At 38.3% G+C, this 71,805-nt stretch overlaps 4 protein-coding genes and 1 long non-coding RNA gene across 11 annotated transcripts; 2 read left to right on the top strand and 3 right to left on the bottom strand.

Moving 5' to 3' along the window:
- Window positions 1–4,356: 4,356 nt before the first annotated feature.
- LOC110778706 (BRASSINOSTEROID INSENSITIVE 1-associated receptor kinase 1) lies at window positions 4,357–14,266 on the bottom strand. The gene is made up of 11 exons (XM_021983260.2): window positions 13,874–14,266; window positions 12,075–12,204; window positions 11,900–11,971; window positions 10,228–10,371; window positions 9,006–9,077; window positions 8,852–8,926; window positions 8,688–8,749; window positions 5,826–5,954; window positions 5,405–5,746; window positions 4,886–5,280; window positions 4,357–4,798 (listed from the first exon to the last, which is right to left on the bottom strand). Exons 1-11 carry the CDS (start codon window positions 13,959–13,961, stop codon window positions 4,481–4,483), a joined length of 1,827 nt encoding a protein of 608 aa, XP_021838952.1. The 5' UTR covers window positions 13,962–14,266; the 3' UTR covers window positions 4,357–4,480.
- Window positions 14,267–25,282: 11,016 nt separating this feature from the next.
- LOC130464046 (uncharacterized) lies at window positions 25,283–36,899 on the top strand. Its single transcript, XM_056833413.1, has 3 exons — window positions 25,283–25,527; window positions 35,750–36,620; window positions 36,710–36,899. The coding sequence occupies exons 2-3, from the start codon at window positions 35,759–35,761 to the stop codon at window positions 36,724–36,726; spliced, it is 879 nt and encodes a 292-aa protein (XP_056689391.1). The 5' UTR covers window positions 25,283–25,527; window positions 35,750–35,758; the 3' UTR covers window positions 36,727–36,899.
- A 6,528-nt stretch (window positions 36,900–43,427) lies between these two features.
- LOC130462441 (uncharacterized) lies at window positions 43,428–47,313 on the bottom strand. Of its 4 annotated transcripts, none has more exons than XR_008922660.1 (6): window positions 47,052–47,313; window positions 45,747–45,779; window positions 45,568–45,659; window positions 44,319–44,468; window positions 44,099–44,204; window positions 43,428–43,812 (listed from the first exon to the last, which is right to left on the bottom strand). It is a non-coding gene; the product is annotated as an uncharacterized lncRNA (long non-coding RNA). The 4 variants fall into 4 exon arrangements; XR_008922659.1 differs by having other exon boundaries at window positions 44,367–44,468; window positions 47,052–47,311; XR_008922657.1 differs by having other exon boundaries at window positions 44,099–44,201; window positions 44,367–44,468; window positions 47,052–47,309.
- A 7,143-nt stretch (window positions 47,314–54,456) lies between these two features.
- On the top strand, window positions 54,457–61,105 carry LOC110776942 (uncharacterized). 4 transcript variants are annotated; one of them, XR_008922875.1, is made up of 4 exons: window positions 54,457–56,716; window positions 56,800–59,659; window positions 60,129–60,194; window positions 60,273–61,105. XR_008922875.1 is itself a non-coding variant. In XM_021981510.2 (2 exons), the coding sequence occupies exons 1-2, from the start codon at window positions 56,437–56,439 to the stop codon at window positions 56,907–56,909; spliced, it is 390 nt and encodes a 129-aa protein (XP_021837202.1). In that variant the 5' UTR covers window positions 54,465–56,436; the 3' UTR covers window positions 56,910–57,176. The 4 variants fall into 4 exon arrangements, 1 of the variants encoding a protein (XP_021837202.1); XR_008922874.1 differs by having other exon boundaries at window positions 54,458–56,716; window positions 56,800–59,474; window positions 59,538–59,659; window positions 60,129–61,105; XR_008922873.1 differs by having other exon boundaries at window positions 54,459–56,716; window positions 56,800–58,434; window positions 59,346–59,659; window positions 60,129–61,105.
- Window positions 60,842–67,833, bottom strand: LOC110776941 (protein IQ-DOMAIN 32). Its single transcript, XM_021981511.2, has 6 exons — window positions 67,412–67,833; window positions 64,718–65,473; window positions 64,462–64,617; window positions 63,623–63,694; window positions 61,811–63,524; window positions 60,842–61,121 (listed from the first exon to the last, which is right to left on the bottom strand). The coding sequence occupies exons 1-6, from the start codon at window positions 67,496–67,498 to the stop codon at window positions 61,102–61,104; spliced, it is 2,805 nt and encodes a 934-aa protein (XP_021837203.2). The 5' UTR covers window positions 67,499–67,833; the 3' UTR covers window positions 60,842–61,101.
- Window positions 67,834–71,805: the final 3,972 nt, after the last annotated feature.

Below are 71,805 nucleotides of genomic sequence, written 5' to 3'. Positions count from 1 at the left end.
GGATGTGCTCCATGTTGCTCTTTTTTGGTTCCTGTTAAGAAGCGTCACCGTCATCTTCATTCTGGTTCGGCTTCGTCTTCACCTTCTGTGGGTTCGGGTTTTGGTAATGAGGCCTCCCAAAATGGGCCTCCAGCTATGGGTAATGTGGCCTCCCTTAATGGGTCACCAGTTGATAAGTGAAAATTTGCTCTTGGAATTGTAGGGGTTTGGGATCGGCGGACTCCCCTAAAATTCCTTATCTGGTTTCTTTAGTCTGCTCTTTTGATGTAGATATAGTGTTTGTTATGGAAACTATGTTACCTATAGATAGTGTGCGTAATAAGTTGTCATCCCTCCTTTTCCCAGGGTTTTGTGGGGTGGATGTTGTGGGCCTCAGTGGTGGTCTTGCTCTTTTGTGGTCATCTCATGTTCAGTTAGATCCGTTGTCTGTGTCTAGTCACTTTTTGTTTTGTAAATATCTGAATGTAAGTAATGAAATAAGCTACATCCTGTTTGTGTATGGTGCGCCTCACTTTTGTGACCGCTTTGCTATTTGGAATGAAATATCTGGAATTCTTACCAGATATCTGAATACCCATCTTATTGGGGATTTTAATCAAGTAGAGTTTCTAGATGATAAACTGGGTGGGTCAACTCATATCCAAGGGAGGCATGAGTTCATTAACTGGCGTCTGGGGCTTGGGTTGCTTGACATTCCATTTTCAGGTTCTCCGTATACCTGGACGAATGGCCATCATGATAATTCAGTTATTTATGAGCGACTTGATAAAGCTTACGCTTCTGATATTTGGTTAAATCATTACCCTGATTTTGTCCTAAAACACCAACCAATTATTTTGTCTGACCATGCAGCCATTATACTTTGATCAGACTCTGGTGGACTTTGCAGGCGGCCTTACCGCATTGAAAATTGGTGCTTACAAGCAAAGCCTGTGGTGGATTTCATTAACTCTCATTGGGGGAATCTTTTTCTTGGTTCTCCGATGTTTGTCCTGCCTTCTAAGCTTTCTGTGATTCGTCGGCTTCTGTTATCCTGGTGTGTTCATAATCGCCGACTTTGGGGCATTAATTGGAGAGACCTCTCTTCTGAGGTTGCTTCTTTTGCCTCTGCTATTTCTCCAGGGCCTTCGGCTTCTCTTTTTATTACCTCAAGGGATGAGTGTGTTGCTCGTGCCCATGCAACCTTTATCTATTGGCGTCAGCGCTCTAAAGTTAAATGGGATACTTTCAGCGATTGTCATTCCAAGTTACTTTTCGCTTCGGTTCAGGCTAGGAAGCGTAGAAATAAGATTTCTAGTTTGCAGAATTCTGAGGGCATTCATGTGGTCTCGCCTCATGGAATTCGCTCTCTAATTTCTGTTTACTACATGGATTTGTACCATGCTCAACCGGCCTTTGATGTCTGACAACGCCTCCTTTGATTGGGATGCCTTGAATCTTCCGACGCTTTCTTCAGCTGACAGGGAATATTTGATAGTTCCTTTTTCGAGTTCTGATATTCGTAGGGCTATGTTTAATATTTGTGATTCTAAATCTCCAGGTCGTGATGGGTTTTCAGCAGCTTTGTTTAAACATCATTGGAATATTGTTGGTAATGATATAGTGTCAGCTGTGCTTCATTTCTTTGCCCATGGGTTTATGCTCAAAGATTGGAATCGGACTTTCCTTATCCTGTTGCCAAAGGTTGAGCATCCAGAATTGGTTTCTCAGTTCCGTCCTATTGGTCTCTGCAATGTCATTTATAAATGTATTGCTAAGTGCATTACTCACCGCTTGCGTCGGATTCTGCCTTCGTTGATTAGTGATTCTCAGAGTGTTTTTGTTCCAGGCCGTCTCATGTCGGATGAATGTCTTATAGCTCATGAGCTTATGAGCTTCATCAATGCAGCCTCTGCTCGGAAAAGGTTTTTCGCTGCTATAAAACTTGATATGAATAAGGCTTATGATAGAGTCATATGGGATTTCCTTTTTTCTGCCCTCCAGGCTTTTGGTTTCCTTCCCTACTGGGTTAATATTATTCGTCAATGTGTTTAACTGTGTCTTATCAAGTTTTGGTGAATGGGGAGCCAACCCCATCCTTCCAGCCTCGGTGTGATCTTCGTCAAGGGGATCCTTTATCCCCATATCTCTTTGTCATCTGCATGGAAATTCTTTCGGCAATGCTTTGACAGGCCGAGGAAGGTCATCTTATTAAGGGTATTTCTATTTCCCGTGGTGCTCCGGCTATTTCTCATTTAATTTTCGCGGATGATTCTCTTTTGTTTCTTCAAATATCGCCGGATGCTTGCGACCAGGTTTTACGTAAACTTTCACAGTTCAGTGGTATCTCAGGCCAGGTCATTAACTACCAAAAGTCTTTTGTTAAGTTCAGCCCTAACACCCCTCAGGATTATCGTGATTATCTTGCGCCTTGGCCAGCGGCCTTCGTTGGGATCATATCTTGGGGTGCCGGTTGATTTAGGCCGCTCAAAATGTGCTTCCTTTTATGGCCTAGTTGATGTTATTGCTCGTCGTTTGGCAAATTTTTCCTCTTGTTGTCTCTCGTCTGCTGCTAAATTGGTAGTCATCAACTCTGTTCTCGTAGCCTCGATCACTCATGTTCTAGCTGTGTTTAAGATTCCTCAAACCATTTGTGATAGGATTGATAATCTCTGTCTTCGGTTTTGGTGGTGTTCCTCTGGGTTGTCTCGTGGTATGTCTTTGGTTCCGGCTTCGGTTCTTCATCTTCCTACGGGTTTGGGAGCTTTGGGTACTCGCCAAATAGGGACTTTTAATCAGGCCATCTTAGCTAAAGCAGCATGGCGGATTGTTCACCATCCCCAACTTCTGGTTGCTCGGTTGTTTAAGGCCAGGTACCCCTTGTTGTCTATTCAAAATGCTAAGCCTAGGGTCAATCGTCCTTCGTGGGGTTTTAGGAGTATCTCTCAGGGTTTTCATGCCCTTAATGATGGGATTGCCTGGAAGCCTGGTGCTGGTTCTTATATTCGTATTCTCGATGATGTATGGGTTTCGGATAAGAGGATTTCTTTTAATCCGTTATTGGTTGGGTTGGATTTCCCAACTCATGTTTCCTCTCTTTTGAATCTGCGTTCTTACGCGTGGGATACTGGGGTGGTCCGCCATTTATTTGCGGCCGACACTGCTAATGGAATCTTGGCTCTGGAGCGTCCTTCCTCGAAGGAAGATGATTTTCCTTACTGGAGGTTTTCGCCGGATGGTGTTTTCTCGGTTAAGTCTGCCTATGTTATGCTTCTTCTGAAAGATCACAATGTTGCATCTTCGTTGTCTGTTCCTTCGGATGCTTGGTGGAAACACTTTTGGGGCCTGTCTATTCTTCCTAAGTTCAAGATTTTCCTCTGGAAAATGTTGCAGAATGGTCTTCCGTTGGGCTCTAATCTCAAGCTGCGGGGTATGGGGGTAGATCCTACTTGTTCTCTGTGTCATATGAACTTGGAAACTCCTTCTCATTTATTTAGGGATTGTTCGTTGATCTTTTTTGTCTGGGGGAGTTCTTGTTTGGCTTCGTTTTGCCCTTCGAGGGCTGTTGGGTCCTTTGTTAGTTGGTGTGCTTGCTTTGTCAGGAATTTGTCCTCTTCCTCCGCTGCTACTCGTCTTTTAGACCACTTCGTCTCTCTCTTGTGGTCTATTTGGATTGTTTAGAATGATATGGGGTTCCGGAACTCTCCTTGGAATCCTGGTGCCGTTTCTTTTATTTCCCAGGATTGGCTTGACCGTTGTTCGGTTGTTCGTCATCTCCACGGTTCGGGTCTGCCTCATTCCTTGGTGTTTTCTTCGTCTGTTGCTACTTGTGAAGGTTCCTTGACTGTTATGCCTCCTCCTTCTGTTATTGATGTCTGCCTTATCTTTGATGGTGCTTGGCTACATTCGTCCAACGAAGCTGGGACTGGGTGGATTCTTCGGGATCCTGTGTCTCTTGCTACTATGGGAGGTGGAGCTCAGGCTTGTGTTCTTGGGTCAGCTATTCAGGCTGAGTTGACTGCCTGTTTGTTTGCTGTTCAAATGGCCACTCGCCGGGGTTATTCTAGGATTTTGTTGTACTCTGACTCTACGATTTTGGTTCATCTTCTTTCTTCTTCTTGCTTACCTCCGGTTCCGATCATGTGGTTGGTCAGGACGCTTCGTCAACTCCTTTCTGGTTTAGCTTGGTTCTCTCTCTTGAAGGTTCATCGCTCTATGATCCAACCAGCGCATGATTTGCCTGGTTTCGCCTGTAGACGCGTTCTCCTTCATCATCGGTTTCGCTTCTTCTTTGGTTGTCCTTTTGTCAAAAAAAAAAAGAAAAAAAAAAAGAAAAAAAAGAATATACATATACATATACATATACATATATTAACATAGGAGCATGAATATACATATATTAACATAGGAGCATTCAAAAAAAACTGGAAGACTAGTTATGATATTGTTAGTTAATTAAATTACGCAATTAGTGTGAGTATTAGAACATTTTGAAATGTATTTATCTAGCATTGGACAATTCATAAGCGGAGAGGTTGGAAGTAGAGTCAAGACCCCAATCAATGTTAGATTGGTGTATGTATTTAACTTTTTTACATAACAACTCCCCCTCTTCCCATCTCACCCATCTCTCCGCCAAGCCATCATCACCTTCAAGCATTCTAACCACCTCGGACATCTTTGGGCGTTCAATTGGAGAAGTTTGCCTACAAAGCAAAGCAATCTTCACCAACTGCTCAGCTTCATCTTCTACATAATTACCCTTCAAATGACTGTCAACTAATAACTCCAGTTTCTTATCCTTCAAAGCTCCATTAACCTAAAAATAATGCAACATTAAATGTTTGTTTAACCAGTTTGATACAACATGGTTACTTGATGTGAATTAAAGGAGTTTGATACATACCCATTCCAACCAAGTGATATCTTGTTTATTAGGTGGTGGGAGAAGATGAGATGCCCTGTGTCCTGTGAGGATTTCCAGAAGCATGGCTCCATACCCAAAAACATCAGATTTGTCTGAAGATTTTCCGGTGGAGAAATATTCAGGAGCGATATGCCCAACTGTACCACATACTTTTGTAATGACATGAGTATGTTTGTAGTCAATAAGTTTTGCCAATCCAAAGTCCCCAACAACTGCTTCATACTTTTCGTCCAAGAATATGTTATCAGTCTTTACATCACGATGGATGATTTTAGGGTCACAATGCTCATGTAAATAAACAAGACCTCTTGCAACCCCCACTGCAATTCTCTTCCTGATCTCCCAAGTCAGTGGTGGTTGTGTTGCAGACCGCTCTGCAATAAAGAGAACAGATGTTATCAATATTCCAACAGAATTCCGGCATCTTAAAATATCAAGTACTATATTTAACTTATATATGTAAGTGTTATTTCTGAGGATGCATGGATGTTGTTATACCTCTCAAACAAGATGCTACGCTTCCATTAGTCATCAGAGGATAAACAAGCAATCTTTCTTCTGGAGTCGTGCAATAGCCATACAACCGAATCAAATTATGATGAATAGCCATGCTAATTATTTCAACCTCAGTTTCAAACTGGACTTCTCCTCCTTGAGCACATTCTTTTTTAAGTCTTTTAATTGCCACTAGAGTACCATCAGCCAAGCGTCCTTTGTAAACGTTTGCAAATCCACCTTTACCAATGAAGTTACCCCTGCTAAAATTATCCGCTGCAATTTCTAATTCTTGGAAAGAAAACTTTTTTGCTTGTCCGTGGTGAAGTTCTGGAAACTTTTCATCTGTGATCAAGAAAATTACAAATAAGGTTTACTAGTACTAATATGCGCTCAAAAGGCTGTAACTGATATTTACACTAACCTGGAACATCTATGAAATGATCTCGACGTTTCCTACGTGTCCACAAAACAAGGGTAACTACAAAAGCAATGAGCACAACAACACCACCAGCAACTCCTCCAGCAATCGCTCCGGTAGAGTTGCTTCTTCCTGAAAATATTAGTAAGAACACTTTTCAAGCACTAGTCTCAGCAAAATTTGTCAAACGTTTTTACAGGACGATGGGGGTAAGGTTACAAAGATATTAAAGTTAAATCTCAAAAAAAATCATTTATGTTCTTTTTTTTTCCCTTGATAATCTAATACATTAATGTCACCAGAAAGAACTAAAGAAATTCATATTAGACATGTGAAGAACCAATATTACTTCTAAAGCGCCCCAGAGAAATTTTATTAAGCTCTAGCTATTTTTTTATAAAGCTACCAGAAAGCTCATCATTACAAAATGAACAAATGATACAGAAACAGAAATCTCCACACCAGTAATCATTTTGATACACCAAACGCAATATGGATGAATTAAAGAAACTGCAGGTTTAAGCAAAATAGTCTCCTCTAACTAGCATTCTTTAGATACTAAATATGGTATATATTTGAGCAAAGAGAGGATGTTGGTAGAATTAGTATATAATGTATTACTGTCGGGGGTTTTTTCGTAACTCTTCTTTTTTTTAGTATTTTCCCCTACGGGGCTTTGTATGTTTTTGGATTTCGAAGGAGTCTCCACCAAACAATTTTAAGGGTCCCGTTTGGAAAGACAAAAGTTGATTTTTTAGTGGATAAGACATTGAATCTTAGAAACGGATGGGTGAGATCCGGGCAAGGGAACGAAATGCTTATTCCGCGAGCTTTAAAAATTGTATTCGAGTACATGGCAAAGAGCATTTTCAAATAACCCTAGTCATGACACTATGTGGGTTTGAACTTTGAACTTAGCACATAGAATTTCTACTTGTATTGTGACCACTTCATTTTAAAGTTAATTTGAGGGAACCTAAGGCCGGTTTGTCCAAGAAACTATCTTTGTTAAGCGTGATGTAACTTTGTATTTTGTTGGATTTAGCATGTGAGGTGATGAAAACAATAAACAAGTAAAGCAACATCACAAATCACAATAAATAAAGGAATTATTGAAAGTGCGTACAAACACATCATCTCAAAGTGAGATGAGTAAAGAATGCGGAATTGAAATAGCAATAATAAAGGTGCGAAATTGAAGTGCAATATTGAAAGGGTGCGATATTGAAATTGAACTATTGTATTTGAGATCCGAACGCCAAACGACTAGTTAATAATAAGTGTGTCCGACACAGATTCAAGTCTAAAAATCTCAACTTTATGACAAGTTGCTCATCCAAAAGTGTCTTAGATTTTGGTTATAGAAGTTGAAGTTGAACTTGAAATATTGAATCTTGTATATTGAACTTGAATATTGAACTTAGGAGTCTTGAATCTCAAAGATTAGACCTTTTAATGTTAAAAAGGTTTCACCTTTGATGTGCCCCATAACTTGAAAATGATTCTAGTTTAAGGAAGTGATTACAAACAACCTTAAACATCATAGAATCTTGAAAATGAAACTTGTACTTGAACATTGAAATGAGGAGTCTAGAATCTCAAAGATTAGACCTTTTAATGCTAAAAAGGCCTCACCTTTAATTTGCTCCATAACTTGAAAATGATTCTAGTTTAAGGAAGTGATTACAAACAACCTTAAACATCATGGAATCTATAACTTTGTACTTGAATCATAGAAAGTGTTGATTTTTGTAAAAATATGTGATTGTTGTAAGTGACACTTTTGAGAGCAAAAGTGTCACTTTACTAATCATTTTGGAAGAAAAATTGAATATTGCATGGCATAATGGAAATGGTTTGGACAATCATTTAGAGAGGGTTTCAAGTATAATCCTCCCCAAAGATAACACCTTTGTATGATTTTCCTAGTTACCAAAAGGCATGAACCCTAAATGGTAACATCATTGGATTTTTGTATTAGAAATGTAGGAGAATAGAATACATGGTGGATTTGAGTAGGGATTCGGAACTACCTAGTTAGGGTTAGGTTGGAATTCATTTTAGAGCCCCCAATTGCTTGAACTCTTGAAATTGTATAGGAATTTGAGGATTGAAAGTTGATTTTTGTGTTTTGATTTTGAAATTGAATTTCGAAATTACGACCTTTTGATTCTGATTTGGTGCCCTAAAATGCTTGGAAATCAGGGTTTAAATAGAAAATTAGATGGCTAAACGCCCAATGCCAGCTGCGCCCAGCGCAGAGGCCTGCGTCTGGCGCCGCTGACGTGGCACAGGAAACGCCAACGCAAGGACGATGACACCGTCCTTGCATTTGTCTTTTGTGAACGTACCTTTGTACGAAATGTACGAACTTTGGCACGTAGCATTTTCTTAATGATTAAGGCTTTGATTTTGCGACTAAAAACTAGCCGTTTTCGGGTTTTCAAAATTCGATTTTACGGGACGAGACCCGGCTTGCTCGGTTTTGTGGGTCGGCGCCCGAATTTGGATTGCTTAGTGTTATTTTGACTGGAAAAGGCCTTGTAAAACCAATGGAGAGGTCCATCGGGCGAGATTGTATTTGGATTTTGAAATTGATTTTTGGAAATTGAATTTTGTACCGAGTTCCGTAATGGGAACGGTCTCAAGAATTGGACTTTGGATCTTGGACTTTGGAATGTGTTTTAGCAATTGGAACTTCCGCACGGAGTTGTACCAACCACCTAACAAGGATAATAGTATCGTCATCATCCCATAGGGGAGACACGATTTAGGTGTCTACAATTACGTAGTAAATTTTGTAGACAGCATAGAGCATATACAACCACCATAATATCATAGAGTAATACTATAACAAAAGCAAACCTGTTTGAGCTGTCGGAGGTTGACTTATTGCAGGTATCCTCAAATTGAGATTGCCAACAAAACTGAAAATAAGAAACATGCCAAGCAGCACAGATGGTAGTAAATTACCTCAATGTCAAGGAAAATTTTGACACATGGGAAAGATAGAGAAGAAAGCTTCTGACCTTGGTGAATTGGTGAACTTTGAAAAAGATCCGTTGATAGGAACATCTCCAGTTAGCTGGTTGAATGACAAATCACTGTAAGAAAGTTATACACCTCTAATAATTAATCCTACAAATAGTTAGTATACAAGTGAATGGAGAACTAAGTACTCACAGGGTATCCAGGCTTGATATGGTTGTCAGTGACCTAGGTATTTCACCTGACAAACTGTTGTTATTCAACTTCCTATCATGTAAAACATTCGTTATGTCATGAGGTAGTCAGCATAAACAAAAGGCAATACTTAAAATAATATTTCAGTATAAAAAAAGACATTTTATTAAAGAAAGATATCCAGAAAATGCAGAGGACAAGAAAATTCTTAATTCAAGCACAATTTTCATACTAGAAGAAACCGTGTTTAAGACTACGCTATCAAAGCATATATATCTAGAAGAATTTCAAATCAATATAGTGATTGGCCTGCGTTAAAAGGAAATTGTGAGTAAGAAATAAGAACCCAATACCTTGAGGGTTGGTTCTTTTTCTCTTTTACAAGAAGAAACAACCACACATTTCTCTAGGCCATGCTCTTGATATCTACCAATTTCAAGGCTTACAGGCACTTTGAATAAGTTACTAGAGTAAACATTTGTACATAGTGGAAATGTTGTTTCAATCAACCAACTTTATCCTGTAGTAGGCAGCTTGTGTAATGCTAAATAGAGTCAACTATTTCATGATACAAGACTACAATTGACATGAAGCTCAATAATCTCAATCCTTCAAAAGAAATTCAGGTGTGGAAAAGTACAAAAAATAAAAAGTTAAAGAAAGTTCCTAGAACTTGCTATTACAGTTCTATATGGCAACTGAACCCAGTCATTGTCAGTCCACCTTTCCCCCACCCCCGGAATCCGAATCTTACCCTAATTCTCTCTTCCTCTACATCTCCTCCTTCCTTTCCTAATCCCTCGCCTGAAGTTCTTTCTGAAAATTAAAAACTGGAACAAATATTTCTACCATATCATGACTTCAGAACAGATGCATTCTTTTTCTTTGAAATAAATGTATTATCAATACATGTTACATCCCATCTTCTGAAGTTAGGACCAAAATAAAAATAGTCCTAGCAAGAAACATCATTGATCAGAGCAATGATCAGTATCATCTTAAAGCAACTTAACAGAAGTCATGATCGTTGAATAGTAAATGAAGTAATATAGCACTAATTATTTACCATCACAATGATGCTTAATGTCATTGCGGCAGTGATCAGAGTCATAAATCAGATAAAAAAAGTACTATGTGAAAAGCTTTCAGTGTATCAATTCACCAAAACGAGGAGACATTAATCGATATGTTAATAACAAAAGCATGAGAGATGTATTCATACAAGTTTTGAAGTCTAGGTAGATTTCCCAGTGTATCTGGAATAGGACCAGTAAGGCTGTTCAAACTGAGATCCAAACGCTGTAAGTTGGCCAAATTGCCCAGTTCACGTGGTATTGTACCACTTATATTATTGTTGTAAAGCGCCCTGTCAAAGAAAGGAAACGAGAGTCATGCACAAACGTAGCTTAATCAGAAAACCTGCACAATAGTTGGGAATTAATGAGCATGTTGGAACTAACAGTTGGATGTAAAAGATATGCCTTAACTTATGATAATCTATTGATCTATGTGGCTAACTAATAGTGAACCTTAAAACATTTACGGCCTGTTTGGTAACCGGACATAAATGGATTGGCGTCAATGGGAATGAATTTGTAAGGAAAATCAATCGGGCGATGATAAAGGTCGCAAGTTGGGACAAATAACATGTGTCGCAATCCTACGTCTCACTCTTTTAATGGTACATTGGTACGACAAGGATGCCACATAGACCGCGACTCATCAAATTATTTTTACTATCAACGCCATATTTTTTCACTTCGCAAATCGATAATTAAATATTCATTCCCATAGTAATGATATTTTACTCAATATTATCTATTTTTTCTTCATATATTTTCATTATCATCCATTATCATTTGAGGAGTGGTATTGAATGGGAATGCAAATTTATGAAGAAAAACACCTAGTTTGAGATCAGGTTTCATTACCATGGACATTGTGATGTTATTTTTCTTGCCACATAACACTTAGATTTATTTTCATTCCCACCATTTATTACCGGCTACCAAACTGACCGTTAGAACTACACGTGAAGTTGCATTCTTCACTTCTATGTCGCTAAGAACTGTAGTATTTGGAAAAGACTTTGATGCTTATAGATAGAATCAAACAAATGAACTATAAGCACTTGACTGCTACAGCCCTATAATTGCAAAGTGAATCACAGAGAGTTTGAAAGGTCCAAATATATGCAGCCTTGCTGCTAAGAAATCAACTAGTCAAGACTAAAGATAGGCTGTTTCTCAGTATGTATTATTGCTATGTCTCGGAAACTAATAGCTAGCATACAACATCCCGCCAAGCAGCTATATCAAGGATCACATTGTGTTCTTATCATTGTTATTGTTGCTAGACTGGCTATCTTGAAGCACAATATGTTCTAACAGTTTAATACAGTCTTGAGTTTGTGACTCCAGATAACACAGACCCTCATTACTCAAGACTCAAAAGGCTCCATCCTGCTCTTGTCTACAGAGAACTGGACAATAGCCAAAATCCAAAACATATTGACTATTCAACTTAAATCCCTTCAATTAATAATCACATACTCCGTATATGGAAATAAAATGAGTAGAAATTGAAAGAAAATAAAAGGGCAAGTTTTCCAGACATGTGTGGTAAATGATTAAAATTATTCAGATGGTTTTTTGTTTCAACAATTGGTAAATCATTCTAGTTAGCATTACATAAATGATCTGAAAAGACAATGTGACACCTGTATTTCCTAAGTCCAAAAGACAGTCGCCACACACTAGCTTGTAGTAGACAATCAATGGCAAGCAAAAAAGGTGTCCTTGTGCACAACCATTTACAACTATTCCTTGTATAAAAGCCAATTAGTAGAACAAGAGAAATAGAGGAAACAGCATCTAGTTACTGAAATGACTTACAATTGTCTGAGATTTGAAAGACGGCCAAGTTGTGGAACAAGCTGACCAGTTAAGTTAAAGCTTCCAAGATCACTAAACATAGAGGTTTGAAAAACATGATGAGTAATTAATGCCAATATTCAGCAAAAGTTTGCAACATACGAGTAGTGTATTTAGTCAAGGTAGTACAACTTACAGTTCAGTGACACTTTCACCGCTGCAACGAACATAATGCCATGTGCAGGGAGTAACAAGGGTAGTATCCCAATTATTCAACATTCCATCAGGATCAACCAAATTGGATTTGAATGCAGATAGAGAGTCAACTGTATCACATGCATGAAAACTCATTAGAGGCTGCTACAATTAAGCATTGCCAGAATACCATGAACAGCTTCCGAAAATCTAGCAAAATGTAAAAAGTTAACTCATTTGTTCTTGCATTTCGATTTGTACAGAGCCCTTTCGTGGTCATTGGTGATTAAAAAAACACAAACATATTCAGATAATAAGAGGGCTTTAATTGCAGCTTTCTTATAGACAGTACCGACAACAGGATCGACCAATTTTACTTAGTTATGGCTACACTATTTCCCATTCCTATTTTATAAATTGTCTAAACATAAGGTAAGGACGCCGTCAATCTCCTTGATAAGCGGAAAAACTATACAAGTGGCATTATCATACAATGAAATCATACATGGTACAGTACAATTTAACATTTATACTTCTTCCGTTCTCTTTTAGTTACAACGTTTATATTTTCGATGGTTTTTTTAGTTGCAACTTTTCTATCTTTGACAACTTTACCACTTCACTTTACCAAACTACCCTCATCCACATTCAATCATCCACATTTTCCCTTAATTATATCTAAAAATGGAGGCATGGATATAATTTACTACATAACCACTTGCATTGCAAAAATTAGGGTGAACCGTAAATGTTGCAACCGAACAGATCAAGTACTAAATATAATCTAAAATCATATACCGTATTATTGAATTTTTTATTTTAAAAAATACTTAATACACTGCATGTTTTGTACTACCTTCTTGTCTAAAAGGTTTTTTCACTCAATTTACACGGACTCCAATATAATATTTGACTATCAAAATATTCAATTTCATATGAGATAAATTATTAAAAGTTGATACTTTTATCTACAATCAATGATTTTATACTTTTCACACAAATTCCATAATGGAAAGAACTTTAAAAAACGGATGTAGACATGTACTCACTCCGTACCTAATGTTATTCCCGTTTCTATTTTTGGCGTTACTAAATGTTGTTCCATTTTGAATCTTACTATATTTGGCCATGTGTTTTTACCAAAATACCTTAATATTCTTTCTAATACCAAAAAAAACCTTAAAATTCTACCTTTATTCTACTCTTCCCCCAATCCCCCATACACTCACCCTCCCTTATTACTTCCTCCATTCCGCAAATAGATGCATCGTTTCTCTTTTGGACACTATTCATTAACACAATTATTTTTTCACATTATGTAAAAACAAACATACTCAAGTGAGATCTTGTTAAATTCGTATCAATGTGAGATTTCAAATATCAATTTTTTATAATTTTTACTTGCACGCAATTAAAGATATTAATGTTTAAAGATGCATGTTGGAATACGTGGAAAAAAAAAATGATGCATCTATTGCGAAACGGAGATAGTATTCATTTACCATTCCCCATACATCACTTTGATAAAATATCTCACATTTATCTTATTTCTTTAATATTTTCTCTCCCCTTTCCGATCATTATTGTTACACCGAATCATTAATCATATATGCATATAGAGTAATATCCCATTTTTCTTAATTCCCTCCCACATGGCCACATTCTTGAGGGGAACGACATTTAGGAACGAATGGAGTAGTACTTATTAATAATAGTATTGTAGGCTTGTAACTTAATCAAACAAACAAAGTCAAAATGAAAAGTAAGGCAGGATTAAGAAGGAGAGAGGAAGAGATTAACCTTCAACATTAGCAGAAGCACAGTGAAAAGAATTGAAGATCAAAATGAGACAGAGAGAAAAGCAAAGGGCGGAAACTCGTTGCTCCATTGCTGATTGCTGATTGCTGATTTCTGATTGCTGATTTCTGATTTCTGATTTCTGATTTCTGATTTCTAATTGCTACTCCAATCATCAAAAAATGAGTTTGCAGTTTTGCTAGACAACAACTCTGAATTGAATGGGTGACTGGCAACCCAGCAAGGTTGTCCTAGTTGCATTTCTTAGAATATTAAAAATCACTTTTCAAACCTTGCAGTCTTCCCTCTTCACACGGTTTTTTATTTTTTACGGAGTATTATTTTATTATTTTATACAGTATTTTCTGGAGTATTATTGGTTCTTGTTGGAAGATAAAATAAGGTTTGAATAAATCTTTAGGTTTATTTTGTCTTTCAAATTGATGAAAGGCGAATAAGGTCAAACTGAAACTACGGAGTACTAGTCGATCACAATAATTTTAAAAATCTTTTTCAGATAAATATATAGAAGGTTTTTTATTCGAATTTCTCGATCACTAAAAACGTCCGCGTATTTATGGTGAAAAGACGATTTTATCCTTTAAAAGAAAATTACCCCCTCCCGCACTTCACCCCTCCCCCTTCACCCTCCCCCATCACATTTTTTAAACATTTTTTTGAATCAAAATTAAACTCCATTTCTTCTCGAATATTAGTCTCATTTGGAATCTTGACACTATTTACAATTGAAAAGAATCTTCTAATTTATTTCCAATATGTAATTCAAAACATATTCATGTGAGATTTTAATTTGTTCATCTTATTGTGTATTATAACGATATCAAATTTTTATATTTTTTTGACATACGTATTTGAAGATATTTATGTTTAAATATTGAGTTGAAACGAGTTGAAAAGTCAAAATATGACTAATATTTAAGAACGGGGGAGTAATAAACAAATAAATTATTTAAACTACAATTTTTAAACAAAAAGTTCTAACAATTTTATTTTATTTCAATTATATTAATTATTTTAATTATGAAATTCAGTAATTGTTAAAAAAAAAAACAAAAACAAATTTGACAACACTTTTTTAAATATCCAAAATGAAAAACTAAATAATAAACTAAAATTTTATTTTTATTACATTCGTTTTTACCTGGCGGGAAAAAAAATTTCAAATTCAAATTATTGAACACAAGGGCCGCTCGGAATTGGGGACTGAAACCATGTGTGGGCCGCCTAGAATTAGTAATAGTGCAATCCAACCATTTCCTAGTAAGTCTATGAGACCAGATGTTAGAATTCAACATACCTTACCTTGTACTTTTCTTATTTTCCTTGTATTTATCTTATCTAAACTTTCTAGGACTTTCTTTGAAGTTTCTATGCTTTAGATAGGATTATTATGTTACTATCATTCCAGTGTTCACTGGAAGTTTTTAGCTAATTCAAAATAAACCTCTATGAGGGGTATGAATCAATACCTCTCATCAGAAGTTGCCTTTGCTTAATCACTAGCGTTGTTGTATGCCTTTATAGATATTGTGTTGTCGCTCATTTTTAAGCTTTCTTGCCTCAACAAAGTCCCCCGAACAGATACACTCGCGTCGTCGGCCCCACTTGTGACTATTGTACACACAAAAGTGCCTGATCGGCGCCCGCGTCCCTTTCTTGTTGCCAATAGACAAGAACGTTCATTCTTAGAAAGCTTTCTTGCTCGTGCTTGACAAGCCCCCTTTGAAGTCGTTCCGCACAAGGCTTGCGCCCCTAACGCCAAATAGGTAGGAGCGCGCCGCACGTTCCGGTGCCCAAAACATTCGGACCGTGACAGTTGGTATCAGAGCCAAGGCTCAAACCGAGACCCAAGAGACCCGAGGGAGCACCTCAAGATGGAAGTAATACTAGAAAGACTAGCCTGGCTAAAGGGCATGTCAGAATCATGGACCCAGACCGAAGAGATCGTCATGAAGCAAGATAAGCGGATAGACGGTCTTCAGGCCGACGTCGAAACTGAAAATTGAAAGAGACTCATTGCGCGAGCATCTCAACTATGTACAAGGGATGGTTGATGACTCGCAGGACAAGTGCGCTACTCTGATGCGTGCTAACAGAGACACTGGTGGTGGCGGTACAAGTCGAATCAAGCCACCCAAGCCTCGTACCTTCTGTGGTGCGAGGGACTCCAAAGAGGTTGACAACTTCATCTTCGACATGGAGCAATACTTCAGTATTTGCCAACTGAAGGACAATCTGATGGTGGACACTACAACAATGTATTTGGCGGATGATACTAAACTCTGGTGGCATTGTAAGTACGCCGACATCCAAGCCAAGAAGGTGGTGATAGATACATGGGAAGAGTTCAAGGCAGAGCTCATATCCCAATTTTACCCTAAAAACACAGAATTCATGCTCGGACGAAGCTAACAACCTTGCAACATAAGGGCTCCATTCGAGAGTACGTGAAGGAGTACTACGGGTGCATGCTCGACATTAAAAACATGACCGAAAAAGATTGGTTGTTCAACTTCATCAAGAGATTGAAGGAGTGGGCTCGGCATGATATCTGACGCTCAAAAGTAGACACATTATCAGGAGCCATTGCGGCAGCAGAAAGGTTGATGGATTACTCGTCTGATATATCACCCGTTCAGAAGAAGGGGAACAACAACTCTACGGCGACCACTCCTAAGAATTCAGGGAATGGCTCCCAAGCTAGTTCCAACAGTGTGGGGAACAAGTACCGAAGTGGGGGAGAAGACTCAAGGAGGAACGGTGGTTCATCCTCTTCCAATAAAGGGGGAGCTCATTCCGGATCTTCGTCGTGGAACAAAACTCTCACTTGCATATTGTGTCGTGGACCACACAAATGGTTTGAATGCAAGCATAAAGGAGAAATTTATAGTTTGCAGAAGAAGTTGTCCGCCATGACCACTTCGGAGCCGACTTCAGAGGATGATAGAGAAGAGTCGGAGTACGGTGAAGAGGAACCCTCAAAACTAGGCGCCGTCCACATGATGTATGCCATGGGAAAAGAACCCCAAGGAGAAAAACCCCACAGTACTGTATGTAGAAGTCCAGGTTAATGGAAAGGGAGCCCAAGCTATGGTAGATACATGTGCCACTCACAACTTCTTTACTGAAAGCGAAGCAAAAAGGCTCGGGTTAAAGTTGATGCGTGAAGGGGAAAAAATGAAAACTGTCAACTCGGCAGCGACTCCCATTCACGGCATAGTGATCAAGTCTTTCATGAATACCTCGACAAGTTTGCAGTGGTATATTTGGGCGACATTGTGATCTATAGCAAGACACTTGAAGAACACATTGAGCATCTAAAAAGGTGTTCGAGAAGCTGAGAGAACACCACTTGTTTGTGAAGCGAGAGAAGTGCGCCTTTGCGCAGGCAGAAATTGGCCTCCTTGGTCACCTTGTAGGAGCTGGCCGTATCAGGATGGATCCGAAGAAAATTCAAGCTATACGTGATTGGCAAGCCCCGAAGAACGCCTCTGAACTACAGTCGTTCTTGGGACTAGCAAATTACTATTGAAGATTCATAAAGGGGTACTCGGAGATAGCTAGCTCCCTCACGAACTCGTTGAGAAAAGATAACTCCTAACAATGGGCAGAGACCCATCAAGCAGCATTTCGCAAGTTGAAAGACGCAGTGATGAAGGAACCAGTACTAGCTCTCCCCGACATCAACAAACCCTTCGTGGTAGAAACAGATGCATCAGATTTTGCTATAGGGGGAGTTCTCTTGCAAGAAGGGCATCCGATTGCTTTCGAGAGTCGAAAGTTGAATGGGGCCAAGAGGAAATATGTTGCACAAGAGAAGGAACTTCTAGCCATTGTTCATTGTTTTAGAGGATGGAGACATTACTTGTTGAGCTCGAAGTTCATCGTCCGCACGGACAACACAGCAGCCAGCCACTTTCTCACCCAGCCCCAAGTTGACAGGTAGGCAGGCTCGATGGCTGGAGTTACTTGCAGAGTTCGATGTAGAGTTCACATATCGAATTGGAGTGAGCAACAAGATTGCAGATGCCCTAAGTCGGCGTGCCAACTTAGCTCCTTTGCGCAGACTTGCTTCGTTGTCTGCAAGCAACGTAGCCACATCTGTCAAAGATCAAGTCAAGCAGCATCTAGCGGGGGATCCTATGACGGATACCATAAAGAAGATCATAGAACAGGGGAAGACCAGACGCTTTTGGATAAAAGATGATCTCATCTACACCAAAGGCTACAAACTATTCATCCCGAAATCTGGAGGCCTTCGCCGAATGCTCTTGAAAGAATGTCACGATACCTTGTGGGCAGGTCACCCCTGATGGCAGAGAACTCTGAGCTTGCTCTCTTTGGGATATTACTGGTCGAGAATGATAGAAGATGTGATGGGCTATACGAAGACTTGTCTCGTGTGACAACAAGACAAGATTGATAAACATAAACCCGGAGGCCTACTAGAGCCACTCCCCGTTCCCACTCGGCCATGGGAGAGTGTCTCAATGGACTTCATTAGTGAATTACCAAAAGTGGACCAATTTTGCGCTGCAATGGTAGTAGTTGATCGATTTTCCAAGTATGCCACCTTTGTGCCGATACATAAGACATGTGGTGCTGAAGCAACTATTGCTCTATTCTTCAAGCACATAGTGAAGTAATGGGGATTGCCGAAGAACATTGTCAGCGACAGAGATCCTAGATTCAGAAGCATCTTTTGGTCAGAGTTGTTCCAAATGATGGGGTAGGTGCTAAATATGTTGTCAAGTCACCATCCCCAATCGGATAGGCAAACAGAGAGATTCAACGGACTCCTGGAAGAATATCTGCGCCAATTTGTGAGTGACAACCAGAAAGATTGGGTCAGGTTCCTTGATGAGGCACAACTCTGCTTCAATGCTCCGAAAATTTCTGCATCCAACACAAGCCCCTTTGAGCTGGTGACAGGCCAACAACCCCTTCTACTACACACGGTAGCGGGAACTGAAGATGGAAGAAGCCATCAAGCTTGAGAATTCACAAAAGAATGGGAACATAATACTGAGATTGCTCGTGCATACCTAGAACGATCATCGAAGCGCATGAAGAAATGGGCCGATCAAAATAGAAGGCCAGTCGAGTTCGATGTGGGAGATATGGTGATGGTGAAGGTGTTACCGGAACAACTAAGGTTCCTTAGAGGCAGAGATCGCAGACTCGTCAGAAAATATGAAGGCCCCATCTGCATCACTAAACGGATTGGAAAGAGTGCTTACAAGGTTAAACCTCCTACATGGATGAAGATACATCCGGTGTTCCATGTTAGCATGCTCAAACCCTACCATCCAGATGAAGAAGATTCTAACCGCAATATCAGCACCCGCGCCAACATCAGATTCCGACATCGCGCAACCACCTCAACTGAAGACAGAAGCAGCTTCACTAGTTTATTGCTTTCTTTAGTTTCTTTTGTAATTTTGTAAGTCGTCGAGGACGTCGACATCTTTAGTGGGGGAGGATGTTAGAATCCAACCTTCCTTACCTTGTACTTTTCTTATTTTCCTTGTATTTATCTTATCTAAACTTTCTAGGACTCTTCTTTGAAGTTTCTAGGCTTTAGATAAGATTATTATGTTACTATCATTCCAGTGTCCACTGGCAGTTTTTAGCTAATTCAAAATAAACCTCTATGAGGGATATGAATCAATACCTCTCACCAGAAGTTGCCTTTTTCTTAATCACTAGCGTTGTTGTATGCCTTTATAGATATTGTGTTGTCGCTCATTTTTAAATTTTCTTGCCTTACTAAAGTCCCCCAAACAGATACACTCGCGTCGTGGGCCCCACTTGTGACTGTTGTGCGCACACAAGTGCCCGATCAGCGCCCGCGTCCCTTTCTTGTTGCCAATAGACAAGAACGCTCATTCTCAGAAACCTTGCTTGCTCGTGCTTCACGGGCCCCCTTTGAAGTTGTTCCGCACAAGGTTTGCGCCCCTACCGCCCAATAGGTATGAGCGTCACACACGTTGTGGTGCCCAAAATATTCGGACCGTTACACCAGACCTGTTTAGAGTTATCGCAGGATAAGAACATATGATCTATTGATTCATTATGATAGTTACATCTTGGATTTGGGCATAGATTTGTTGGGAGAATTTTCCTGGAGAAAAGAATTTCTCTGGTCGGAATAATTTTATGGAAGATTTTCCATAAAAAAATCTTAAGCTTGGGTGGGAGATCCAAGTTCTCTATCTACTTATACTTCCACTTTGAGGCATTTGGGGGAAGGTCATGAGCTAGCTAGGTAGCAGATTTTACTGAGAAATCACCAGAATTTATACAACCCCAAATAGTGTTGTATGCAGTATCATTAAGAGGAATGGGTATGCCTTAAATTTTTATGACCAAAAATTGTGGGACCATTTGAGATAATTCTCCAAAACCTATCGCTTTGAGTCAGTGATTAATTCTAAGACAATATCCTAGGTATTAACTGTGTTATGATCCTTGCTTGTAAGCTCAATCATAGTGTGTTAGCCCACCCAATTATCTAGCCAGAAATTAACTAAAGCACCATTTCCTATTTTCCATCTTATTCCTTTCCATAGGATTTCCTCCTGGCTTAAGATTTGGCGCCTGTAGACACCTAAATCGTGTCCCCATGGGGATGATGACGATACCATTATCCTTGTTAGGTGGTTGGAACAACTCCGTGCGGAAGTACCAATTGCTAGAATACATTCCAAAATCCAAAAGCCAAAGTCCAAACCCCGAGGCCGTTCCCATTCCGGAACTCGGTACAAGATTCAATTTCCGGAAATCAATTTCAAAATCCAAGTACAATATCACCCAATGGACCATTCCATTGGTTTTACAAGGCCTTTTCCAGTCAAAATGGCACTAAGCAATCCAAATTCGGGGGCCGACCCACAAAACCGAGCAAGTCGGGCCTCGTCCCGTAAAACCGAATTCAAAAACCGAAAACGACTAGTTTTTAGTCGCAAGCTTCCTTAAGCTCCAAGCAAGACTACGTGCCAAACAACGTACAATTCGTACAAAGGTACGCCGTAGGACGATTTTATTTCTTCCTACGGGGATGTTTTTTTTAGAAACTTTCGTATTTTTGTACTTTGTAGGAGTCGCCACCAAACATTGTTTAGGGTGTCGTTTGGAAAGACCAAAAAGATGACTCTATTAGGATAAGGCTTTGAATCTTCGAAACGGATGGGTGAGATCCGGGCAAGGGAACGAGATGCTTATTCCGCGAGCTTTAGAAATAATTCAAGTGCGTGACACAACATTTTCGAAAAATACCCTAGTTTAGACTATGTAGGTTTGAGTTTAGAGAAAATATAATTTCCACTTTGTATTGTGGCCACTTTCCTTTAAAGTTAAATTAAGGGAACCTAAGATCGGTTTGTCCAAGAAATTATCTTTGTTAAGCGTGGTGTAGCCTTGCATTTTGTTGAATTTAGCATGTGCGGTGATGAAAGCGATAAGCAAGTAAAGCAACATCACAATTGAAAATAAGTGCGGAATTATTAAAGTACAAGGCCCCCTAGAAATGGACTAGGGAGTAGGTCCACATTGCCTAGAAGGACTAGGCAAGTAAAGTTGCGGAATTGAAAGTGCGGAATTGAAATGCGGAATTGAAATTGCGTAATTGAAAGGTGCGGAATTCAAATTGCGGAATTGAAAGGTGCGGAATTGAAGGGTGCATAATTGAAATTGCGGAATAGAAATTGCAATATTGAAATAGAATTTAAGCACATGAGGTCCGAACGCCAAACGACTACTTAAAAATAAGTGCGTCCGACACGGAGTCAAAGCTAAAAAAATCTCAACTTAGGATGGATTGTTCACCCAAAGTATCCTAGATTTTGCATATAGAACTTGAACTTGAAAAGTTTGAAACTTGAAATGTTGAACTTTGAAATATTGAACTTGAACTTGAAATATTGAACTTGAAACTTGAAATATTGAACTTAAGAGACTTGAATCTCAAAGATCGGGCCTTTTAATGTTAAAAAGGTTAGATCTTTGATGAGCTCTTACTTTGAAATGATCCTAGTTTTAGGGAAGTGATTATGAACAACCCTAAACATCATTGGATCTTGAAACTTGAACTTGAAATTTGAAAAGTGGAGTCTTGAATCTTATAGACTAAACCTTTAAACATTAGAAAGGTATCATCTTTGATTACTCCATATTTTGAAGGTGATTCTAGTTCAAGGAAGTGATTACAAACAATCGTGAACATAATTGAATCTCAAAAGTTTGTATTTTGTATCACATAAAGTTTGGATTTTGAAAGAAATGTATGATTGTTGTAAGTGAAATTTTTATTGTTAAAAATGCCAACTTACTAATCATTTTTGAAATAGGAAAATCAAAGAAACATGATTGAATATGGTGGGATTCGGAATTACCTATTTAGGCTTAGGCAAGAATTCCATTTAGAGCTCCCAATTGCTTAGAACTTGAAATGTTGTACTCCCTCCGTCCCGGAATACTCGACCCGGTTTGACCGGCACAGAGTTTAAGGAACTTGAATTGACTTATTTAATTTAATAGGTAGTAGTTGATAGTGGGGTATTATTTTAATGTAGTTAGTGGGAGGTGGGTTAAGAGGTGGGGTTGGGGGAGAGTATGGGTTGAATTTTTAATTATTTTTTGTATGGAGTAGGGGGTAGGTGGGTTAATAGGGGTGGAGTGAGAAATAATATAATATTGTTAGAATATTTCCATTTTTAGAAACAGGTCAAGTATTAAGGGACGACCCGATAAGGAAAACAGGTCAAGTATTCCGAGACAGAGGGAGTATGAGATTTTGGAGGATTTTTGGATTTTGATTTGAGGGGCAATTTTTGTATTACGACGTTATGTTTCGATTTTTGCCTCCCTTAATGCTTAGAATTAAGGGTATTTATAGGAGGATTTGCTGCTAAACGCCAGCCATTGCCAGCGCAGCACGCAGCTGGCAGCGCTGGTGACGTTGGCGCGGATGCCGCAAAAACAAGGACGCGGGCTCCGTCCTTGCTTTGTCTTGTATTGGTGTACCTTCGTACGATTTGTACGAAGTTTGGTATGTAGTTTTTCTTGGGGATTAAGACTTGATTTGCGTCTAAAAACAAGCTGTTTCGGGTTTTTGAATTTCGGTTTTACGGGACGAGGCCCGGCTTGCTCGGTTTTGTGGGTCGGCGCCCGAATTTGGATTGCTTAATGTCATTTTTACTGGAAAAGACCTTGTAAAACCAATGGAATGGTCCATTGGGTGAGTTTTTACTTTGATTTTGTAATTGATTTTTGAACATTGCATTTTGTACCGAGTTCCGGAATGGGAACGGCCTCGGGGATTGGATTTTGGATCTTGGATTTTGGAAACGTTCTTAGCAATTTCCGCACGGAGTTTCTCCAACCGCCTAATAAGGATAATGGTATCGTCATCAACCCAGTGGGAAGACATGATTTAGGTGTCTACAGAATCCCCCACTTTGACTAAGCGTTCGGTTAGGAAAGCGCTAGTCAAAGTATTCGACTTGGGACGGAGAACGATCAAGATGTTCTGCAATCAAGACCATTCTTTGTACGCCGGTACCTGCACAAAACTGGTGTTAGAAAAAAAAGGATAGAGTCTACCTCCATGCGGTTGTGACGACTCCGATTTGTACTTGTACTGCTCTTCCGCCTTTGGTCTGGGACGGAGCTTGGCATCGAAAATTTTTGAATTTTTGATTTTTTGAATCGCAAATTTTGAATACCCGGAATTAATCCGTTGGGGATGCGTTTCACTGGGGATAAGAGCTTTTTATTGGCTCTTAGGATTTTGAAATTTCGGCTGACTTTCCTGGAGCTTGGGTCCGTTGGGAGTCGAACGCCTGAGTCGTTGTATTTTTTGGGCTTCGTATTCTTGAAATGCTCATCTGTTTGTGCTTGGAGATACGGGTGTATACCCGTATTTTCGGAGGATAGCACGATTCGACGTTTGATGCCTAGTGAAAGAAACCGTAGCAGCAAAGGACGTGCAATCAGCACGGGAGACCGCGCGATGAAGATTCCTGCGCATGAAGCAGGCAGCGTAGGGCGCTGAGCTCGGCGTTCGACGCGGGGCTGTGCTATAAAAAGCACCCCTTGCTGTGCCATTTTGAAGAACACTCTCTTGCATTCTCTTGCTTCATTTTCTCTTAAAGGTCGAATAATCTCTCCCCTTGGTCTTGTTCTTGCCTTGTCCATGTAAGTATTTCATGTTTTTTCTTATGAAATAATCTATAGGATTGCATGTAGCTTTGATTTTTCTTGTATTTGGAATGATACTTGTATGATACTAGGCTTCTTGAATCTTGTAGAAAATTGTTTGATAGCCACTTGAACTTGAACTGTTGGAACTTGTAGATTTGAATTTTGAAAATTTTCTGAACTTTATACCTGATATTTGTAGATAGTGGTCTCACTGGTGACCTTGCGGGGTCTCGGGAGAGAATAAGCTAGGATGCCCAGATGTTGTTTTCAGAACTTTTGAGTGCTGGCTTCGGCATGGGTAGCCTAGGCGTTGGTGCAGAACTTGTATACCTGCTTTGGCGTGGATAGCCTAGGCGTTGGTGTAGAACTTTGTATACCCGCTTCGGCACTAGGCGTTGGTGTAGAATTTGTATGTTGAACTAGAGGTCCCTGGCTGAATTTGTACTGCCACTGGGGATTTTGGAATTTTTGACTTTGTACAGGCTAGTATAGAATAGCCTCTGAATCTTTGACTTTTGTGCGGGCTAGTATAGGATAGCCCCACTAGTACATAATTGAGTTTATGTAACACGTGTTGGTAACACTTTTTGAAATGAAAAATTATTACTCCCTCCGTCCCGGAATACTTGACCTGTTTTCCTTATCGGGCCGTCCCTTAATACTTGACCTGTTTCTAAAAATGGAAATATTCTAACAATATTATATTATTTCTCACTCCACCCCTATTAGCCCACCTACCCCCTACTCCATACAAAAAATAATTAAAAATTCAACCCCTACTCTCCCCCAACCCCACCCCTTTACACATTTCCCACTAACTACATTAAAATAATACCCCACTATCAACTACTACCTATTAAATTAAATAAGTCAATTCAAGTCCCTTAAACTCTGTGCCGGTCAAACCGGGTCGAGTATTCCGGGACGGAGGGAGTAGATTTATAAGTAAAATCTTATAACAGTTTTTTAGAATGTAACACTTCATGTAACACTTTTAACATAAGTAACATTACAAAGTAACACTTTCAAAATAAGTAACATTACAAGGTAACACTTTTTAAATAGGTAACATTTTATGGTAACACTAATATGTGTTACCTTATTTTTTACGAAGAAATTAAAAATTAAATACTTAATTATAATTATATTGGCTAGCTTGCAAATAAGTGTTAATCCCAAAAACCTCGATTAGGTCGAATCTAGAAAGCCTGGAATAGTAGAATTGTCCCTCTGAAAAAGCATTGTCGCCCAAGGCATCTCAGAACTCATCTTCTGATCGAAACCGCCAGAGACAAATTGAAAACAAAAAACAATTCTAATCTCTGTAACAATTCATCCTTAGGTCTCGTAGTATTGGGTTTCATCAGAAAAAACTAACTAGTCATCGTCTTTGGTATTGGGTTTTATCCATTAGTGCGCACTTCCATTTTCAGGTAATTTTTTATTTGTTATGTGTGTTATTAATTTTTTTGGTTGTTTAATTATTAATTTTCTAGATTTCTATGATTCGGTGTTTGATGTCTATGAATTTCAAGATTTTATTGTTTAATTGTTTTTGATTGGATTCTGTATGTTTATTGATTTTGTGTCTGATGCCGTATTATTGGCTTTAATTTATAAATTCAGTATTTCGAGTATGTTGATTTTGTGTTCGTTGTTACTATTAGCTTTGAATTTATTGATTTGGTAATTTGTATTTGTGAGTTATGAATCTGAACTTTTATGTGTCATTGGTTTCACCTTGAATTGGGTATTCGAGAAGGAGTATAATTTGTGGGTTCTTGTTAAAAACTTCGTTTGCTGGTATAATTCAGGAAGGAGAAGTATAATTTGTGGTTTCACTTGCCTGGTTGCTGACTGTCAGTTTGGTTTTGGGTTGCAGTCATTGCTTGTGGTGATAAAAATTTTGGTACCTTGTGTTTGGGAAGGAGTTTAGAGCCTTAGTTTGGGTGCTTACTCTTCTTAATTAAATGATCATTGAATACTCTCGCAGAGTTAAAGCCTTGTACCAAGGGTCAAAGGGTTAATTGTTGAGAGCTTAGCTGCTTTTGAGCGTTCAAACAGGGTAAATGGGGAGCTCTTGTTGTGGTTTACTTTTCTAACTTATTTAGTACTCAAAGAGACCTTATAAACTAGTATAGTGGCAGATTGTGAGAAGACTTTTAATATTTTTAACTAAAAGAAAGGGATAGGGAACGATCATTAGAAATGAATTACTTTGAGTCCTTTCTTAAGGCCTACAACATGGATGCCACTGAGTCATATCTATCGGTTTTGTCATTCACTCTGAATTTTATGTGTCGTGCTTTCATTTTGAATTGACTATAATATATGGGTTCTTGTTAAAAACTTTGTTTGCGGTTTCTTGTTAAAAACTTCGAGTCCGAGTAACACAACTTGTGATTTTGGCTCTTGAGTGCACCTTATTGTCCTATCTTTTATATATTTACAACCTTCGAAAACATTTTTATTTGTAATGGAGGGAGTAAGCAAAAAGCCAACATCATGACAATTAGTCTATAACTCACATAATTAGCCCCCTTTCGTATTATTCTGTTGGCAAGGAAACAAATTTCACTTTAATTAAGTTGATCAAAACAGAAACTCTGTGCACATTCGTGTGGTGAAAGTTTGAAACTAAAGCTCATTACTCTGTTGAAAACAGTTTATGTTGCAAAGTTTAGTTGAAAGTTGCCTGTTCATGTGGTTTTTTCTTGTTGCTTGGGTCTTGAATAGATTTTCTGGAGCAAGTTTGCAAATTTTACAAGAATATTGTGCTTTTTTGCTTCACTAAAATGTATTCTTTACTATTTAGTTGCCAATAGCTCTCTTACTGGCCTGCAAATTATAATATAGTTCGGAAGCATACATTATAGTCGGTGGAGTGAAGCTTTCTGTCATTTACCGTTCCACCCCTTGTCTTTTCCTCTCTAAGGTTTCTTTTAACTCTTGTCTCTCTCGTTTGGTGTCATAAAACGTCTTATACATCCCATGTTGTAACTTATTGGCTATTTTATCAGCATGTTACGCTATTCATTAGTCATTAGCTGGAAAATAGTTGATGTTTGTCTATGCTACTGAATTTTGTTTAGTTGGTCCTATATAGCTTGGGTCGTGGGCAATTTGAGAATAATATTCTCTTTAAAGAAGACTGTTCATGATTAATGAGGTGCTTTGATCAAGAGTTTTAGGACTGCCCTTTTTTTCCCTAATGTGGTGAGTTAGCAGTTTATTGCATCATGCTCCAGTCAAGGAACAAATTTGGAGTTGCATGTTACATATTCAGAACCTGTGTTGTGATTGATTGTTTACAAGTTGTTACTATATCTTGTTTCAGATATTCAAAAGTTGCCTTATTTTGCCATCCAGCCCCCCCCCCCCCCCCCCCGCCCCCCGCCAAATTTTCCCTAGGGCGTATGAGAATCCGGTTGTCAAATTACAATAAAATTATTGCAACATAACACTTGACATAGATTGTTTTAAATCTGTTGTGCATTCTGAAGTGTTGGTAGAAAGAACGGAATCTGAGATCATTATTATTGCAGTTGCTAACTCTTATGTTTAGTTGACGTCATGCCTGAATAACTCAAGTGTGGAAACTTATCGAGTGACAACTTGTTGAAGGAAATAATGCCCTTGGTCCAAGTATGCATTTAATGACAAGTCTAATAAATGCGGTTCAGTATTAATTAACAAGTTAATAATTCAGTGAGATCAAGTGAGCTGAATGCCTAGCTAGAGGCCGCTTCAGTTCAAGTGGAATTAATGATATTAATCCACAGCTTACTCTTGACTGAACCCGTAGGGTCACACAAATAGTACGTAAACGGATCAAGTATTTAATGGCATTAAATACTCCATCTATGGATATTCGGAATCGACGGATCTTGGTTTCAGTGGGAGCTAAGATCGTCAAAGGCGAACAATGAATACTCCGGAAACGATGATATTGCCGAAAACTTGTCATTTTGGAAATGGGATCTTTCTCCAAAAAGACACCATCTCGAGCAACAAACACCTTGTTCTCAGATGTATTGTAGAAGTAATACCCCTTTGTTTCCTTTGGATAGCCCACAAGGATACATTTGTCAGATTTCGGATGAAGTTTGTCTGAAATTAATCGTTTGACGTATACTTCACATCCCCAAATCTTAAAAAAAGACACATTTGGAGGCTTTCCAAACCATAACTCATATGGAGTCTTTTCGACAGCTTTAGACGGAGCTCTATTTATAGTGAGTGCAGCTGTATTTAGTGCATGTCCCCAAAATTCTATCGGAAGTTCGGCCTGACCCATCATTGACCTGACCATGTCTAGCAAGGTTCTGTTCCTCCGTTCCGACACACCGTTCCATTGTGGTGTTCCAGGAGGAGTCAATTCTGATAGAATTCCACATTCTTTCAGATGGTCATCAAATTCATAGCTCAGATATTCACCGCCTCTATCAGACCGCAGTGCCTTAATCTTCTTGCCTAATTGATTCTCTACTTCACTCTGAAATTCCTTGAATTTATCAAAGGATTCAGACTTATGCTTCATTAGGTAGACATAACCATATCTACTGAAGTCATCAGTGAAAGTGATAAAGTAGCTGAAACCACCTCTAGCATTTGTACTCATTGGTCCACATACATCTGTATGGATTAAACCCAATAGTTCAGTTGCTCTTTCTCCAACTTTAGAGAAAGGTTGCTTTGTCATTTTGCCAAGTAAACATGATTCGCATTTACCATAATCCTCTAAGTCAAATGGTTCTAGAATTCCTTCCTTTTGAAGTCTTTCTAAGCGTTTCAAGTTTATATAGCCTAATCGACAATGCCACAGATAGGTGAGATCTGAATCATCCTTTTTGGCCTTTTTGGTATTTATGTTATAAACTTGTTTGTCGTGATCTAATAAATAAAGTCCATTGACTAATCTAGCAGATCCATAAAACATCTCTTTAAAATAAAACGAACAACTATTGTCTTTTATTAAAAAGGAAAATCCCTTAGCATCTAAACAAGAAACTGAAATGATGTTTTTAGTAAGACTTGGAACATGGAAACACTCTTCCAGTTCCAAAACTAGCCCGGAGGGCAACGACAAATAATAAGTTCCTACAGCTAATGCAGCAATCCGTGCTCCATTCCCCACTCGTAGGTCGACTTCACCCTTGCTTAACTTTCTACTTCTTCTTAGTCCCTGTGGATTGGAACATATGTGTGAGCCACAACCTGTATCTAATACCCAAGAAGTTGAATTAGCAAGTATACAGTCTATAACGAAAATACCTGAAGATGGAACGACTGTTCCGTTCTTCTGATCTTCCTTTAGCTTTGAACATTCTCTTTTGTAATGGCCTATTCGATTACAGTAAAGACAACTTGATGTGGACTTGTCCTGCTTTGATTTAGCATTGCCCTTGGACTTTCCACTTTTCTTGAACGGTCTCCCTCTAGCCTTGAGTAAATCTTTGGCGTCACGGTCCAGTATTATCTCAGCCTTTCTGACAAGGTGAACAAATTCTGCAACTGTTTCTTCTCTTGGTTCACTAAGGTATAGTTGCTTGAAGCGACCAAACCCACTGTGTAGTGAATTGAGCAAGATAGAGACTGCCATCCTTTCGCTTATTGGTGTTCCTAGTAGACTTAGGCGATCAAAGTATGAACGCATAAGATCCACATGGAACCTCAGTGGTGAAGGAAATAATGCCCTTGGTCCAAGTATGCATTCTATGTTAAGTCTAATAAGTGCGGTTCAGTATTAATTAACAAGTTAATAATTCAGTGAGATCAAGTGAGCTGAATGCCTAGCTAGAGGCCGCTTCAGTTCAAGTGGAATTAATGATATTAATCCACAGCTTACTCTTGACTGAACCCGTAGGGTCACACAAATAGTACGTAAACGGATCAAGTATTTAATGGCATTAAATACTCCATCTATAGATATTCGGAATCGACGGATCTTGGTTTCAGTGGGAGCTGAGATCGTCACAGGCAAGAAATGAATGCTCCGGAAACGATGATATTGCCGGAAACAGAAATATGGATCGTATCGGAAATACAAATATTATCCAAGTCGTAGATGTTGCCGGAAACGGAAACATGGTACGTATCGGAAAATATTATCGGAAATGGAAATATTGCCGGAATCGGAAATATTGCCGGAAACGGAAATATTGTCAGAATCGGAAATATTATCGGATTCGGAAAATAATTCCGGAAACGGAAATATTAAATATTTGTTCGAAACGCAAATTAATTCCGGAATCGGAAATATTAAATATTGTTCGTATCGGAAATGAATTCCGGAATCGGGAAATTAATCGGAAGCGTATCGTACGAATTAGCATAGGACGAGGCCTGCCAGACGAAGGCCCAGCACGAAGCCGGGCCATCGCCCAGCAAGCCAGCGCGCCACAACGCACCAGCCAAGGCTGCGTCAGGCCCACCGCAAGGCAGGCCCAGCGCGCGCCAACGCTGCGGCAGCGTGTGGGCCTCGTGGCAATGGGCTGCGAGCTCGCGGGCTGCGCGCGCGCGCATGGCGCCCCTCGTGGGCTGCTGTGCGTGCGTGTGTGTGTTTGTGTGCTAGACGAATCCTAAAGCTATCAGGTTTCGACATATGATTAAATTCCTAAACCTAAAAGGATGAATTAATTAAATAAGAATTCTATTAGGATTCTAGTTTAATTAATTCGTATCCTAATAGGATTACAATTCCCTTTCCATACCTCTATAAATAAAGGCCTAGGGTCATTATTTTATAAAGAGTATTCAAGTATTCAAAGTGATTTTTGAGAGCAAAAATTCAGTCATACAATTGCCTACATTAGCCAAAAATTCTAAGTACCTTAAGGGCGATCCTAGTTGGTCAAGCTTAAGGCGGATCCGGACGTGCTGTGGACTATCTACGGAGGGACGACACTTGGAGTCCTAAAGACTTGTTCTTGTTCGGTTCGGGCGCAGCTAGGGAGGGCACGCAACAAAGTGTATGCATCTAAACTATGCTAAATGATTATGTGTAAATAATATGCTTTCCTGGCTTTATGGTTTTTCCGCATGATTTATGAATTGTCATATGTATCATAACCTAATAGTGGTATCACGAGCCTCTTATTATTTTCATAATCTAAATTGCATGAACATGGTTAAATATTACAAATTTGCAAGAATTAAAAGGGGTGATTAATTTTCGTAATTGTTAATTAATTGCAAATTGCGTTTATTTAATTATACGTACGCAGTTTTTCGGCAGTTTCTTCGTTACTCATCCAAATCGATTGATTTTTGTGTCAATTCCGCATGTAAAAGGCATTCTAAAATTTTGACAAAAAGAGTATTTTTCGGCCGAACCCAGAATTCTCAAATTCGAAGCCTAACTATGACTTTTCGGAGGTTTTAGTTTTTCGAATGCAAAGTTTCGTAAATTTAAGATGTTAAATTAAATATTTGCGATTCTTGTTGATAAATCTTGAATTTTTGATTGACCTACTATATATGTTTAACAAGTTTGAATGCCTAGCCTTGTTAATTATGCAATCTAATTTGTAATTATGATTAATTTGTTGAAAATTGGAATAATTTAGAATTAATTTGATTTTCATAATTAGTTATAATTTAATCGGTTTTTTCATGAAATGCCCCTGAGGTTTGCAAGAATGCACCAAATACCCTCGCGTCTTTTGAATCACATAATATACCCCTATTTTTGCCTAAGTTTGCACCAAATACCCCTAAGCCGACCTTCTGTTAGTCCTCCGTTAAGTCATGTTTAAAATTCACAGAATGCACCTATCTATGAACTTATTGCACAATATACACCTATTTGTAAACTAAGTTGCACCAAATACCGAAACGACTTTTATATTACAGAAATGGAATCAAGTTTATTAGTTATGAACACAACTAAGTGTTGAATGTTGTTGATGTTGCTGACATTTTTAATGTCTTTTACAATAATTGTACTCCGTATTATTTTTCCATCCAAGACAACTAAATATATTGGTCCCCTTCAATTTTTGTATATGTCACTAAATGCTCTACATTGGTGGAAACTGTGAACTGTAGAACAAAATATTACGGAGTAGTAGTTGCTTTGATATCTAAGCTAGGTACGCACACATGAAAGAGCTTCTATTTTTTAGAAGTTTGTACCAATGTTTTATTTTGGGAGGTAAACAAAACTCTATTGGACAACTTGATCGATCAAAACAGTCCCTGTAGTTTTTCTCTCTTCAATGGCCAGTACCACCTACAACGTTTTTCATAATGCGATTTTTCACTGTTGTTTTAAATTTTAATTCAAAATTTCAAATAATCTTCTACAAAAAAATACAATTTACTTTCCTTCCCTACCTATCTCAATAGTCAATACTAATCTGTAAAAACTGATCAAAAATGACAAAATCTTTGAGGAAAAAAAAACCAGAAACACAATTCATATGGGAAAGAAGAAGAAAACAAACAACCACAATTAAAAGAGGAAGATGGGAAAGAAATTTACAAAGAATGTGATTGTGGAGGACAACAGGTAGAAAAAAAGAAATTGAAGAAGGGGAAGTGAGTAAATCAAATGAACCAGAAAAAGAGAATGAGAAAGTGGAAGAACAACTCTAGCACCCACTCTATCAAATTGTTGAATCACAACAGCACCCTCCCTTCCAAAACGCTCCACCATTCATTCTCCAATCTCCCTTCCCTTCTCCTCCCTATCCGTCACTGCCACCGCCGTGGGCCCTGCCCCCGCTAATCGTACATCTGAACGCTCACCCTTCAATAGTTTTAGATTACAACGCTCCCCCTTCAATAGCTTAGATTCTCGCTAATCGTACACTGGAAACTTTAGATTCGTACTCAAGTTCGTCGTGTATGAGGTCGATTGGATATAGAGGGGAGCCAAAGAGGGAGTTCACAACAACAGAAGCCGCCGAAGATCTGAGACCGGAGCCAAGTGGGAGCCCTTTATGGAGAGTTAGAGAAAGGTCGATGGAGGAAATGTTGAGGAAGTCGACACTGGGACGGGTGTTGACGACGGCAGCGGGGGCGAAGGTGGTGACGGAGGTGAGGAGTGGTGTTGGTTAGGAGTGGTGGTTGTGAGGAGACGGAGGTTCAGTGGTGAGGGTAAGGTGGGTTGAGTGGGAGGAGAGAGAAAATTTGCAAATTAATGGGATTTAAGTGAAAGAATGTCATTAAGGGTAAAATGGTAAACTACAGCTAACGGAGGACTAACGTCCGTTACCTCCAAGTGTATTTGATGAACACTACGAAAAAATAGGGGTATATTATGTGATTCAAAAGACGCGAGGGTATTTGGTGCATTTTTGTAAACCTCAGGGGCATTTCATGAAAAAACCGTAATTTAATTAGATACCTATGATTAAAAACCACCATAAAAATTGTAAATTTATGTTAAATTTTAAATTTTTATGACCTAGACTTGAATCCATGTTAATCGGAAATCAATTAAATAATAAATTTTCGATTTTTCGCCCTAAAATTATGAAATTAATATTATTTATTAATTTGTCATTAATTTTGAATATAAATTTTTAATTTTTATGCGACTCGCTCATATAACTTGCACGCACAAAGCAATGGACGCTACGTGTTACCCTTAAGGGGTGTTGTATAGTGCGGGCATGTGACGACGAGCAAGGGAGCTCGTCGCCCATGCGGTACGAATTCAATGAGCAAGGCCATGGTGCACGAGCGCAAGGCAGCAGCCCTGCCTTGTGTCGTGGGCTGTGTGCGATGGGCGAATGGGCGAGGGCGAGAGCAAGGCACGAGCAGTCGCGTGTGGGCAGCAAGCGAGCTGCGCCACAGCGCGCACTGCCTCGCGCAAGCATGCGGAGCCTCGCGCGAAGCGAGCGCTAGTGTGCGTGCGACGAGCGCTGCGCCCAGCGATGGCGTGCAGCGTGCTTGTTGCGACGTGCGACGAGCGCTGCGCCCAGCGATGGCCTGCAGCATGCTTGTTGCGACGTGCGACGAGCGCTGCGCCCAGCGATGGCGAGCAGCTTGCTTGTTGCGACGTGCGACGAGCGCTGCGCCCAGCAATGGGCTGCGGCAGCATGCTTGTTGCGTCGAGCGCTGGCGCGCGCAGCGAGCACCAGCTGGCGTAATGCCTTGCGATAGTGAGCAGCAGCGATGCGACGCAGCGCATGGGCTGCGCGCACATGGCCAGCGATGGCTGTGTGCGTGTGGCCCATGGACGTGCGTTGCGTGGGATTGTTGCGTAGCGATTAGATCGTTTTGAAATTTTAATTTGAAATTTTCAGTTTACCTAATTTTAATTAATTTTAAAATTAATAATTTAAATTTTTTTCTTGGATTTTAATTTTGAATATTGTAATTATAATAAATTTTATTTATTCTAATTATTTTACTAAAATTAAAAATCATGAATTAATTTAAATACGACTGAAATTAAATTAAACTTTTTGGATTCAATTATAAATTTATATGAGCTTTAAATTTTAATTAAATTTGTATGTTTCCGGTTAGACTAGAAATACATTTTTATGTTTAAAATTAGTAAAGCATATGAATTTATTGGTTTAAGTGGGAGCCCTTTTTAGTCATAAACTCTTGATTAGGTCTACAAATCCTTAAGGTTAAAACAACTTGATTAGAATTAATAAGGACTGAATAATTTGTAGATTATTGGTGCCCTTGATTAATTGCCGCAAATGTTTATGTGATGCATAATGTGTTTTACTAACCAGCTATGTAGGCCATTCATGATAATGAATGGGTGAATGGTAGATATTGTATATGTACTGTTTTGCAGGTTATGAAGTGACTAGTATGGCCCAAATAGGATAAAAAATATGGTCTGCGTACCATTAATTTGAATGTAATTGGTCTAAAGTACCAAAGTTGTTTTTCAATTCAAATATGGTCTGCGTACCATCAAATAGTTGTAATTAGTTTTTAATTATAGCTTATCCTATTTGAAGAAAATGGTGCCTCCCACGGAGATTTTCAAGACGGACTTTGAAGTTAAAGCTTCAAGATGAAGTCGGGCCATACTAGATCACATTTATCTTATGCATGTTTTAAGTTATTTATTGCTTTTAAATATGTCTTAAAATGCATGAGATCAAAAGCTTGATTATGTTGCATGATTAAGGATTTTAGTTCACTTAAAATCTAACCAACATAGTAAGAGCCTTAAGTTCCAAACTTAAAAATTGAGTTAAAAGGTGCCATGCCAAAATATACACTTGCTTGGATATCCTTTACATCAATCTAGTAATAGTTTTCGCTCAGCGAGGTGTTACTTATTGGTCCTAAAGGGGCAAGGTACACAAATAATTGTGAGTACATGTTAGTTTTGGTGAAACTCAACGATATAAGTAAGGAGTCCTTTTATGTCGTGGCAAAATCGATAGGTTTACCTAATAAGTTCTTAGACGTACCTATCAACCAAGAATAGTTTCTAGACTATTAGGAAAAGGCTTTTGCTTACCTAAGATGTTTTAGGATTAAGTCGACAAACTGTGCTTAGTTCTTCAATGATTTTAGGATCTTGGAATCATTTTATTCACACCTGCCGGAACACATAACTTGAATAAAATGCTTAATGAACATTGAATTATGCATGTATGCTAGAATTTAAGTTTATTAAGAGAAACTGTGAATGGTTATTTATTTGTTTATTCTTTTCAATTGTAGTTTTTAACTATGGCAAACAACAATCAAAACATCATCATGGGTTCTGAGCTTATGGTCAAGCTGAACCTGGCAAATTTTCTTGAATGGGAAGCTAAGCTAGTTGAAATAGTCAAACTCAATGGACTTGAGTATGTACTATCACATCCCATGCCAAGCTACTATGCCAGAGACATGACCCCTGAGAGATTTTACGCCTGGGATGTGGATCTCAAAAAGGTTATGAGTCTCATGCTGAACAATATCCCTGATGATTGGGCTAGAAGGTTTGTAGCCTATGAACCTTTTACGCTCATCAAGAATCTGAGGGATATCTGTCGTGGAAGCACGGAGGACAGGGACCTGAACGTCCATGAGTTGATTGAATCAATGTCTGGTCTAAAGGTTAGTTCTCCCAACAGGTGTTATAGGATGGAAGTCCAAGAAACACATGTTCAGCTCCTTCGCACTAAACAGAGGGTAGGCGTCCCACTAAGGTTCCATGTGGATCTTATGCGTTCATACTTTGATCGCCTAAGTCTACTAGGAACACCAATAAGCGAAAGGATGGCAGTCTCTATCTTGCTCAATTCACTACACAGTGGGTTTGGTCGCTTCAAGCAACTATACCTAAGTGAACCAAGAGAAGAAACAGTTGCAGAATTTGTTCACCTTGTCAGAAAGGCTGAAATAATACTGGACTATGAAGCCAAAGATTTACTCAAGTCTAGAAAGAGACCGTTCAAGAAAAGTGGAAAGTCCAAGGGCGATGCTAAATCAAAGCAGGACAAGTCCACATCAAGCTGTCTTTATTGTGATGGAATAGGCTATTACAAAAGAGAATGTCCAAAGCTAAAGGAAGATCAGAAGAACGGAACAGTCGTTCCATCTTCAGGTATTTTCGTTATAGACTGTATACTTGCTAATTCAACTTCTTGGGTATTAGATACAGGTTGTGGCTCACACTTATGTTCCAATCCACAGGGACTAAGAAGAAGTAGAAAGTTAAGCAAGGGTGAAGTCGACCTACGAGTGGGAAATGGAGCACGGATTGCTGCATTAGCTGTAGGAACTTATTATTTGTCGTTGCCCTCCGGGCTAGTTTTGGAACTGGAAGAGTGTTTCCATGTTCCAAGTCTTACTAAAAACATCATTTCAGTTTCTTGCTTAGATGCTAAGGGATTTTCCTTTTTAATAAAAGACAATAGTTGTTCGTTTTATTTTAAAGAGATGTTTTATGGATCTGCTAGATTAGTCAATGGACTTTATTTATTAGATCACGACAAACAAGTATATAACATAAATACCAAAAGGGCCAAAAAGGATGATTCAGATCTCACCTATCTGTGGCATTGTCGATTAGGCCATATAAACTTGAAACGCTTAGAAAGACTTCAAAAGGAAGGAATTCTAGAACCATTTGACTTAGAGGATTATGGTAAATGCGAATCATGTTTACTTGGCAAAATGACAAAGCAACCTTTCTCTGAAGTTGGAGAAAGAGCAAATGAACTATTAGGTTTAATCCATACAGATGTATGTGGACCAATGAGTACAAATGCTAGAGGTGGTTTCAGCTACTTTATCACTTTCACTGATGACTTCAGTAGATATGGTTATGTCTACCTAATGAAGCATAAGTCTGAATCCTTTGACAAATTCAAGGAATTTCAGAGTGAAGTAGAGAATCAATTAGGAAAGAAGATTAAGGCACTGCGGTCTGACAGAGGCGGTGAATATCTGAGCTATGAATTTGATGACCATCTGAAAGAATGTGGAATTCTATCAGAATTGACTCCTCCTGGAACACCACAATGGAACGGTGTGTCTGAACGGAGGAACAGAACCTTGCTAGACATGGTCAGGTCAATGATGGGTCAGGCCAAACTTCCATTAGAATTTTGGGGACATGCACTAAATACAGCTGCACTCACTATAAATAGAGCTCCGTCTAAAGCTGTCGAAAAGACTCCATATGAATTATGGTTTGGAAAGCCTCCAAATGTGTCTTTTCTTAAGATTTGGGGATGTGAAGTATACGTCAAACGATTAATTTCAGACAAACTTCATCCAAAATCTGACAAATGTATCCTTGTGGGCTATCCAAAGGAAACAAAGGGGTATTACTTCTACAATACATCTGAGAACAAGGTGTTTGTTGCTCGAGATGGTGTCTTTTTGGAGAAAGATCACATTTCCAAAATGACAAGTGGGAGAAAAGTAGACCTCGAAGAAATTCGAGTCGAACAACAAACTCTAGAGAATGCTCAAGGTGACATTCAGGATGAAACTCAGAGATCTTTAGAAGAATCTGGTGAGAATCATGGTCAATCTAGAAATGTTACCCCGCGTAGATCGCAAAGATATAGATCTCAACCGGAAAGGTACTTAGGTATTTTGACGAACGAGAGCTATGACATTCTATTACTTGAAATTGATGAACCTGCGACTTACAAACAAGCTATGACGAGCCCTAGCTCCAAGCAATGGCAAGAAGCCATGCAATCTGAATTAGACTCCATGTCTGAAAACCAAGTATGGGATTTGGTCGATTTGCCAGATGGCTACCAAGCCATTGGAAGCAAATGGGTTTTCAAACTGAAAAAGGACAAGGATGGGAAACTTGAAGTTTTCAAAGCTAGATTGGTTGCAAAAGGTTACAGGCAAGTCCACGGTGTGGATTACGATGAAACCTTTTCACCAGTTGCAATGCTAAAGTCTATTCGGATAATGTTAGCAATCGCTGCATATTACGATTACGAAATATGGCAGATGGATGTCAAAACTGCTTTCTTAAACGGCGTTTTAACAGAAACTGTGTTTATGACACAGCCTGAAGGTTTTGAGGATCCAAAGAATGCTAAAAAGGTATGCAAGCTAAAGAAGTCAATCTACGGATTGAAGCAGGCATCCAGGAGCTGGAATATACATTTTGATGAAGCAGTGAGTGACTTTGGTTTCATCAAGAATGCAGACGAATCTTGTGTATACAAGAAGGTCAGTGGGAGAAAAATTGCTTTCCTAGTATTATATGTCGACGACATATTACTTATCGGAAATGACATTCCTATGTTGAACTCTGTCAAGATTTGGCTTGGGAAATGTTTTTCGATGAAAGATCTAGGAGAAGCACAGTACATATTGGGCATCAAGATTTACAGAGATAGATCTAAAAGGATGATTGGACTTAGTCAAAGCACTTATATCAATAAGGTGCTTGATAGGTTCAAGATGGCAGACTCCAAGCGAGGCTACCTACCCATGTCTCATGGAATAACTCTAAGCAAGACTCAGTGCCCAAAAACACTTGATGAGCGTAGACGAATGAATAGGATTCCATATGCATCATTGATTGGTTCAATAATGTATGCTATGATATGTACACGCCCGGATGTTGCGTACGCACTCAGTGCTACGAGCAGATACCAGTCAGACCCAGGAGAGGCGCATTGGACTGCTGCCAAGAATATTCTGAAGTACCTGAAAAGGCACAAAGATGACTTCCTGGTCTATGGTGGAGATGATGAATTAATTGTTAAAGGCTATACGGACGCAAGTTTCCAAACCGACAAAGATGATTTCAGATCACAGTCTGGATTTGTCTTCTGCCTCAACAGAGGAGCAGTAAGCTGGAAAAGTGCTAAGCAAAGCACCATTGCGGATTCTACAACTGAAGCGGAGTACATTGCTGCACATGAAGCAGCAAAGAAAGCTATATGGCTAAGGAAGTTCATAGGTGAACTTGGTGTAGTCCCCTCCATTAAAGGACCAATAGCCCTGTATTGTGATAATAACGGAGCTATTGCACAGGCAAAGGAGCCTAGACACCACCAGAGAGTCAAGCATGTACTTCGTAGATTTCACCTTCTACGAGAGTTCGTTGAAAGAAAAGAAGTCGAGATAAACAAGATTGGAACTGATGACAACATATCAGATCCATTGACTAAACCTCTGCCGCAGGCGAAGCACAACTTGCACACTGCAGCTATGGGAATCAAGCATATTGGAGAATGGCTTTGATATCCCTGTTTAATGTTTTAAAGTTTTAGAGTTTAAATCTTTGTAAAACATTATTGGTTAATCATTTACAACAAATGAAAAGAATTCATTTTTCCATTTAATTTGTGGTTTATTAAATGATGATCCCTTCAATTTGACGATATATTCAAGATAGACTGTCAGGACCAGTCCTGTGACTAAGAAATGTCTATCAAGTGAACTTGAATGTCAAAGGTTGAAAATGGTCCCTAGTTGGAGTTTTCTATAAAATTGGACGCATAGAAAACGTTAGACGATTAGAATGCAAGATGACTAGTAGTTCTGTTTCTTGAACTATGTGGACATGGCAATGTCATAATCATTTGCATAGATACTTACTTTGGGAAGACTAGTATCGGACAAGACCTATGAAACTTTACTGTAAGAGATGAAAATCTGTCATAAGTAAATTTCATTAAAATTATTAGACACTAAATCCTCAATACCTGAGTGATTTGAGATTACTTGTTTGAGAACTGGTTGCTTTGACGTTGACCAACCGTCGCACCGTAAAAGGAGGCTATAAAGGCAACGCTCAGGTAATCACCTATCAAACGAAGTCTAATCTCAAGATCGCAAGATTGGGATTGTCCTCCCATAAATCGGGATGAGATGCTTAAAAGTTGTACAAGGCCACTCGGAGAGCTAGAAACTGTGAAATGCATGGCCGTGCTCGGATGAATCATAGGCTATGATTATCTGTTTATTTGATCAGTTGAACTCTGAAACCGAGGAACACCTCTGGACATAATAAGGATGACAACTCTTACCTTATGTTCAAGAGCAAGCATCGAGCGACAAAGGAATTAGGAAATGCACACTTGTCCCTAAGGACAAGTGGGAGACTGAAGGAAATAATGCCCTTGGTCCAAGTATGCATTCTATGTTAAGTCTAATAAGTGCGGTTCAGTATTAATTAACAAGTTAATAATTCAGTGAGATCAAGTGAGTTGAATGCCTAGCTAGAGGCCGCTTCAGTTCAAGTGGAATTAATGATATTAATCCACAGCTTACTCTTGACTGAACCCGTAGGGTCACACAAATAGTACGTAAACGGATCAAGTATTTAATGGCATTAAATACTCCATCTATGGATATTCGGAATCGACGGATCTTGGTTTCAGTGGGAGCTGAGATCGTCACAGGCAAGAAATGAATGCTCCGGAAACGATGATATTGCCGGAAACGGAAATATGGATCGTATCGGAAATATAAATATTATCCAAGTCATAGATGTTGCCGGAAACGGAAACATGGTACGTATCGGAAAATATTATCGGAAATGGAAATATTGCCGGAATCGGAAATATTGCCGGAAACGGAAATATTGTCAGAATCGGAAATATTATCGGAATCGGAAAATAATTCCGGAAACGGAAATATTAAATATTTGTTCGAAACGGAAATTAATTCCGGAATCGGAAATATTAAATATTGTTCGTATCGGAAATGAATTCCGGAATCGGGAAATTAATCGGAAGCGTATCGTACGAATTAGCATCGGACGAGGCCTGCCAGACGAAGGCCCAGCACGAAGCCGGGCCATCGCCCAGCAAGCCAGCGCGCCACAACGCACCAGCCAAGGCTGCGCCAGGCCCACCGCAAGGCAGGCCCAGCGCGCGCCAACGCTGCGGCAGCGTGTGGGCCTCGTGGCAATGGGCTGCGCGCGCGCATGGCGCCCCTCGTGGGCTGCTGTGCGTGCGTGTGTGTGTTTGTGTGCTAGACGAATCCTAAAGCTATCAGGTTTCGACATATGATTAAATTCCTAAACCTAAAAGGATGAATTAATTAAATAAGAATTCTATTAGGATTCTAGTTTAATTAATTCGTATCCTAATAGGATTACAATTCCCTTTCCATACCTCTATAAATAAAGGCCTAGGGTCATTATTTTATAAAGAGTATTCAAGTATTCAAAGTGATTTTTGAGAGCAAAAATTCAGTCATACAATTGCCTACATTAGCCGAAAATTCTAAGTACCTTAAGGGAGATCCTAGTTGGTCAAGCTTAAGGCGGATCCGGACGTGCTGTGGACTATCTACGGAGGGACGACACTTGGAGTCCTAAAGACTTGTTCTTGTTCGGTTCGGGCGCAGCTAGGGAGGGCACGCAACAAAGTGTATGCATCTAAACTATGCTAAATGATTATGTGTAAATAATATGCTTTCCTGGCTTTATGGTTTTTCCGCATGATTTATGAATTGTCATATGTATCATAACCTAACAAGTGGGACGCCTACCCTCTGTTTAGTGCGAAGGAGCTGAACATGTGTTTCTTGGACTTCCATCCTATAACACCTGTTGGGAGAACTAACCTTTAGACCAGACATTGATTCAATCAACTCATGGACGTTCAGGTCCCTGTCCTCTGTGCTTCCACGACAGATATCCCTCAGATTTTTTATGAGCGTAAAAGGTTCATAAGCTACAAACCTTCTAGCCCATTCATCAGGGATATTGTTCAGCATGAGACTCATAACCTTTTTGAGATCCGTATCCCAGGCGAAAAATCTTTCAGGGGTCATGTCTCTGGCATAGTAGCTTGGCATGGGATGTAACAGTACATACTCAAGTCCATTGAGTCTGACTATTTCAACTAGCTTAGCTTCCCATTCAAGAAAATTCGATAGGTTCAGCTTGACCATAAGCTCAGAACCCATGATGATGTTTTGATCGTTGTTTGCCATAATTAAAACTACAATTGAAAAAATAAACAAATAAATAACCATTCACAGTTTCTCTTAATAAACTTAAATTCTAGCATACATGCATAATTCAATGTTCATTAAGCATTTTATTCAAGTTATGTGTTCCGGCAGGTGTGAATAAAATGATTCCAAGATCCTAGAATCCATTGAAGAATTAAGCACAGTTTGTCGACTTAATCCTAAAACATCTTATGTAAGCAAAAACCTTTTGCTAATAGTCTAGAAACTATTCTTGGTTGATAGGCACGTCTAATAACTTATTAGGTAAACCTATCGATTTTGCCACGACATAAAAGGACTCCTTACTTATATCGTTGAGTTTCACCAAAACTAACATGTACTCACAATTATTTGTGTACCTTGCCCCTTTAGGACCAATAAGTAACACCTCGCTGAGCGAAAACTATTACTAGATTGATGTAAAGGATATCCAAGCAAGTGTTTATTTTGGCATCACTACTACAAAAAAGGGCATAGAGTACTGTTGAAATACACCTTATAGGACGCCTTAGAGGCGTTCTCCAACTCAGCGCGCTATAAAGTTTATAAAACGGGTAAAAGAAGCGTTATATATACCTAGTTATAAAGTACGATGATAAGAGATAAGCGTCCTCTATTCCCTTCCTAAAATCAGAAAATGGAGAAGGAATATAGAACGCTTAACGTACATAACCGTCTCCTATACTTTATTATAAAGCGCGCCTTCCGTACATAACCGTCCTCTATTCTTTCTGTTAAATATTGAGATACAGAACATCTTCCGTACATAGGCGTACTATATACTTCATGTTTAATATTAAGATAGAAAGTCGTTTCCTTACACAACCATTCTATATTCTACCCCTTTTTTTAATATTATTTAAAAATAGCAGCACACGCATCCCTAAAATAGGATACAATTCTAGTATGTAAACCAAATCTAAAAAGATATAATAAAAATGATATCCACACGATCTGTCCAAAAATCCTTTCATTAAATAACGAAATAATATTGTTTATTCAATAACAATCCTATTAATCATTGATAAAATATAAATGATCCAAGGTACATCAAAAAAAAAATCCAATATCACTACAAAAAAAAACAGATTCTGCAGCAAGAACAGATTATGTAGCAACAACAGCTTCTGCAGCAACAACAGAAACCAGACTTGGTTCATCTGCAGGACTGAACTGAGGTAACCATCTCCTTGAGCTAGCTTAAGTCACAATAGATCATCGTCATCATGATCTTCCTCTTCATCATTATTTGGTCGGTGATATTCGCTAACGTATGAGATCCACCTCTCCCTTAGCTCGTCAATCGTAGTTTGAGAATACGTGGGAGCTTTGATAAAATACTACAAGACAAGTTAAAATGTAAGAGTAAGAAATGAACATGATAGCAAGCAGAAATAGTATTTAACAAAGAACATGCAGCAAGCAACAGAACCAGTAAGTGATGAGTATATACAAGCAGGAAAGTACATATACAACCAGGACAGTTCATATACAAGCAGGTCAGAACCAGTAAGTGATGACTAATATTTGCAATTAGATGTGCTAAGTCACGCTTAAAATTTCTCAACTCAAGCAAAGTAAGTGCGAGCAGGAAGTAATGAGTATATACAAGAAGAAAAGTTTTACCGCAGGTTTATTGATGCAGGTGTGAAGATTCATCGGTGGCTGATTCTGCCTATAATTTTCTCGGTATTTCTTTCATTGAACTTGTAATTAAACCTTCCTCTATCTGCTACAAAGGCCATAGGCTCAGTATGAGATGCATTCAAATTAAATTCAATGCGTCTAACTTTCCTACGACACTTATGACTCCATGAGATACACATTTCCCTAATATGCCAGTTACTGTCAAATTGACCCCAAGATAGATAAATTGAGTATCTGTAACTTTTACCAGGTCCAAAAGCTCTAGCACAAACAGTATGCATCCGAATCACACTGTTCATTTTCCTCTCAACTCAATTTTTAGAGGTCTAGAGTCTTCACACCTTTGTACCTGAGTCACGCTGTGTACATATCAAGAAAGAGTAACCGGAATGGAAGCAAATCTTTGCTATTACTCGACAATATAAGCAAATAATTGCAGCACGGTACAGGGATAAAATTTCAGTACCATCAAATTCACATTCTCACTATAGTTAGAGCAATGAAAATGTTTATCAATAAGCCTACAAAATCTTGGATTGATCTGTTACAACGCAATCCCATAGCATACTAAAGATTAAAGCAACAGAAATTCTAACGTTTGTCAAACAATTAGCGGAGACCTTTAAATATTCAAGCAAACCCAAGAGAATTACCTCCAAGTGGGTCAGCATGTCAACTACAACACCCAAGTCGTATGTAAATGCCTTAGTAATCATCATTACCATGTACTCTGACTTATGTAAATGCCAAGCAGACTCAGCAAATGCCTTAGTAAGCAGACTCAGTAAGCAGACTCATGACTTATGTCAAGCAGACTCAATAAATGCCTTAGTAATCATCATTACCATGTACTCTGTGTATATAATGTAGTCGCGTCATATCTAGCATAAGTACACCTAATGGAGAATGAATGACTTCAGTAGTAATGAAGGTTAACATGCTTAGGGACAAGGGAAGATCTAGGAAATAGGGAAAAAGTCTGAAAAGATTCACTATGATACATGTGTACTTTGATTTGCTGCAGTCTGAAAAGTTCACCCACTGCTTTTCTGCTAAGTTACTCAGGCTCATTTACTTAAGATAACCCTAGCTCTTCTATATTCAGACATGACTATGTCAGTATGTCTGTATGTTCACTTGACATTTCATTTTGGATCCAATAAATGTAGAATTTTCAGTTTATAGCAGGGAGGTGCAGACAGACAGGTTATGTAAAAATTCTCTAGAGCAAATATATATATATATATATATATATATATATATATATATATATATATATATATATGACAACAAGAAAGAAGCTACAAGATGATAAGTAGAAGCTGGTTTTCTTTAGCCATCTTTCCATTTTAAAGTCTTATTAAGAATATGTTTCTCCAAATAGAAATTTATACACAAATTTACATTATTTGGCCACCTTGCCATTTCAGTAATATAGTTGTACGTACCTTCCTAGCATAGCCACCATATGCCATACCACCAATTAGAGAATTGCATGAACTAGATATTTCTCAGGTCAAGATCTCATCATCCGGGTTCCCTGCAAAACGGGTTTAATAAAGGGTTAAGTATTTCAATTAAAGACAAAACTAGAGCAATAAGGACACTTAAAGGGTCAGAATATTACTCATGGTTTGAAAAAGTCTGTGTTCCTTCAACCCTTTTATTGTGTGAGCATTTGTGCCACCAGCCAATTAAAGAAATCATGTGAAAGTTAACTATTGATAGAAACAAAAGAAGATAGAAAAAAGAAAAAAAACAGCAACAGAAAATTGACCATAAATACACTTCACTGAAAGCAATTATTCTGAAAACATCTAAGAAGAGGATACATTTTATTTTTATTGCTTTTTAGTTCAACTTTGTTCTATTAATCGAAACCTAACTAACCATCATCGACTTAAGTTGCAAGGAGTAAACAAAAACTCCTTATGTAGGACTTATACCTGAAAACTGAGCTTAACTTTACAAGGAATAAACAGAGAGCTGTGCTAAGCTAGTCTTAATTGTCGTCTGTTGGGCAGGAAAAACAGCGCTCAACTCTTACCAATTACCAAACAACCAATTATGAGCCCCCTCACTACTCAAACATCAAGAGAACATCAAATATACAACTTTTTCTAAGAGTGGAGGTCAGGTAAATGCATTTTATCCATAAGGCAGAAAGGGTCTGATATTTATATTCAATGTCTGGTAAATGTTAAGGGTGTCCACCACATTTGGATTCCCGAAGGAAAGAAACTATCACCTCGACTAGTCTGATTATGTACCGTGATTAGTGTTATGAACTACATTCATCAGCAAAGCTGCAGAGGCGATGTTCCACTTCAATGGCCTCGTCTACATGTTATATGATGCAAATTTATGGATAAGGCACTCAGGGTTATATTGCCTGGCTATAGGCTCAAAGAAAGTGAGGGTAAGGTGTCCGTATTAGCATTTCACCAACAAAGGAATGCTCACATTGGGTATGATCTGAAGAACAACTTGTTCAGTTTAGCCTATTCAGGAGCTTGTCCTGACGACACTGTCGATTTTCGGCAAAGGTGAAGGCAGCATGCGCTTATTCTAACAACTACACATTGCATCTACATATAACACTCAATAGACAACAAATCAGTACTAAAAGTAGAAAATTCAAAGATAATCCAGATCCTTGAAGAATTCAATTTTTCATTATCCCCTTTCTTTCCCTAACTGCAAATTTCAATTTAATCAAACTTAAATCATATTAACTAAAAAATTCAGTTTAATTTGACTAAATTCACCAGATTTTTTTGCAATAATCCTACTAAATTAAATGTAATTCGATTTAATTATTACACCCTCCTTTATGATTCGACCTAAAACATCAATTCGACATTACAATTTCGTAATTAAGAACATTATTAGTTGCAGGATAAAGATTTAGAACAAAACTAAGAATACTAACCTCGAAATTCGGAGTGTGGAGAGGCGATGGTCACCAGAGGTTGAAAAGAAGCAGCGGAACAGTAGCGCGGTGGCGGTACATTTGTGCGGCGGTGATCTGGTGGTGGTGCGCGATTATAGTCTAGATTTTGCGGGAGATTGAATTTGGGGGTTTTGTTAGAAGGGTTTTTGTTTTGCACGATTATGGTTAAGGTTTTGTAGGAGATAGAGTAGAATGTTTAGGTTTTGGTTTTGCTAGAGGTTTTTTATTCTAAGGTTTGATTAATTTAATCCCGCAGAATTAGTTTTTTTTTTTTTAATGAGAATATAGTACGCAGTTATCAAGGACTTAAAACACCGCTCTATATGTTATTGATTTAAATATTGTATATATTAAATATTTTTTTTTTATTATGGTAAAAAATATGAAACGGTTAAGTGATGTAACCGTTCTGTATTCTTTCTCCCATAGAACTGTTATTAGAGAAAACCGTATTCTATTATCCTATGAAACGCTTAAAACACTTAACCGTACTCTATTTAGCGTTACATATTCTAACTTTTGTAGTAGTGCATGGCACCTTTTAACTCAATTTTTAAGTTTGGAACTTAAGGCTCTTACTATGTTGGTTAGATTTTAAGTGACCTAAAATCCTTAATCATGCAACATAATCAAGCCGCAATCTCATGCATAATTAAGACATATTTAAAGCAATAAATAACTTAAAGCATGCATAAGATAAATGTGATCTAGTATGGCCCGACTTTATCTTGAAGCTTCAACTTCAAAGTCCGTCTCGAAAATCTCCGTGGGAGGCACCATTTTCTTCAAATAGGATAAGCTATAATTAAACTAATTACAACTATTTGATGGTACGCAGACCATATTTGAATTGAAAAACAATTTTGGTACTTTAGACCAATTACATTCAAATTAATGGTATGCAGACCATATTTTCTATCCTATTTGGGCCATACTAGTCACTTCATACCCTGCAAAACAGTACATATACAATATATACAATTCACCCATTCATTATCATGAATGGCCCACATAGCTGGTTAGTAAAACACATTATGCATCACATAAACATTTGCAGCAATTAATCAAGGGCACCAATAATCTACAGATTATTCAGTCCTTATTAATTCTAATCAAGTTGTTTTAACCTTAAGGATTTGTAGACCTAATCAAGAGTTTATGACTAAAAGGGCTCCCACTTAAACCAATAAATTCATATGCTTTACTAATTTTAAACATAAAAATGTATTTCTAGTCTAACCGGAAACATACAAATTTAATTAAAATTTAAAGCTCATATAAATTTATAATTGAATCCGCTTATTTAATTTATTTTTCAGTCGTATTTAAATTAATTCATGATTTTAATTTTAGTAAAATAATTAAAATAAATGAAATTTATTATAATTATAATATTCAAAATTAAAATCCAAGAAAACAATTTAAATTATTAATTTTAAAATTAATTAAAATTACGTATACTGAAAATTTCAAATTAAAATTTTAAAACTCGACAATCGTGACATGACGAGCACTTGGGCTTGCGCCCAAGCCCCTTCGAGTGCACGACCCATCGATGTCCATGGCACAACGTCGCAGCAGCTACGCGCAAGGCAGCAAGGCAAGCCACGCTTGCGTGCAGCCTGCCTGCCCATAGCATCGCAGCAGCTACGATGCTCCTCGCATCGCTCGCTCGATCGCTCGCTCGAGGCCACGCGTTGTGGTGCGCAGAGCAGCGATCGCTGGGCGACCAGCTCTCGCTCGCTCGCGCGCCCACAGCGTGTCATTGCTTCGCCCATCGCCCATCGCGCACAGCGCTCGACACAAGGCAGGGCTGCTGCCTTGTGCTCGCGCGCCATCGCCTTGCTCGCTGCATTCGTACCGCGTGGGCGACGAGCTCCCTTGCTCGTCGTCGCACGCCCGCACTATACAACACCCCTTAAGGGTTACACGTAGCGTCCATTGCTTTGTGCGTGCAAGTTTTATGAGCGATTGCATAAAAATTAAAAAAAATTAATTCAAAATTAATGACGAATTAATAAAACATATTAATTTAATAATTTTAGGGCAAAAAAATCGAAAATTTATTAATTAATTGATTTCCGATTAACATGGATTCAAGTCTAGGTCATAAAAATTTAAAATTTAACACAAATTTACAATTTTTATGGTGGTTTTTAATCATAGGTATCTAATTAAATTATAACTAATTATGAAAATCAAATTAATTCTAAATTATTCCAATTTTCAACAAATTAATCATAATTACAAATTAGATTGCATAATTAACAAGGCTAGGCATTCAAACTTGTTAAGCATATAAAGTACGTCAATCAAAAATTCAAGATTTATCAACAAGAATCGCAAATAATTAATTTAACATCTTAAATTTATGAAATTTTGCGTTCGAAAAACTAAAACCTCCGAAAAGTCATAGTTATGCTTCGAATATGAGAATTCTGGGTTCGGCCGAAAATTACTATTTTTGTCAAAATTTTAGAATGCCTTTTACATGCGGAATTGACACAAAAATCACTCGATTTGGATGAGTAACGAAGAAACTGCCGAAAAACTACGTACGTATAATTAAATAAACGCAATTTGCAATTAATTAACAATTACGAAAATTAATCACCCCTTTTAATTCTTGCAAATTTGTAATATTTAATCATGTTTATGCAATTTAGATTATGAAAATAATAAGAGGCTCGTGATACCACTGTTAGGTTATGATACATATGACAATACATAAATCATGCGGAAAAACCATAAAGCCAGGAAAGCATATTATTTACACATAATCATTTAGCATAGTATAGATGCATACACTTTGTAGCGTGCCTTCCCTAGCTGCGCCCGAACCGAACAAGAACAACTCTTTAGGACTCCAAGTGTCGTCCCTCCGTAGATAGTCCACAGTACGTCCGGATCCGCCTCAAGATTGACCAACTAGAATCGCCCTTAAGGTGCTTAGGAATTTTCGGCTATTAGTGCAAGAGAGTGGCTGAATTTTCTTTCAAAAACTTACCCTTTGAATACTTCAATCGTCCGAATAAATTATGACCCTAGGCCTTTATTTATTGAGGTTTGGAAAGGGAATTGGAATCCTAGTAGGATACGATTTAATTAAACTTAGAATCCTACAAGGACTCTAATTAAATAATCCTAACAGGAATAGGAATTTAATCACACACCAAATCCTAATAGATTTAGGAATTGTGCATGGACACAAGCACACACACGCACGGAGCCACGAGGGCGCCCGCACGCGTGCGCTCGGCCCACGCAGCCCACGCTGGGCAGTCTTGCCTTGGCGCGCTGGGCCTGCCTTGCGGTGGGCCTGGCGCTGCCTAGGGCTGGGCGTGCGCGCGTCCTTGCTTGCTGGGCGATGGCCTGGCTTCGTGCTGGGCCTTCGTCCGGCAGGCCTCGTCCGATGCTTATTCGTACGATACGCTTCCGATTAAATTCCCGGTTCCGGAATTCATTTCCGATACGAACAATATTTAATATTTCCGATTCCGGAATTAATTTTCGTTTCGAACAAATATTTAATATTTCCGTTTCCGGAATTATTTCCCGATTCCGATAATATTTCCGATTCTGACAATATTTCCGTTTCCGGTAATATTTCCGATTCCGGCAATATTTCCATTTCCGATAATATTTTCCGATACGTACCATGTTTCCGTTTCCGGCAACATCTACGACTTGGATAATATTTATATTTCTGATACGATCCATATTTCCGTTTCCGGCAATATCATCGTTTCCGGAGTATTCATTTCTTGCTTGTGACGATCTCAGCTCCCACTGAAACCAAGATCCGTCGATTCCGAATATCCATAGATAGAGTATTTAATGCCATTAAATACTTGATCCGTTTACGTACTATTTGTGTGACCCTACGGGTTCAGTCAAGAGTAAGTTGTGGATTAATATCATTAATTCCATTTGAACTGAAGCGGCCTCTAGCTAGGCATTCAGCTCACTTGATCTCACTGAATTATTAACTTGTTAATTAACACTGAACCGTATTTATTAGACTTAACATTGAATGCATACTTGGACCAAGGGCATTATTTCCTTCACAGTCTTCCTTAGACGTGCGTTGGTTAGGCTCTTAGCGATGTGCAGCTAATTATTTGGCAGAGCATATACTTGATCGTCCTTTTTCCTTATTCTCGACCTTCCCTAAGCCGTATTCTGTTAAACTATGCAGACGGCATGGCGAGAACAAAAAAAACGGTATATCCAACCCGCTTACGCCTAAGGGACGAGGCTGCGGGGCCTTCTGAGAGAAATTCTTCCATGGAGCCGACCCTAGAAGAGGAATATGCCGACCTCTTTCAAGAGATTGACGAGTATGTTGGTCAAGGAGCTGAAGGGACGGCCAGTTGGGATGCTCGGACTCGCCACCGGCACCCACCGTACCGGTGTCGACACGACACGACACGGGTGCCGGTGCGGAATCCGGACCGGACGATTGCAACAGAAAACGGACTCGCCCTTTTTGACATCACAGACTCAGAGATCCAGCCCTTATAAACGGTACGACTACTCCCACACTACGACTCCTTCAGCATTATACTTCCGGTATCACTTTCTCCAGTGACGTCGTCGTCCTTTGCTGCAGATTGGAAGAGACTCCATTGATGGGTCTTGGAAGAGCTCGAAAAGGGAAAAGGGAAGAAGATAAGTCGTAGGTCTGATTTGTTGGGCCTTTTTTCAAAATTTTTGGGCCAAATCGTCATTTTAATCTTCATTAAAGGATGTGTGGACCAGAATTTTGGCAGCTGTCCTCCATTCAACCTAGTAAAAGTTGTATTATATGTATGTAACTACTTATTGACTACTTGACTGGTTCAATGTATTTTCTTTTACTTTGCTACTAATTTATTTTTTCTATAACTACAGCCTACATGGTTCAATGTACTACTCCGTATTTATGACTAATTTTACTTTTACTTTATTTTGTTTTTTCCTTTTATTTAAACTGCAAATTAATTAATTTTGTAGCTGTAAACATTTATTTAACTATACTCCACTTCACATTTTAGTAAAGATCATACTGAGTAATTTATAAGTCTAATTTATTTACTCGAATAAATCTCTTCCAAATAAATAAAATAATTTTGATTCAAATATTAGCAATGTTAGATTGCCCGCCGTAAAAGTATAAAAGAAAATTGAAATATCGATACCGCATTGTTAACTTTTACAAGAATATTAGAAAAAATAAATACTATTTCGTAATTACGTGCAGTAGTTATCAACAAAATGTTAGATGTCAATCGTATTCCGTAGTTATATATACATACTCCTCTCGTACATAAATATTTACATACGAGGGACCTATACTTGCCATATAGGTGTCACAAACAAAGAAATAAGAAAATACAGAGTAACAAATAGTATTTGAAATTTTATTTTATAAAGGTCTTTCGGGTTCTATTGGAGGTGGAAATTGGATAGTCTGTAATTTATACAGATAACAAAGTACTATGTATTTGTCAACTAAGAATACTTAGACGATACTTTTTTAGTTAGAGGATAGTAAATTTTTAAATAAAATACACGTGACGGAGTTTCACTAAAATTAATTAATTTATCAAAAATATTAATTGATAATTTTGCATCAATAAAACCTAAAATAATATTCACGTCAATGAATTGGGTAGCTTCAAAATTGATTCATGGCGATTTTATTTTTATTTTTTTTGTAATTCATATAATGAATATTTCACATCAACATATTCTATATGTTTTTAATTGATTTTTTTGTTAAATTAAATATATTAAATGTATATTTTTAATTGATTTCTTTTATTAATTAAATATATTAAATTTATATTTGTAAGTGATTTCTTTGTTGAAATAAATATATTAAATTTATATTTTAAATTCATTTTTTTGTTGAATTAAATATATTGAATTAATATTTTTAATTGATTTTTCATTGAATTAATATATTATATATATATTTCTTTAATTGATTATTTTGTTGAATTAAATATATTAAACGTATATTTTTAATTGATTTCTTTTTGAATTAAATACATTAATTTTATATTTTTAATTGATTTCTTTGTTAAATTAAATATTTTTAATTCATTTTTTTGTTTAATTAAATATATTAAATATATATTTTTAATTGATTTTTTTTGTTGAATTAAATATATTATATTTAAATTTTTAGTTATTGTAATGAATTTTTCACATCAACTTTCACTCTGAATAATTAAAAATTGCTATAGATAAAAACTACTAATATAGATTTCATAAAATACTGTAAGATTTATATGATTCGTGATTCATAATCATTCAAGTTGAGATTAACCCGGAGTATATCGTTATAACATAAAATTAATCAACTTCAAATAGTGAAAGTTAAATTCATTCTACTTCCATGATCTCCGACATATAACCATTAGGCAAAATATTAACCTATGCGGTAAGAATAATATCAACGCTATGCAACTTATATCAATCTATGGTATAAAATCAATCTATGGTATAAAATGTGATATTAGAACCCTAAACCCTAAACCCTAAACCCTAAACCCTAACCCTAAACCCTAAACCCTTAGCTATGCATTATGAACATTCTATTGATGTAATCAAGGTAAGATTAACTTGTATTGGTTGAACATAACTTTAATCAACCTTAATGTAACGTAAGTTTATGATTATTCATTCATGACCTGGGATGTACATTCATTCAATGTAAGATTAACATATATAAGTATAGCAATACATTAGTCGACGTTAGTGCATCGTAGTTATTATCATTTCAAGAGATCCACGATCTACAACCAATTGATGTAAGATTAGCCTATACCGGTAGAACATAATTTTAGTAAACCTTAATGTAATACAAGTTATGATCATTTCTAAAGATCCACAATCCACGGTGTACAATCATTCAATGTGAGATTAAAATATATCAATATTGCATAACATTACACGTAAGTTATGACCATTCCAAAAGATCAATGATCCACGATCTACAATCATCGGATGCACGAGTAAGAATAACATATGTCACTCATAACATCAATCGACCTTAATGTAACATAAGTTATGATCATTTTTATAGATCCATGGTCCGTGCTCCACGATTTAAGATTTAGATGTACGGTTAATCTATATTATAAAATTATTATAATTATAATCATAATTATTTAGATATTGTACTTTAAAGAAAAAGATGACTAGTATATATGTCATTGTTGTATATGTAGCATGTCACAATTGGTGTTAGTGCTTACACGTTACCTGGTAGCTACATGCTACAACACTTTTAACTTTATTAAAAAAAAAAGATAGAATATGGCACGTGAAATCAGAAAAGAAATCAAGTACTTTGTACCCTATAACTTATCTTTTCTATAAATTTTGTAATCAACATCTTTCAATTACCCATGATATAATCACTTTCCCAATTAAAATCATTCAAGAACCCTATTTCAATACCAGACTCTTCTCCTTCCTCTGCTGATTGAAAAAAAAATTCCCTTTCAATTCCTTAATCCCCCATCTATAAAATGACGACCTTGCATCTCCAAATTCTCACACCTCAACCAAAAATTTCTTCAATTCTCATAATCTTCCAATTTCAATGGCTTCACCAAACTCATCCATGCTCAACCTCCAAAGAAATTCAACACCAAGAAGGCCAAGTCCTACCCAATTTTCAAGCTATGATGAAAAACCCTTATGGAACCATGTCACGGTCATCGGGAACCCGACTAGTGGTGGTAACAGAAAATGGACCTGCAACTATTGTCACAAATTAGTGACAGATTCATACACAAAAGTGAAAAGCCATCTTTTGGGTTTATCAGGGAACGGTGTTGAAGGATGCAAGACAATCTCGGATCAAGTTAAAGCTCAACTACAAAGGGAGCATGACAAAGCTGAGAATTTGAATGCTAGGAAAGCCATGGACACGTACAAAGAGGAAGCTCAAATATGCAACACTGCCTCCTGGTTCAGATTTAAAACAACAAAAAAAGAGCAAAAATACATTGGAGGTGAGTTTTAATGATGCTGGCAGAGATGAGTTAGATAAAGAATGTGCTCGTATGTTTTATGCCTCTGCCCTTCCATTTTCACTTGTTAAAAATCCGTACTTTTGTCAATTTGTAAGCAAATTGGCAAACAGTAAGTGTGTTTGGGTATGTTCCTCCTACATACAACAGGATGAGGCTTTCTTTACTTGAGCAAGAGAAAGCACATGTGGATGCCCTTCTTCAGCCTTTTCGGGATTCTTGGAAGAAAAAGGGAGTATCTTTGTGTTCGACTGTTCGGATGGATGGACCGATAGGCAGAAGAGACCTCTCATCAATGTCATTGCTGCATCAAGATATGGCTCTATGTTTCTTAAATGTTTCGATGCAAGTAGGAATACGAAGGACGCGGAGTATGTAGCTAGTCTATTTCAAGAGGTCCTTGATAAGGAAGGGGCTCACAACGTTGTTCAGATTATCACTGACAATGCTGGAAATTTTAAGGCAGCAGGTTTGGCACTTGAAACGAAATACCCTCATATTTTTTGGACACCCTATGTCGTGCACACTGTGAATTTGGCCCTCAAGGCAATATGTGAACCACCTGTGAACTCAATCCAATATGACTAATGTAAGTGGATTTCCTCAATAATGTCTGCCTGCAATGCAATTGTCAATTTTGTTTTAAACCATGGGAAAGCACTTGATATTTTCCGTAGTTATTCTAAACATATGCTGGTTAAAGTAGCTGAAACCCGATTTGCTTCACACTTTATCATGGCTGAGCGTCTATTTTTAACTAAAAGTGCTTTAGAGAAAATGGTCTTAAATCCTGATTGGAAAACGTTTAGGAAAACGGCAGTAGAGGAGAAAGCTGAAAATGTTAAAGAATTTGTTATTTCCGACAGATGGTGGGACAAGTTTGAGTATTTCTTAAGTTTTACAACCCCAATTAACAGTATGATTAGGAAAGGTGATTTGGATGCCCCATGTTTGCATTTAATATATGACATGTGGGATTGTATGATCGAACAAGTGAGGGAGAGAGTGTTTGAACATGAGGGTTTAGACGCCATTACTGGGCAATTTTCATTTTTTGATGTGATCCAAGGGGTTTTAGAATCTAGGTGGAACAAGAGCAACACTCCACTTCACTTTATGGCTCATTCCTTAGTCCCTAAATATTATAGTGAGTCGTGGCTGGAAGGTGGTTCAGGAATTGTTCCAAGGGTGGCACCCAATGTAGACCAAGAAGTATCTTTAAATAGAGACAAGTGCTTTAAGAAAATGTACACAAACCCGGACGACCTTAAGAAAATCTATGCTGAGTACGGTCAGTTTTCGGGGATCTTGGGTTTTTTAGTGAAGCCCACGTGATGGAAGCAAGGGATACTGAAGACCCCTTGAGTTGGTGGGCCAGTTATGGTTCATCAACACCCTTACTGCAAGCTTTAGCATTCAAATTGATGTCCCAACCTGCTTCTTCTTCTTGCTGTGAAAGAAATTGGAGTTCTCTCTCCAATATCCAAAGCATAAAGAGGAATAGATTGTTTTCCAGTAGAGCTGAAGCGCTTGTGTACATCCATACCAATCTGAGAATGATTTTTAAGAAGAAAGAGGAGTACAAAACCGGGCCATCGAGCTACTGGGATGTGGGTAAGTCTTCAAATAAATATTTTAGTTTTGTATTTTTTCTTTTTATTTTTTAATTACTGATTCTGTTTTTATGTATTTTTAAGGTGGAGATGATCTTCTGGTTGATAATGAGTATAATGAAGCATTTGAGAATCTATTTCTTGATGACCCTGATATTGAAGCCACCTTTTTCAATGACGAAGAAGAGGTTTGATCGTTGGAGGCTTGGTTCTGAGGTTGAAGTTGAGATGCTGACTTGCTGAGCAGTGAAGGAAGTTGGAGCAGGGAAGCTGCTTATGCTATTTTCTGAATTTTAACTCTTTATTTTATGTTTTATTTTTCTGTTGGATTGAATATTTGGGATATTGAAGTGTTTTACTATAGATATGGTATTTGGAGGTTTTTTTTATAAAAGTTTGAAGACATGTTATGGAATCCACTATTTTGATTAATATGATTGGATTATTTTGTGACTTTTCAATTTAAAATATACTTAGTATATTTCAGTCTGATGTACTTAAATTAAAATAATGTCCCGTGTCCCCGAGTCCATATCCATATTTTGGACCCTTCAAAAACGAGTCCACGAGTCCTTCATTTTAGAAATGTAAGGATCCAACCCTTGGACCCGTACCCGAGTCGGACACTCGTACCGGAGTCCGAGCATCCTAGACGGCCAGTTCCTCTGATCGCACAAAGGTGGATGAAGCTTTGTTGGTGGGTCAGGCAGCGCAAGAGGAAGCGTCGGCCAAGGCCAAGGCACTGGCCAAGCCGGGTGGCAAGGAGGAGGCTCACCTTCTCTCGTCCGACATTTATCCAGACCAAGGACGGATGAAATGGCTGGACAAGCACGGGGCCGAGCTTAGAGTAGGCATGTGCGTTGGCCCAGGATATAAAATGAGAGTGCCGGCCGACATGGACTCCACCGTGAGCCTCCTAGCTGATGGGGAGTTTCCAGTATATGCCGTCGCTATTAAACTAGGCATGCGTTTTCCACCGCACCCCTTTGTGGTGGAGGTGCTTGATGGTTTTAACATTGGGGTGGCCCAGCTGACCCCAAATTCTTGGGTTGATGTCTTTGGCTACATTGCCAAGTGTGCGTTGCAAAACGTTCAGCCGTCTTTTAACGCATTTCTCCATTTGGTCTCTATTTCTCGGTCTCCTAATGCCGACAAAGGTTGGTTCACTCTGAGCAGCCGTGGCACCTATCAGACGGTGGTAGGCAAACTGTATAAGTGACATATGTGGCGGAAGAGGTGGGTCGTCTTCCACACAGACAGCAAGGATATGTACTATAGGATGGGCCGCTGGAGCGAAGCGGCCAACTATATGGATAGTGTCACACTCCCTCCTTTGTCGGCCGCAGAGTGGGATCAGATTAATGTCCTTTTCAAGGCGGACACATGCCAACTTACGGCTGACAAATCTTTTCATGTGTCGGCTCAGTGGTTGCCGCACATAAGCCAACTTCGAGATGAGGCGTTCTTAGCTGCTACCAGCCTAGGATATTCCATGACTAGAGGTGGTACCTTTAGATAGTCGGCCAAGAAATTTAACTCTTTGTCTCTTTTCGGTAATTTTTACTCTCTTGGTCTTGACTATTATTCATGTTTTCCTATGCAAAAGAAGGGATGAGCCAGCTGAAGGATGTCGACGTTGGAAAGGGAGACATGACGGACTGGATGGCCGACATTTACGAGGCCAAGATGAAAAAGGCTACTGCCGAGCTGGAGGAGAAGGTTAGTCACTACTTAGATACATGCTTGATTGAATATGCCCCATTATTACATGGGCGGGCGGTTCTTTTTTATGACGAGCCATTGCTTAGAGTGACTTGTGATCATTAAAGTCCGCCTCGTCATTTATTTCGGACGAGCGACCCTTTTTGATGACGGGTCACTACGTAGAGAGTGATCTGTGATCACTAAAGTCCGCCTCATCATTTATTTCGGACAAGCGGTTCTTTTTGATGACGGGTCACTACTTAGAGAGTGATTTTGTGATCACTCAAGTCCGCCTCGTCATTTATTTCGGACGAGCGGCCCTTTTTGATGACGGGTCACTACTTAGAGAGTGACTTGTGATCACTCAAGTCCACTGATAAGTGATAACTGAGTTTATTCTGAAAATTGACAACAAAAAACTGGAAATGGGTTTTTAACTCGTTAGTTTTGTGGTTAACTTTTCTTTGTCAGTTTGTATTGTGAGGGTTGCTTAAAGTTCTTGGCGGATAGTTTTGTTGAAGGTCACTGCCCTCATTGCCATGTTTTTGTAAAGGAGAATTGCAGTGTGCATTTGAATGGTCATTAAATCCTATCTACAAGCTTTGTCAGAGTACGAGCCTGAAGCTCCGTACCACAGAACATCTGGTGGGAGCTCTGGTGGAAAAATCCACAGAATGTTGAGCTACACCAATTCATGGGAAAAGACAATGTTTCTTTTCATTCACCCTTCATGTTTGATCGGCACTAGACAAAATTGGACCCTTCCCCATTCAATACATGCTACTCATTTTGTTTTATTTGGAGCAGGTTACTTGGTGACTAATACGATCTTTTATTACATCGTTTGCTTGCTAAAGTTATTGCTACGTACATTTAAGAAAAAGGAAACGTTTTTTTAAAAATCTGAGTTGCCATGTTTTCTGCAGGAAAATTTTCCAAGATTCCAAGAGTAAGGGTTTTAGTGTTTTTGGTGATGATGCGAAAGAATCAAATATACCTGCAGAAGTTTGGAGATACTATTTGATAAGTATTAGACCAGAGCCCAGAGGCCAGAGGTAATAAGCTTTATTCATTTCTGAGTCAAAGTATGGAAATTACAATGAACATTACATTGTCAGACATCTGATTCAAGAATCAAGATTTTCTTGGGAGGATTTACAAGCAAAACTTAACAGCGAGCTTGGTGATGATTTGGGAAATTTCATGAATCGTGTGCTCACCTTTATCGTTAAGCCCTCTGGTAAAGATATCTTTCTTCTATGCCATTGTGTTTCATTGCGTAGCTTATTTATTTATTAAGGTGAGGTCAACACTTTGTTTTGGGTCAATTAGTCGAATATTTGGGAATTGCTTGGTAAAAATGGTAATGATGAATTGATGAATGATGATTGTATGAAATTGAAAGTAAGAATAGGAGGCATCATAACCATTAACCAATAATGCCAATTTCCTTTCCTTAATCTTTTCTTTCCCTTTACAGTAAAATGATTATCTTATTAGAATATAACTCGGTTATCCCTCAAGTGTCTGATGTTGTACTCGGTGAGATAGACAGTGAATTTAGTGATTATCTCAAACGCTTTGTGCAAGAATATATCGCCTTTGTTCCCCTTTTTCCCTATGTAGACGTACTAGCTATCTCTGCAGTAGTGCATGTACTAGCTTGTCACCTACTTCTTTGTTCTTAATGTTCTGTTCCATAACTGCAGGGTAAGATAAAAGGATGGTCTAAAGGCTGCAATGGCTATTGCTAATGAGAGTAATCGACACTTCCGGTAATGAAGATTTTTTGGCAGTCACAAACATATAATGCTTATACACTATGCTTATCCACTATGCCTTCTATGTTGAAGATAAATCAAGGTGTTCTTTTGTTATCAAGACTTTAGCTGGAGTTGTTTGCATTCTTGTATTGCTGCTTCAACCATTTAAGCCATCATTTACCACAGAGGTATGTTTGTTGTGGCTATGGTTTGTGATCCTGAATGTTCTCGCTCTCTCCCTGCTGAATTCAGTACAGTAATTTCACTGTTACAGTATTTCACAAATTGCAGCCACACTGTCCATTCCAGATTCGACTATGCAATGCAGTTTGTGAATGCAGTAGTAGTATGCAATGCAGTTTGTGAATGCAGTAGTAGTATGCAATGCAGTTTGTGAATTCAGTAGCAGTATGCAATGCAGTTTGTGAATTCAGTAGCAGTATGCAATGCAGTTTGTGAATGCAGGCTGCATTGGAGTCTGCTGTTTCAATATGCTCACTCCAACTGACAACTGACAACTGGCAACTGTAATTTACCTTACTGGCGATGAATCAGATTATGTCAAAGATTATGAATAAATGGCATGAAGTCAATACAATGATGTGAATAAACAGTACTAAAAATCAGTCACACAAACATGAAACATGTGCACGCCTTCATATCGCAAACCTTGATGATAAAACTCGGTTGGTGAAAAATGAAAACAATAAATGTGATTATAAATGTACATATAAAAAATTAAATATACCCTTCTATATATTTCACAAACCAAAATCACACTCCCTTGAATAATCTAGTCAGCTTCAGTGTAAAGGTACAGGGTTCCTTCAGATGGAAAGTTTCTTGAGTACTGATTTCGGTAACACCAAATAGCATTATCCATTTTGCATCAGTTCATACGGCTCCTTGCAGCATCTTTTCACCTTTGCCATTTCCTCTCTGTAACAAGGAATTGTAATATCCAGTTCAATAAATCAAGTTATCTCTTTCAAAGTCACAAAGAAATGCTTTGAAACTTTTAAGGAACAAGCCAAAAAAACTAGCAGACTACCAAGTATATGCATCAAGTTTATGCAACACATTCTGATCATTGATCACATAATTGGATCTAATTACAGTAGAATAAGTCATTCTCAAGATGGCCAAAATCAGTAAACCGCTGAGGATCGTTGTTATTCCTTCTCAGACAATATTATACTTAACATCACGGAACAGTTTATGCCACAAGTTAAAGAGCAAGGACTTCATCTACCAAATAAATATTCCTTTGATTATACTTCGCCATGGCAGGTACTGAGGTACTTCACAATCAAAAAGATAAACCTTGTAAATTGATCAACAGAGTATGGTTTTAAGACTTTAAACCCTTCAACTAAATCCAAAGATTTTCCAGATTTTTCATCACTCTTTCCTCTTTACTATTTTCTATAGGGACAAAGCAACATACATAAAGAGCTCCCAAAAAGCTGTAGGATCCTTAGTTACTGGCATTAGCCATGTTTGCTATTGCCGCTGGAAACGAACAGGGCCAATTAACCATTATCATATGTTTAACATTTTTTAAAAGATGGCCTCTGGATGGACAAGAATCCTATAAAAACTCATCACTCCAAGGATTTAGAAATTACCGTTAGAAGGATGGGAACCATTTGCTTTTGCACTCTGTGCCGCTGGTCGCTGAATGTTAGGAGAATCCTGCCTCCCAGTTGCACCAGGTAGTGAATGCCTTTTCTTGGAATAAATCTCTTTATCATGGATATCTGGGCTTGATCTTGGGGAAGAACTGGCCTTGGCTCTAGCAGATTCTGTAGCTTGCATATAGCTCGGCAGAGAAATACGACTACCGCTATCTCTAGGCTCCTGATCAGCATTGTCAGATTTTGCTGACCCAAAAGAATTCCTTCTCTTCCCACTTTTGTGATCCTTATGCAAATTCTCAGTACTACTTCTTGCACCCGAGTCGGCGTTTTTGTTAGGAGACCTCTTTTCTGCAGATGGGGAACTCCGTTTTCTGTTAGACCCGAGTTTTTCAATCTTTTTCTTTTTACCTTTTACTGAGGCTTGGCTAGAAGGTGTTCCTTGAGATTCTGGGACTGTTCTATGGCTTTGAGGTGAAGCTTCAGGTGATGATTTGTATGTTTGATGATCCATTGTAGGTTTAATGTCATTAAATCCATTTTCTTGATGTCTTTTCTCCACTGGTGAGGATTCCATAATGGTCACAGAACTTAAAGGTGTAAAACCAGTTTGCACATCAGATGCCTTTGTTACTATTATTTGCTCCACCTGCGGGGTGACTTCAGCAGCAACCAGATCAACTAATACACCGTCGGGCCCATGGACCTCTCCCTGATGAGTCATAGTAGAAAGTATATCAGTTATGCAGTTGCTTGACATGCCATTGGCTTCACAATCTTGCTTTTCTCCAATGTCAGGCAGACAAGATGTCTCCACCAAAGACCGTACTTCTTGCTCAGCTTCCACAATCTCGATATCTGATCTATCAGGTGAATCAAGAGTAGAAGAAATTGAAAGTTCAGTACCACATTCAGATCTAGCAACAGGAATACGTGGATCAAAAGTCCCAGAAGCTTCAACAACACCAGGTTTGTTGGTTTTCTTGATACTTTCTTCAAGGGATAGGGCTGAGTTGACATGGGGTTCAGCTTCAACATCTTGATGGGATGAAACAGCTAATTTATCTGAGGTTCCAGCTGAAGTAAGTTCTTCAAACTTTGAGTGGGCAGCAATGAAGGCGGGATTACTTGCTTTCCTTGATCCATATACAAACTTCTTTTCCTCGTCATTCAGCTCTGAAGTTGCCGATCGTTTCATAGAGAGTTTAGGCTGTTGGATTTCTGTGACTGATGTGGCAGGTTTATCATCAAGGGGAACAGGCTCGGCTTGTGTGTGAGAGATTTCTATTGCACTAGCCTCGATCTGAGCAGAAGCCAGATCCTCGTTAACTATGTCTTTCTTTTGTAGGTGAGATTGCTCTATCTTGAACTCTGTTGACAAAGGACAAGCTGAGCAGGAATTGACAGTTGTAACATCATCAGTGATGGGGTTTTCTTCAATCTCCAGTGGTTTTCCCCCTTCCTTCGTACTGAGTTTAGAATCTAACGAGTCGGAGAAGGCCACTGGTGAAAACTCAAAATCTGCTTCCAAGGCAATTTTCTGAGCCTCATTCTCGATCTCTGGTTCCACACTAGGTTCTAATTTTTCAGCAGCTTCAGACGTTGAGACGTCCATCCATCTTTCCAACCAACTCCACGCTGAATTTGGCCTCATTGGATCACATCTAATACTAAGAGATTTGGGTTTTGGCGTTGACTCCAACAACTAAACAATAACAACAATCAGCTCCCATTAGACAAACAGCTTCAATGCCAGAATAGAGGATGGACCAAGTTGCCACAGAAAAGCAGAACAAAATTTACCTGGCGGGCGAAACTATTTTCGAGCAGCTTCACACTGGAAAATTGAGAATCATTTGGTTTGTTTTTCTGACCCTGAAACAAAATCAAATAGTATGGTTAGATGTAACAGACATTACTGGTCCATGAAAATGTGGCAACTAGTGTACAACTGAACAAGTAGTAAAGATGAACAAAAAAAATGAGCGGATTGAAACAATGACCATGATGTAGAAAGGCTATGCTCATCAAACACAGTAGTATAGGCTGTACAGCATTGGAATCGAAGTTATAAATGGACCGCTTGGAGGCCTTGGACATACAAATATGGTTATATGAGCTTAAGGGAGATAATGCCTTCATATCAGCATAAATGTGTTAATTAATGGACGTGTTAATTAAAACAAACGGAATGCCGATTAAGACCTAGCATTATCCTCCCACAAGTGTAATTTCAGTCAACAGCAGTGTTAAATAGGACAACAATAATAACTGTGTTGGTTTACTTGGTTAACAGTTGACATATTTGAGCTCAAAACAAACTGGGAAAAAAAAACCGTAGTGCCTACTGTGTTCTTCCCTATGATTTCTTATTAACAAAAATTAAACAATAAAAATATTGCAACTAGCAAGCAGTTGAGCGTCGTATCTGATAATAGGTTCGGATATCCCTCAAAACCTTAAAGGGTTATGTTCGTCATCATTTTTATACGATGTATATCTTATACTGGAAAAATATCAAAATCAAATTTAACCATCAAACCTATTAATTTTGAGGAAAAAGAAGCAACAACTAAACATAAACGTATACCCGTCAAAGGAAAGCAGTGGGTATGCAATAATACAGTGGAAGAGTGCATTACCAATGACTTTGAACTACGAGCACGAACAAGGCCTTGAACCTTGACAATGGCTCTGATGCAATGCAGAGTTTCAACAGCATTTCTCCGCACTAAATGTCCACGAATAACAGCTTGAAGTTTAACAGCACTGTTTAACTGCACAAATTTTCTTTGAGCCTGGCAAATTATATTGGAAAGGTTATCAAAATATCCAGGTTTGGAAAAATTCAGAGGTGCGCCGATACAAAAATATCAAGCGTGAGCAATAGATACGTACCAGGAAGCCTCTCATAGCTGTTTGAATGATAATAATAGCAACAGGTTCATTCATAATATTATCGCCGTCATAATCATTTTCGGAAGCCATCCCTGACTCGGATTGTATAGGTTCAGCTGACTTAATGCTTTCCTCTTTTGAAACAATAGATTCACTTGCTACGCTTGATTCATCAGATGTTTCATTGCTGTCGTTTTCTGAAACAACGACAGAATCAACCATTTTGTATCCAGTTGATGTTTCCTTGCTATCATATTCTGAAACAACAACAGCATCAGCAATTTTATTTTCCACTGATGTTTCCCTGCTAACATGCTCTGATACAACAGCATCAGCAATTTTGCATTCAGCTGATGTTTCCTTGTTATCATATTCTGAAACAACAGAAGTATCAACCATCTTGTACTCAGTAGAGGTTTTATTGCTATCACTTTGGAAAGCAGCCTCCTTTTGACTAGCTTTTGATTCTTCCCATGTTGAATCATTTTCTGAAGTGACCACCACTACTGATGTTTTCAATTCACTATCATTTTCTGTAGCAACAGGTTTACTAATTTCCTCGACTGGTCTTGGCAGTTGTGGCTTCTCAAAAGCACTAGTAGGCTTTACTGGAGATTGAAAATCAATACTACCACCTTGCGGGGTTTCTTTATCTGCAAAAGTGGTAGTTTCTGAACTGACATTGTTGCCGAGCACCCGATTCCTGCCAGATTTCTTCCTGAAGCTCCACCCACGCTTATCATTTGGTGTCTTTGCCTGTAAGTTCAGAAACCAATATATAAAACAGGATTAAAATATACAGGAGTTGGGGGTGATAACAACGAGCTTGGCTGGCCAGATGTTAGGAAGTACAGAAACAATAATATAATAATAGACTACCACAAGATTGAATAGACCATGAAGAAAATTGGTTAAAATGAGGAATTGTCATTTCGGAAGTTACTACTAATCCTCTTAGCACATATCATGCCAATGGAAAAACAACAACGAAGAATGTAAAAGTCATAGAACAAAAGGAAACATACAAAAAGACATTTAAGCCTGGTTATTTCATTATTACAATCAATGTTCCCATTCGTATTTGCCAACTCCTCCATATTCAGCGCGCCCATTCTATTATATTCAGAATGACCTAAAACTATAACACCAGAAGTATAATATAAATATCGTAGTCAACTTAGGCCTAATTAATTCGGGCAATCTTAAATACTATGAGCAAGCAGGACAGAGTTTTATCCTCGCCTTTTCTCTTTTCGAGTCCCTCGAAAAGAATAAAATAAAAAAAAATATAAGAGAGAGCATATACTCAAGGAGTATATAAGTTACAATTCTAGATATTGAGATAAAGTCTAATGGTGGTGTTTGGTAAAGAGTGGATAGGAAAAGAGTAGATTCAACCCAAAATATTAGATTTGTCTAGTCAATTTAGTATTTGGTAATGTTTGGTAAAAAGTAGATTAAGGTGGAATCTTCCTTTTTTCAATATGCTGATAAAATGATCTTATTGGAGTGCTTTAAAATTAAGATACCTGGTTCAAATCTACTAGGTGCAGTTTGTAATCTGTCTGGTAATTTAATTTGTTACTCCGTATTAGCTATCTGCTAATTGCCAATCGAGGCCTATTTATCAAATTCTCCCTCTGCAGTCTGCACTACTAGCAAAGCAACTCTAACAGCCTTTTAAGCCTTGGAAAAAGATATGAATTCCAAACTCCCGAAAAGAAAACCGGGTATAATTAAGCCGATAGATTTTAAATGCTCATTCAATTTATTCATTAAATTGCAAGTTAGCTTTATACTTTTATGTGTATACTTTTATTTGGGGATGCAATAAACTAAGCAACATAGGACTACCACAGCTTAGTTGGGAGGAATGGACTATCATAAGTCCATAGCTAATAGGGAGATATAGTCACAAAGACTGGAATCTTATAAGCTAGTCCACATCAACAATGCACAACACCGAACAAGCTATTGCGAAGAAGATTATGCAGGAAAACAACCCACCTGACATCGAACTTTTTAACACATCTTAAGAAAATACTCATTAGATCCATTCCATTGACACCAATTGCCTGCTTTTACTTAAATGAATATTGCTAATTAAGGAGGAAATTCAACTTAATCCCAAACCCATGATTCGAATGAGTTTCAATCTATCCAAATAAAATACTAATAACTACATAAATTCCCCAACATTTATACAAATCAGCAAAAACCTATGCATGAAAACATGTTAATCGAGTAAACATACAATCACTTCAAAATTTAATCAGAAAGAAAGAAATTGAAGTTTGTGGATTTGATCAATCAGATCTTGCATCAACACAGCTGAATCAAGAGCTTATAACATCTCTAAAAAATAAATTAAAAGAAAAGAAAAAAAATTAAACAAAAATTATTAACAAAGACAAAAATAATACATCAACTTGGCAATTAGTAAAGAAAAGGTTACAAAGACATTAAAGTAAACACTAAACAAAACTCCTTTTTACTCAATAATAACAGTAATTAGCACTGATCGCACCAATTTACGGAAATTAATATCCAAAAACAAAAACAAACAAAAAATCATCTTTTAGAAAAAAATAAAAAAAATGCAGATTTTATTTCTGGAAAAATCAATAAACAAAAGATGTCTATTTTTGTTATGCAATGCTGAAAAATGAAAAAAATATTAAAATAAATAATTACCTCAGGTGAATGGATATCGTCATTCTCGGCCGCATCACTACCACAAACGATGATCTTCAAGCACGACGAGGAAGACGATTTCCCCATTCTTTCTCTCTACTTTTCACTTTCTCTCTCTCTCTGAAAAATGACTGACTCAGTGAGCCGACTCCTCACGAGTCAAGTCAAAGCGACAGAAACTGAGATACTACAGCTTCGCTTCCAATCTAGTTTTCTCTCAAACATAAAAAACGAGGCGACTCGGGGAGTCGAGCCGTCACGAACCGAGTCAGTATACGATAAACAACCAACACATCTAGATTTCTCTATAGAAAAGATGCGGGATTACGAGTGACTCAGTGAGCCGAGTCGGGTTAGAATGATACCATTGGAACTTGAACCTCAAAGGAGGGAAATATCGAAATAGGGGAATCTCACACAGCAAGGTGGAGTCTAAAGGCAAGGCAACAAGTATTAAAACAAACACGGATTTGAACGTTGCTCCTCAAATCTAGCTTATTTTTCTATCTTTGGATTCCGGATTTTTCTTTTACTTTTTTTTAATTGACTGACAAGTCTCTTTTTACCTTTTCCTTTTTTTTTTCTATGTATTTTAAGATTTAGATCATTTTTATATTTGTCTGCCTGCTACAGGAGAAACCGTTACTTAAGGCAGAAAAGTGGAGAGATAAAATAAATAAATAAATATGAAAAAAAAAAAAAGAAAGAAAGAAAGAAAGGTGTCAGGTTTCTTGTGCTCAGACTACTAATTTGTTCTTTTTTTTCTTGGTCATGTTTAGAGGTGGTACCGGTAATCGGTAACTGGTATGGCTATTAATGAGTACTAGTACACTGTACTGTAACATTACTCATGCAACTGAAACTCAGTTTCATTATTACGCATTTACGAACAAGAGGGTTGGCACTAGGTTTACAATTAAAGAAGTTAGTGTATAAAAAATGTCTAGAGAGAGAAAGTGAAAGAGAAAGAGAAAGAAACATGAGAGGCTCAAGTTTTCTTATGAGAGAAGGAAAATCCTACTTTGGTCCAGCCTCCTTCCCACACTCCCCATTTTTTCAGATCTTGGTTTTGCTCTCCAAAACCATTCGTCTTCCTCCTTGTCCCATTTTCTGAAAGAGATTCCCCTAAAAATCTCTAGACCAAGCCTTAATAGGGGTAATTATGGCTTATGTTTTCACGGATTGGTGCCTCGTTGGTATCGAAATCCGCTTTTACTGTTCCGATCGCCTTTTTGCCTTCTTCACCAAGGCACTGTTGATCCAAGGGTGGAGAGATCTGCTGAGTCACCAAACCTTGGGCCTTTCAACAGTAATGATGGATTAGATGGGTTAATTAATGTTTTTACTCCACTAATGCTACTCCACCGCCCAGCTTGGACCTATGGAGGGGCTTATCCAAATGCAGAAGTTGCAAGATCTCCACCTTTTTCGAAAATCTTCTCAGGGAAGTCTCTCTCCAAGCTCTTCCTTGCCTTTTTGTTTCTCTTCTGTCATTTACTGCTTGTTTTCGCGTTTTTTCAATGCATGTATTTATTTGATTTATGTTTTATTTCTAGCTTGATGATGATTACTTTTTGGTTTTATTTTTATTTGGTTGTTCTAGATCCTTCTGTGTGCAAGAATTGGTTTAGGTGGAGTTGTAGTGTGACCTTTGATCTTACTAAGTCCTTTAAACAAGTCTATAAATACGGTCCCTCTTTTCCTCACATGCACAATTCACTCTCCTTCATAAGCCCTCTCCTTTCCCTTGTTGATCACTTCTCTTGTTTTGTCTGTGTTAAGTTCAGTGTCTTTGTGTTTAACCTCAGTAATCAGCTTAGTCTTTGGGTTTTAATGTCAAACACTCCTGTAGAAACCAGCTATGCCTCACTTCTTAAGAAGAACCATTCTGCAGTTCCCAATGAACCTAAACCTGCCAGCTTCCCTGGTAATTCAGGTTCTTCCAGCTTCTTCAGTAACACAACCCATAGCTCATTTCTCCTGGGAGGTTGCAGTTCTGATAATGATCCCAATCCCACACCTAAGGTGTGTTCACACAATTCTCCACCACAGGTTCCTAGTTCGAATAATGCCACCATCACATTAGATGCTCCTAAACTTGACCATGACCAAATCAAACTCATGGAAGCCACCTGTCTGTTTGGGAAAGTATGGGGTGAGTTTGTCCCTCAAGCTGCTGTCACAGGTAGAATGAAAAGAGACTGGACTTTTATGAGGGGGGAGGTTTCTTTTAGGTTTATAGGAAATGGTTGGTTTCTCATCAAGTTTTCTAACCCTCTAGACAAAGATGAGGTTTGGGAAAATAGGCCATGGTTTGTTCAAGGATTGAACTTTGTGTTAATCCCCTAGAGAGCTTCTTTTAAGGCCTAGTTCAACTCCATCACTCATGTGGATCAATGGGTGAAAATCCCATTTCTCCCCACTGAGTATTGGACTTGGCATTACCTCAATCAGATTGCTAGTTGTGTGGGTCATCCTATTAAACTTGATAAGTTTACTTCTGAGAATGCTGAGAAAGGCCAATTTGCTAGAGTGTGTCTCAACCTTGACATAACCAAGCCTGTCCCTAGATCCATAACTTTGAATTTTGGGTATGATATTCAAGAGTATTTCCTCTCTTATGAAGGAGTATGGGAAGTGTGTCCTCTCTGTGGTGACCCTAACCATTTTCTTAATACCTGTCCTAAAAGGTCACCACCATGTCTGGAGTTGGTTGTGGCTCAGCTGGATGAGGCTAAGCTTTCCATGGGTGTGACTGGGGAGGCTAGTGGGAAAGCTACTCCTACTGGCTGGCTGTGGTGCCAAAAAGGAGAGCTAAACCCAGAAGCATTCCAAGGAAAAATCAGGCTAAACCCTACCACCACCCCACCACTAATCATACCAGACCAACTGCTTCTCCTCTGCATCAGTCTGGACCTGGTTTGCCTGTTATCCCTTTACCTAACAACTTCCAGGTGTCCACTGGTGATACTATTACTCTCAACCCTCCTAATGTTTAACCTTATGAGGATATTCTTCCTGATTTTGACCCATTGGAGCTAGCTCCTCATGGTGTCAAAGAGGTGCAAGAAGATGATGAGCTTGACATGGACTTGGAAATCTATGATGGTGATGGGTTTGATGCAAATGACCCTCTTTTCTCAAACTGTGCTAACCCCATGGAAGCTGAGAACTCAAAGAGAAGGAAGAGAGATGATGGTGATCTCTCTCCCTCACCCTCTGTTGGATGATATGGTTGTTATGGTGGCTGTGGATTTTTTGGATGGGTTTTTGGATGGTGTCTCTCTTACCCCTTTTTGACCAGTTGCTACTGGTTGGTATGCCTTTAGGGCTTGGTAGTTATGTGCTTAGCTTACATGATCTTTTAATGATAGTCTACAGGTCTTTTTATTACTTCTTTTGTAAACCTGTTGACAGTAAGTTAGCTAGTCATATAACTACTGTAGTAGTGTTCAGTCTTACCCAATCTTACAATGTACTTAATTGTCATATCAATATATTCATGGAAGTAGTTCTTTTATGCCCTGTTAGTAACTGCTTGTGCTGTTGGTTGCCTTGGCCCTGTGTTTTCATTTATTGTAAACTGTGGAACAGATGTCTTGCCTTGATTAAGCCTATGGTCTCCCTTTGGACCTCTTATTGGCTCCATTACAAATGGAGGAACCTGAAAATCAGGATGCTCTTTGTTTGGAACCTCTTAATTGTGTCCAATGATGACCTGGGGCCTCTATCCTATGATGTAGTATGGACCATCTCTTGGTCCCTACCTGAGGATCACTCTTTCATGTACTTTTTTCTCCTCTGCTTACTACCTACTATTATCTGCACTAATATTTTGCTTAACCAGTCAACTATGCTCCACTATACTGAATTCACTAAGCTTGTTGCATCTCTTGCTTGCAGCTGGGAGGGGACTAGTCCTTGCATTACTCAGTCCACCAATTCTATATTATGGAAAATTTGCAAGCAAAGCCAATTTATTGTTCAACACTGTGTAGATTTTTTAAGTTATTGCATTCTTATCCTCCTTTACTTTAATTGGTTTTTTTTACCTTGGTCTCTTTCTATTTCCTTAGTCTTTATCTGTAATAACTGGAATCGGACTTTGATCCGCATGGAACTTCATGGGCTAAAGGCCTACTTTTATTTCTGCACTTTTTTATGAGAATTCTTACATGGAATATTCAAGGAGGTAAAAAACTCCAAGCAATTGGTGATATAACTCACTATATCACTACTTTTAAGCCTGATATCCTTTTTGTCCTCGAAACAATGACAACTAATGCCACGAGCAGAAATGCGATCAAAGGATTTCGTTTCCAAAAACACATAATCATTGACCCTACCAACCATAGTGGTGGTATATGGGTGTGTTGGAATAATGACTCTTTACT

The sequence above is a fragment of the Spinacia oleracea genome, chromosome 6, assembly GCF_020520425.1.
Source record: "Spinacia oleracea cultivar Varoflay chromosome 6, BTI_SOV_V1, whole genome shotgun sequence".
NCBI classification, from domain to species: Eukaryota; Viridiplantae; Streptophyta; class Magnoliopsida; order Caryophyllales; family Amaranthaceae; genus Spinacia; species Spinacia oleracea.
The sequence above is the reverse complement of the archived record's forward strand: the minus strand, read 5'-3'. Positions and strand labels throughout refer to the sequence as shown.

Coding starts and splice junctions, on each gene's coding strand:
- LOC110776941 (XM_021981511.2), bottom strand. CDS start 67,498: ATGGGGAAATCGTCTTCCTCGTCGTGCTTGAAGATCATCGTTTGTGGT. Junction 65,474..67,411: donor ACGATATCCATTCACCTGAG/GTAATTATTTAT, acceptor CTGAACTTACAG/GCAAAGACACCAAATGATAA. Junction 61,122..61,810: donor TGGTTCCCATCCTTCTAACG/GTAATTTCTAAA, acceptor TCCTTGTTACAG/AGAGGAAATGGCAAAGGTGA.
- LOC110778706 (XM_021983260.2), bottom strand. CDS start 13,961: ATGGAGCAACGAGTTTCCGCCCTTTGCTTTTCTCTCTGTCTCATTTTG. Junction 8,750..8,851: donor AAGTTCACCAATTCACCAAG/GTCAGAAGCTTT, acceptor TCTTATTTTCAG/TTTTGTTGGCAATCTCAATT. Junction 5,281..5,404: donor CGTAGCATCTTGTTTGAGAG/GTATAACAACAT, acceptor TCTTTATTGCAG/AGCGGTCTGCAACACAACCA.
- LOC110776942 (XM_021981510.2), top strand. CDS start 56,437: ATGGAAGCAAGGGATACTGAAGACCCCTTGAGTTGGTGGGCCAGTTAT. Junction 56,717..56,799: donor ATCGAGCTACTGGGATGTGG/GTAAGTCTTCAA, acceptor TGTATTTTTAAG/GTGGAGATGATCTTCTGGTT.
- LOC130464046 (XM_056833413.1), top strand. CDS start 35,759: ATGGCAAACAACAATCAAAACATCATCATGGGTTCTGAGCTTATGGTC.